This window comes from Prunus avium, chromosome 6 (genome assembly GCF_965620075.1).
Source record: "Prunus avium chromosome 6, drPruAviu1.hap1.1, whole genome shotgun sequence".
Classification (NCBI taxonomy): domain Eukaryota; kingdom Viridiplantae; phylum Streptophyta; class Magnoliopsida; order Rosales; family Rosaceae; genus Prunus; species Prunus avium.
In genome coordinates, this window is record NC_142289.1 from 14326114 (window position 1) to 14397103 (window position 70990).

General features: G+C 38.1%; 5 protein-coding genes across 7 annotated transcripts; 3 read left to right on the top strand and 2 right to left on the bottom strand.

Annotated features, from left to right (window-relative positions):
- Positions 1-1390: 1390 nt before the first annotated feature.
- On the top strand, positions 1391-5277 carry LOC110745605 (uncharacterized). Its single transcript, XM_021945725.2, has 2 exons — positions 1391-2956; positions 4974-5277. Coding segments are annotated over exons 1-2 (1410 nt in total). The 5' UTR covers positions 1391-1547; the 3' UTR covers positions 4975-5277.
- A 15810-nt stretch (positions 5278-21087) lies between these two features.
- Positions 21088-27873, top strand: LOC110773614 (transcription factor TGA1). Of its 2 annotated transcripts, none has more exons than XM_021978145.2 (9): positions 21088-21451; positions 23069-23237; positions 23331-23405; positions 24363-24422; positions 24507-24584; positions 24675-24738; positions 25452-25723; positions 26357-26584; positions 27444-27873. In XM_021978145.2, exons 2-9 carry the CDS (start codon positions 23079-23081, stop codon positions 27594-27596), a joined length of 1089 nt encoding a protein of 362 aa, XP_021833837.1. In that variant the 5' UTR covers positions 21088-21451; positions 23069-23078; the 3' UTR covers positions 27597-27873. The 2 variants fall into 2 exon arrangements, with proteins under 2 accessions (XP_021833837.1, XP_021833836.1); XM_021978144.2 differs by having other exon boundaries at positions 21093-21451; positions 24672-24738.
- Positions 27874-28530: 657 nt separating this feature from the next.
- On the bottom strand, positions 28531-33688 carry LOC110747512 (alanine--glyoxylate aminotransferase 2 homolog 1, mitochondrial-like). Its single transcript, XM_088254213.1, has 9 exons — positions 33273-33688; positions 32306-32536; positions 31817-31987; positions 30991-31134; positions 30686-30865; positions 30261-30486; positions 29629-29742; positions 29424-29510; positions 28531-29018 (listed from the first exon to the last, which is right to left on the bottom strand). Exons 1-9 carry the CDS (start codon positions 33546-33548, stop codon positions 28975-28977), a joined length of 1473 nt encoding a protein of 490 aa, XP_088110339.1. The 5' UTR covers positions 33549-33688; the 3' UTR covers positions 28531-28974.
- A 5261-nt stretch (positions 33689-38949) lies between these two features.
- LOC110747367 (uncharacterized) lies at positions 38950-44480 on the bottom strand. Of its 2 annotated transcripts, none has more exons than XM_088255760.1 (17): positions 44131-44480; positions 43953-44042; positions 43718-43829; positions 43449-43476; positions 43096-43194; positions 42927-42993; positions 42797-42831; positions 42602-42676; positions 42404-42499; positions 41764-41827; positions 41613-41666; positions 41093-41178; positions 40911-40971; positions 40760-40824; positions 40435-40540; positions 39989-40077; positions 38950-39407 (listed from the first exon to the last, which is right to left on the bottom strand). In XM_088255760.1, the coding sequence occupies exons 1-17, from the start codon at positions 44194-44196 to the stop codon at positions 39248-39250; spliced, it is 1353 nt and encodes a 450-aa protein (XP_088111886.1). In that variant the 5' UTR covers positions 44197-44480; the 3' UTR covers positions 38950-39247. The 2 variants fall into 2 exon arrangements, with proteins under 2 accessions (XP_088111886.1, XP_088111885.1); XM_088255759.1 differs by having other exon boundaries at positions 42924-42993; positions 44131-44479.
- A 4447-nt stretch (positions 44481-48927) lies between these two features.
- On the top strand, positions 48928-52364 carry LOC148293743 (uncharacterized). The gene is made up of 3 exons (XM_088254588.1): positions 48928-49073; positions 49146-49592; positions 52104-52364. The coding sequence occupies exons 1-3, from the start codon at positions 48975-48977 to the stop codon at positions 52362-52364; spliced, it is 807 nt and encodes a 268-aa protein (XP_088110714.1). The 5' UTR covers positions 48928-48974.
- Positions 52365-70990: the final 18626 nt, after the last annotated feature.

The window sequence follows — 70990 nt, forward strand, 5'->3', positions numbered from 1 at the left end:
AGATTGACTAGGCGTTGGTAACTGTTCTAGCTGAACTGTGGATTTAACTGGCCTATCAAAACTTATCTTAACTGTACCATCTAAATAAGGTTGAATGTAATCTAAATTGCTTAGACTACGTTGAACTGGCTTAGGGGGGCATTCAGTTGTAAGAAACCAATTTGGAGGTAACTTTATGTCAGAACATCTAATCATTTTGGGAACTGTGATATTAGCATTAGACGTATGACTCTGAATTAAAAGCGTTTGATTCTTTGGGCTTTTACTAAGGGCTTGAAAATTCATATTTGTACTAGTGACTTTATAATAAATTCTATAAATTAAAGCTAGACGTTGACTACCTGGTAAGACATTATAACCATGTGTTTTAATATTTAAAGTTAAAACTTTCAATATATGAGGATCACTTAGGCTTACTGTGAAATCTGGAAAACAATCAAAATGAACTGGACCATGACTTAAGCTTGATTCAATAATTCCTAAAACTCCATCTTCAAAATCATTAAATCTGGCATCTCTTAAACTTAAAAGAATTGCTGCATTAAGGCCTAACTTAGTTAAGGGTTTGACTGCGACTTGAACTAATCCTATATGCAAGAAATTATTACCTACTTTCCTATGTTTCTTGATTGACTCAAGATTAAGTAACTGACATGTTTCATGTTCTTTTCCTAAGGCATAGACTTGTTCTACTGTCTTAATATGTGTAGTTTGCTTAAATGCATTAATTGACCATTTTTGCTTATAAATTTCTTTACTAGGGACTCTAGATATATTCCAATCATTACAATGTAACTCACTACTGGATGACTCAAATTCTAATTGTTCTTCATTAACTATGTCGGGTACTGGGCATAAACTGGTTCTAGAACTGGTAGAATTAACTGAATTGGTTCTAAATAAGTGACTCATTTTGCCTACATGAAAGACTTAAATCAACTAAATTAGAAAGGCTCTTGCATGACTTCTAAGTATAGAAAGACTCTTGGGTAACTTCTAAGACGGACTCTAAGGTACCTAAGAAATCCATATATATATAAAGTAAAAGTGTTTTTCCTTTTACCAAATACTTGAACAGAAAAGTCATTTCAATATAATGCAATTTTTAGTTATTATACACAGTTCACAACACTTTTACAAAAAAAATTTACCAAACACTCAGAAATTGATTATTGTACAAACATCACTTATAAAAAAAAGTTTACCAAAAACCAAACTACTTTTTCTCATAGCAAATCTAACAGCGATTATTTTAACAGCACAACAATGCCAAATTGGCTCTAAATACCATGAGTTAGGTCGAGCCCGGCTCAAACCCAAAAATACGAACCCTCCTGACTGATAAAACCTCCAAAAATAAATAAATTAACACCCTTATAAAAACGCCTTTTGTATTCTAGAAGCCGAGGGTCTCATTGTACCTTTCAAAACGCACACAACAGAGCAATAACATCGTTCGCAGTCTTCTTCCGAGCTAAAAAAACCCTGCTTTGCTCTTCTCTGCTCTTTTGCTCTCTGCTCTGACTCTGTGGGTGGCTGTGGCTCCAATGGCGAAGATCACAAAAACGAAGAAGCGCAGGCTCATCAAAACATCCGACAAAACCATTGAGAAAAAACCCAAAACCCAAAACCTCAAGCAAAAATTCGAAGAAAAAGAAGAAAGAGAAGAAGAGCACCCTAACCCTAACCAGAAACAACCCCAATCCGATTCCGATTCCGGTTCCGTCTCGGACTCAGACTCAGACTCGTCCGAGTCTGACGTAGAGAACCTCCCTGAACTACTCCAAGCCTACACCAAGGACCAGCTCATCGAGCTCATCGTCGAAGCGGCCTCCAAGGACTCGGCCCTCTTCAACCGCATTCGGGACGCCGCAGATGGAGACGTTTCGCATCGAAAGATCTTCATCCACGGCCTCGGCTGGGACACCACGCGCGAAACCCTTGTCGCTGCCTTCGAACCCTTTGGCGATATCGAGGAATGCAATTTGGTGTTGGACAAAGCCACGGGCAAGGCCAAAGGCTATGGCTTCGTCCTCTTCAAAACGCGCCGTGGAGCCGCCAAGGCGTTGAAGAACCCTAAGAAGAACATCAGCAATAGAATCGCTTCCTGTCAATTGGCCTCGGTGGGTCCGGCGAACAACAACACGACGACTTCATCGTCGTCGTTTAACGCTCAATCGGACTCGGCATCGAGAAAAATATACGTGAGCAGCGTGCCGCATGATGTTGATGGTGAGAAATTAAGAATTTTTTTTGCTAAATTTGGGGAAATCGAAACTGGGCCAATGGGTTTCGATTCACAGACTGGAAAATGCAAGGGTTTCGCTCTGTTCCTGTACAAGACTGTGGAGGGTGCGAAGAAGGCTCTTGAAGAACCCTTCAAGGTATTTGAAGGGCACCAATTGCAATGCCAGAAGGCGGCCGAAGGTTCTAAGAACAAGAACTCAGCTGTGGCGCCCCCGCAAGGGCAAATGCAGCAGCCGACACTGGCTGCTGTAGCAGCAGCGCAGAATATGGCTTTGTTCGGTCAGCATCCGAACCTTAACCCATTGTACGGTGGATTAATGGGCAATGTGGGTGGTGGGTTTGTTCCTGGGTCTGCTAATCCGGGTATGGTGGCCCGAGCATTGAACCCGGGTATAATGGGAGGGGCATTGAACCCAAGTGTTATTCCGGTAAGCCAAGTGGGCCAGGTGGGTGCTGGCGTTGGTGGGTACAGTGGAGGGTCTCATGGGTTAGTCAATTTAGGTGGAGGGTCGCATGGGTTGCTCAGTTTGGGTGGAGGATCTCATGGGTTGAGTAACCCCTCATTGCTTGGTGCATATGGGACGAGTGGGTCTCTTCCTATGCTCCAGGGTCTGCAGCACGTTTACCCAAATACGCAAGTTCAGCAGCCGGGTTCTGGTAGGCCTCAGAGGGCTGGTGGGTCATTCGCTGGGTATACATCATATATGTGGTATGCCATATTGCAATTACATTTCTCATGTCCTAGTTTCGTGCATATGTTTCTTCATGCTTTTTATGCATATTCAGTTTTAGTTTTTGGTAGTTTTGTGGTAAAATATGTTTTGCCCGATGGTTTATATGGATTTAAAATGCCTAATTTGGTTACAAGTACTTGTATTTTGACTCTTTCTCAAATATCCAATTTTTCTTTGTGGGAACTGAATCAATTTTTCTGTATACATGTAACTCACTGAGATTTTATGAGTTTCATAATCTACATAGGTTGTTAAGAAAGGTGAATTTCAAGATGGGAATTTGTATGTTATCTATTGAAAGTAGATAGTTTTGGTGAGCTTAAATAATTTCAGCATACAGGAAGTAAGCCAAAAACAGGTTAGAATGGTTGGGTAACAGACATTACTGTTTCAGTTTGTTATGGTATGCAGAAAAAAGGCCTCGTCCTTCTAAGTCTCTGAAGAACAATTTTTTATTTACAAATCCTGAATGCACATAGCCAACTGATAAGATACTCAAAATTTTATGTTATCGGGTGAAAGTAGATGATTTTGGTGAGCTTAATCAATTTCAGCATAGAGAAAGTAAGCCAAGAATATATTACCATAAAAGAGGCTCTAGAACTCCTTAAATAGATGTAACTGTTTGTTATGGTAAACAAAAGAAAGAAGGTCATTTTTCTTCTGAGTCTCCGAGGCATATTGTTTATGTTCTTTACACGTGGTTAGAGTCTGTGAAGTCCAAGGGTTTACTGTTTTTGTTCTGCAATAAGCCTTGCTGCTTTGCATGTTGCTTCTTCGCCAGTTTCCATTTCTTGGAAGTTTGGTTTTCTGTTGCTAATTATTTCCTATCCCACTTATGTGGTGTCAGGTTCTTTTTCTTCTGGCTTCCAGCTGGATTATGAACCTTTCTTTATTTCTATTATTTTATTATATTTTACTTCTTTCTGCCGGGTTCATGAGTTTGAATTTTATCAAACCTTTGGACTAAATTATATTCATTTGAGTACTGTACCAGTCTAAGATGTACTGTTTTGTTGTAAACTTCTGTGAATACATGAAACTAAGCATTTGTGAATTCACACGCGGAGCTCATTTATGGATTAATTTAATTCTAGAAAAAATATCATTTTAAGATTCTCAAAGACTCTTCTTCCTACATTAAATTGATTGAGATAATCATCCTCGTACTTTCATCAGAGGATGACATAACATTGTATTTAAGAATCCAACCTTTTCATGCACACACACATGCGTGCACGCACAATATTTGTTGATCAGATTTATTAGAATTTCTTACTTGTTTTTTAAATATCAGATACTTATTAATGCAATGAGAATTTACAGAATTTATACAGAAGTTTGGGGTTATTTGGTCGGACTCATGACGTTTTTTTTATAGCGTTTCCCAAATTTCCTCAAATGATTTTCTCTCTGAATATTTCTTTTCACATATTTATAATATTCATAACTAATGAAGGTATCTTTAGTATTTTGTATTTTATGAATAAAAATGTTTGAAAGTCTTTTAAGTTTTTAATTCCCTCCTGGATAATTTCCATTTCAATTGTCAATTTTCTTCTGGTTGTTGTTTTTTTGGTAAACGGGCTAAAGTGTTTACTGTCTTTAACTTCATTTAGGAAATCTGTTTTGTAAACTTGTGCAGTTGGTTACTCTAACATTAACCAGCCACTTTTCTTTTTGGTGGTTTACTATACTATATTAAATGTGTACCTTCTCTTTAGTTTCTTTTGCCATTTTGAATCTTATATTATGTTCACTGAATTCTTGTATTTATACCATCATGATGCCATGGCTCATAATTTTTGTAACAGGGATCACTTGGACATATGTTTAACTTCTTTGAGCATGAATGTTTTTCTCAATTTTTTCAGTTTTTTTTTTATAAATATTTAAAGCTTTAATTGTTTTGACGCTTTGGGGATGATAATTCCTTTGAAAGGGAGATTGTTGTGTTTCTTGGCATTACATTCTTGGGCTGTATGTTTGCAGAGTAAGTGTCGCTGAACATCAGGAAGGATGATCATGTCTCTAAGGAATATTTATCTTAAAGCTTGCTTTGGATTGAACAGTTTTTCGGGAAGTTTTTCTTTGGGAAGACTTTGTATTTTAGTTTTCTCATGGTCCATAACTTCAAATTTGGCCAAGCTTGACAGCAACTTGGTGGACGTTCCTTTTTTTTTAATTTTTTTTTAATGTTTTAATTCATCACATCTTTGACATCCTTTATTTTGTAAGAATTGACAACATCCAGTTTCACTTTAATGTTCAGTTTCTTTTTTGTTTTCAGTGACTATTCTTTCGTGTTTCACCCCATTTCCTGCCTTTTCCCCATTTTTATAATATATTATTTGCTTATTAGTGTATTGTGATTTTTGTTTGTTATTCCAATATAAGATTGCACATGATTATCATTAGCATTTTATTATCAGTTTGATATTGGATCTTTGTTTTATCTTTATTCCCTCCCTTCATTTCTATTGTTGGTTTCTTTTTCTTTTCTTACATCAATCTATTCTATCCCCATGTAATGGTTTTTAGTTTTCACGTTAAGAACTTAAGATCACTCCTCTTAGTTTATGACCTTTTGAGGAATTGTGTTAATTCTCTGTTATGGGAAACATTCTTTTGTTTGGTTAAACTGTTTCAAATATATTGAAAGTTTAATTAATTTGCTAGTTTTGAAGTTATGATACGAGATTTCTATTTCAATATTTTAGTTACCTGTAGTTAGTTGAGGAGGTCTTATTATCATAAATAAGCAAAAGGCTGGCTGACTGCTTGTAAGATTTTTTTCTATCTTTTTCTTACATCAAGTTGTAGCGGCAGCCTCTTGCCTGAAATACATATTTTAGGTAAGAGGCCCTTTGTTCCCCCTATATTTTGTTTATTTTCATTTTTTTTATTCATGCCTGGAGGTTTAAGGGCTGCATAGAAATGTGGGTCTGGGGATTCACAAAGTCTTTAGTATATTAACAGGTCCATGTATTAAATTTTATAAAATAAAAGTATGTACTTTTAGTGTGTATGTCTATTTTTTAAGAATACGATCAGAGTCTTAGTTCTGCTATCATCCCATTCTAAAGTATTATTTCATCTTTCATGTGAATATTCAACCCTGCAAAGTCAGAGATATTTGGATAGCAGGAAAATTGGTGACGTTTTTTTTTTCATAAATTTAAAATTAAGCCTCCAATATTTCGTTTTCAATGCTTTTGATGCATTCATATTTTAACCCTCTTTAAGCTTTGTTTTGGAATTTGAATTACTGTTTTTCTGGATGTTACTTTCTCTTCATTGTACTTTTTGAATGATTTTCCTCCTAGTTCTTGTTTCTAGATTTTGCTTAATGATTTCTTCTTCTGTCTCTTTTCTTCTCAGCCTTGTTCACAGATAAAAGAAATAATTAATGAGCAATTCAGCAATATGCCTTATGCATTCATTATTTCTTTTCAAGGGGTTCTACTGAAACGAATCTGAAATTATACTAATTGGTTTTTAATAATAAGTTAAGTGAGTCATTAGGTTAATTGTGGCCCCTTCTAGAGTTATGGAAGAGTATTCCTGTATGTAAAGGCATAGTAAGATAGATGAGCAGCTTGTTTCTCGAAACATCTTTCAGTTGGCTAACTAAACTATTTCGTCTAATGGCATTATCAAGGCACATGAATAAGCACGAGAATGCTGTATGCCACAAGAATTTTAGGTACCTGTATGATACCAGTTCAGAAAAGATTCTTTAGTTTTTCGGAAAATTTTTAGGACATTCCCTCAGTTGGATTGTAGTCTACTTTCATGTTGAGTTCAGTCGTGATGTTAGAGAGAGTTGATTTTTGTTGAGGTTCTACCTCTGATTTGACAAGGATATATGATTTGCTCAAATTTTCCCCCATCTATTAAGTGAACTGTGTAGCAGGCTAACAGCTAGCTCTATGAGAGGAATTTATTGAGTTCACCCTCCACTGGCTAGCAAGCCAACTTGATCTTGCTAGTGGCCGAAGCTTCAAGGTTGTACTTGTAATAAATTTGTTGGTTGCTTAGATTTAGAATTTGGCTTTCTTACACGAAGTAAGAGGCTTCATAGAATTGGCTTTCATATCATATCCGTGGTATTCTCATAAATAGCAAGCTTATTGCTTGCTTTCGGTGCATTGAGGGTTGATCCTCCAATTATGGGAAGGGGAATTGGTAAGAAAGATTGTATAGAGCATGCCTTCCTGGTTTGAGGGACCTTACCTTGCCCTTCAGGCTTCATCTAAGACTGGAGTACGTATGGGTAAGGTGGGACTAAAAGTGTCAAACGGGCCGGATGGGCTTTGGGTTGTGCTCAGGCTAGGCCAAGCCCGTCTTTTATGCAAATCATTAAGTCCGGCCTAAGTCCACAATCCTAACCCATATAAGGTTGGTCTGATATGGGCTCACACAAAGCCCGACTATGTATTGCATTTTTTGTAACTATTTTTACAATTTAATTTCAACATTTTTTCACAATTATGGATAAATACTAAATAAGATTTCTTATTTGTTGGAAAAAAGATCTTGTTTAGATAGAAAAAGGCTAGACACTGATTTGGGATTAAAAAATTGAAACTTGGATAACAAAATTATTATTTTATTTATAAAGAAAGCATTGATTTTTAAAATTTATTTTAAAAGGAAATATAATTAAATTTAAGATATAAATCTAGTAATACTATATAACCCCCTTATGTTATGGAAGACACCCAATGTTATGTTAGAATAATTAAACATTTTATTTGTAGAATTTGAGTTTTACGTTCCGACATGAATGGTCTCCTTAAGCAATATGTCTCTCATCGCCATCACATAAATCATGTAAGTAAGGTTAAAGTCCTTGTACAAAGGTTCTTACATATCGGTCTCTACAATTTGTAAAACAACCATTAGACTAGAAAATGCAGTGCCTTAAAAACAAGTATAATATGATAGATGGGTTAGTGTTTACCCATTTTGATGTAGTTCCTGTGGTGGTAGGGTAAAGTTCCCCATTGACCCGAAAACAGTTGACAGTCAATGAGTCAACTTTCTTTTGTGTGCGAGCGTGCCATTGTTAACGGTTAGAAAACCCTAACAGACTATGAAATGTAATAACTTGCGCCCCCAGCTATTGACTTTTATCAAGTGATTGTGAATTTGAGTGAGGAATATCTCCCAAGTAAGTTCTTTTCTTGCCTTAGACGGGTGAGGACTTTACAATTTCCCATAGTAAAACTAGTAAGTCTAGCAAAAAATGAATGTTGTTTGTGACTCAGGCTGGACTAGATATATCTATGTTGAAATTGCACGTCAGCACCTTCAACTAATAGGGATCAACTGGAAATCGATACCAATGTTAAGATTGGCAGAGCTTTAATCAGATTTAGCCATGGAGAGGCTTGTCGAGCGGGCAGAACTGAGATCTCTCTAGTCTGGACTAGATTGGAAGTGGCTGGATTGACTATTGCTGGCCTGGAATTACACTTCAGTACCTATTCTGCTTGACTATGGATCATCTGAGAGCTATTCTGATGATTCTGAGACATCAACGTTTCTCTGGAAATTTGTTGAGGTTTTCATATTATGAAAAACCTGAACTTCACTTGATTCATCTACTCTGAATCTCGTTTCCTTTGTGAATTGCTTCTTTGAACTGACACGGTTGATTGAAATCTGAGTTCTGCCTGTTTTGTTGGAAGCTGGATGGCCTTTACAAATCAGATAGCTTGACTGCTTCTAAGTTTGGAGACTTTTGGGATTGTTTGATCTTGCTTGATTTTTGTCAGTATGACTAAGAGTTTTTGTCTTGATTGGATTTTTTGTTGTCCTTTATCCAATTCACATCCTCCTACATTTATAGGAAATCTACATGAGTGATGATTCCTTAGTATCTGGAGGATATTTGCTGAGAGGTTTGTCGCTCCAGCAAACAAGGGAGTAGTAGTTATCCTGACAAGAAAAGCCCACATCAAGTGATCAGTTTTGACCTTTTGACAACCAACTTTCTTATTTCTTGTCCGTTCCTTGCAAACTGAATTTGTGTTGACGAGATCTTCGTGAGCATGGGAAGGAAACCCAGCTTGTTTTTATGGCATTTAATGGTTATGGGGAGTGGTTTTTGATTTCACCTTTTCTACTAACTCCCCATAATAATCCTCTGTCTGTTTCCTGTTGACGTCTTGTCATTGGAATCACGTGGGCGTTGAGGAAAAAGACTTCTTCCCTTCATCTGCTTATTTGATTTTGAATTGATGATCAACGGTGATGATCAAACCTTGAGCCTTTAGGAGTATAATCTAGAAGCTGGGTATGAATTAAACCAATTAAATCTGAATTTTTCATATTAAATTACCATTTAATGGCAATTAACCTATCCTGTGAAGGTTAATTTCGTATTTGGTTTCATTCCATTTTCCTTCTTTTGAAATGGCCTGAGTCGGCTCTTAATTTTGGCACAATAAAGCCCAAACACGTGCCTTCAAATTAGCCCAATAACTTGATGGGTGGCGTGCAGAAATTAAGCCCAAACAATTAGTCTGTTGGGTCTCGGGCTGGCGCAGTCCATAACTAGCTTAGAGTACAACGGAAAGGCTAAAATGAGGAGGTTGAGTGAGGAGCTTATTTGAGGAGGTGAAATCTCACCATCAACAACCAAAAACAAAGTACATTGGGGGGGTGCATTGGGGGGTCCACACCCCTTTTGATAGTGAGATGGGCCTCCTCAAATAAGCTCCTCACTCTACCTCCTCATTATAGAAGCTCCCTAGAGTACAAACTGGGTTGGGACTTATTTAATTAGGTCGAGCCCGTATAGTACTCGGGCCATGAATGGTCTCCTTAAGAAATATGCCTTGCACTGCCATCACATAAATCGTGGAAGTAGGGTGAAAAATGTTCATGGACAAAGGATCTTTCATATTGGTCAAACAACCAGAAGACCGAAAACCACGATACCCTAAAAAAAAAAGTATTATGTTATAAATGAGCTTTAAACGGGCTAGTTCATTTGGCCTCGGGCTGGCACAGGCAGTAACTAGTTTAGGATACGGGGCAAGCTGGGCCTTATTTAATCGAGTTGGGCTCGTGCCATACTCAAGCTAGCGCAGTTAGTTTGACACCTAGGACATAGTTAGAAATTTTTTAGCACAAAAAGAAAAAAAAGTAACATAACACATACAAAATCATATCAGTACTATTTCCTTTGAGTTAATAAAACCCACCGAGTATAGGTAGCAAATAATTTTCCAATTAAGGCCTAGCAACCATGACACTCTTGATCTGCCCCAAATATAGAAACAATGCCTAGTGACAATAACAACGACACCCAAAAGACTGTAAATAAACCATTTATGTTATGAACGACACCAAACGTTTTCTGATAGTAATAAAACATTTGTGTGCAGAATTTGCGTTTTACCTTCCAACATGAATGGTCTCCTTAAGCAATATGCTTCCCATCGCCATCACATAAATCATGGAAGTATGGTTAAAGACGGTCAAGGACAGAGGATCTATTATTAGAAAAAGGAAATAGACTTAAATTTAAGATATAGATATAGTACTATTACTATTATTATTATTATCTAGAAACAATTATAATATAATAAATGGGCTTTAAATGGGATGGTCCGTTGGGCCTCGGGCCGACAAAGTCGATAAAAGGCTTGGGACAGTGATACCGGAGGCTCAATCGAAAGCACAAAGAAACACTCACCACCCAACATATACCCAATGGATACAGAAATCACCACCCAAAGTGTTTATCTTGGGATATAGAGTAAAGGGAACTCACCACTCAATGGAATGCTCCAAGGAGATACAGAGTTTAAGGATAATAGTTCAAAAGAACATAACTTTTCAATGTTCAATGTCCCAGTAGAACACAATGGGGAGTTTAAAAAGAAGTAACTCCTTGGAACAACCCTCCAATATAGGTGACTTTTGTCATTCCAGACAAGGACAACTAGGAAATATTAATAAGACTCTTAGACTAAACAAATGATACCTAGAAAATATGAAATATTAGAATGCAAGACTAATTCCTTCTGGATTCTCGCATAACTCCAGACATCATGCACTACCTTAACTTAAATGACCATAACTTCTTCTAGAAAACTCCAAATGGGGCTTCGTAAAAAACAATGAGTTCCAGACAGACTTGGCTTCAAATTAATCTTGTAAATTTTCAGCCATAATAACACCTGCTTTAATGTCAAACTTCGGACCCTGTTGCAACCCCTTCAGCTTGAGTGAGTGATGTAAGTATTTGGAATTCCTTTGGGCCTGATATTAGGAGTTTGTTTGCATACACTCCAGTGTCAATCTTCCCCGGATGGAAAAGACTCGATCTCAAGTCATGTTGGTTGTACTCGCAATGAAACGGAGAGAGGTATGAAACATTGAAAGTACTTGAAATGTTGTAGTGATCTGTGTTTGGGCCTAGTTGAAATTTGACCGGGTCTGGCCCGAGATCCGACAATTAAATTAACATTGAGCCCAATCAGTGGGCCTAATCAATAAGGTCGGATAGAAGCCCAAAATCATAAAGGTGGCCGAATATCTACATGTTGCTGCATACATTAATCTGGCCGAGCATATCAATACGGCCAAGAGCATAAAAGTGGTCGAAAGCCTATATGCGGCCGAAAGTGTAGATACGATCGAATGACTAAAAACGGCCGAATACGTGAAATCAGCCAATATTTAAATAAGGAGAGAGATAATCCGTAGGAGGATTTTCTCATAGGTTACAATTCAAATATAGAAGGAATTATGCCAAATTGATGGTCAACCGAAGTTATTGTGGGAGAGCTCAAGATGGAAGGAAAATCAAATCAAATATTATTACTCATATTAAATCACATGCATGAGACAAGGGATTGAAGATATTCTGGAGCAATTATGATTGATTTGAAGGCCAATTGACGACCGACCAAATTGAGACGCACTGAAGCCCCTATATATACCAAGCTCATGGAAGAGAGAAAGGACCCCCGACACAACACACAACTTGTCATTTTACATTCTCTTCAATTTCTATCATAGGAGTAGCATAATGTAGCCATAGCCTAGTTCTTATTTTTTCCGCTCTAGTTTCCGAAGATTTCAATTATGCCTTTATGTTCTTGTTCTTGTTTTTCAATTCTATTTCAATTACAATAATTTCAATTCATGTTCTCTTCACTGTTCTTCGTAATCTAGTTTACCTTCCGCCCTTTACTTTACGCATTCGCATTTCAATTATTTAATTTATGCAATTTACTTTACGCACTCGCATTTCAATTATTTAATTTATGCAATTTACATTACGCAATCGTCTTTACATTCTTTATTTTACGCACTTTAAATTACGCACTCGTCTTTAAATTATTTATTTTAAAGCACTTTACTTTTCGCACTTGTCTTTTAATTATATTTAAATTCAAGCACCTTTTACTTTACGCACGTGTTCTTCGTTTCATTACATTTCACCTTCAATCTTCATCTCCACCCACCCCACATCATTTGGTTGCTCACATAAAGCCTTGACTCCGAGGTAGTGAAAGAACCTAGGCCGTGAGGAGGTTCCTTGCTCGGCCAAACAATCGTTTGATTAAAGTCAGATCTCGGACGCAACACATCCATCTACTCACATTCCATTCAAGCCCAAATTCTGGGCTTGGTGGTGGCACGCCCCGCACTCAAAAAAGAAGAAGGACCAAAAACTCCTTCAATCAGCCTACCCGGCCGAAAAGAGGGAAACAATCTGGAAGCTCAATCTCATAAGAATTATCACCTATGTGCTTAAGTACTTTGAATAAACCATCAACCCTAGGCTTGAGTTTACCAAACTTTCCAGGTGCACCTTCCTTAAATTCTGCATGTTTGCGATGCTTGTTAGCACTCTCTTGCACTTTTCATTTTGTTGAAGGATTTTCTTGTGGACCTGTTCATGCAATCGTTTGATGCTTTTAGCTCTTTCTTCTACATCACCACTGAACTGATTCTTGACTGGAAGATGAGTTAAATCCAGAGGGCATATAGGATTTTGCCCATAAACAACCTCAAAAGGACTACAACCAGTGGTTTGACTAGTAGAATAATTCTAAGTGTTTGTGCAAATTTCTCACGGGAGAATATTTGCGCATAGATTCTTCACCCTTCGAGCTTCCTTCTTTCTCTTCCTCAATCCCTGCCAAGCAAACATGATTAAATAGACCACACCCGTGGGGGTGTTGGCTAAAAGCCCTTCGATGCCTAAGTTAGTTCAATTAGATGTTTGATAAAAGATGTGGCAATAGCTAAAATGGATGGAGTTTTCTCTCATGAGGAGAGCCGAGTGGCCTTAGCCATATGTGGTGGCACTTAGCCATGTGGGAGAGGGAGAGATGAGAGGGGCGATGACAAGGAGAGAGAGATGAGTTTTTCGTAAGATTTTGGAATTAGGGAAGAATTACCTTAAATGCCTTGTGTAGCCATGTATTTACAGCCTCCTTATGTGCTAGGGTTATAATCCTAATTTGGTTAGGAATATTTTTCCCCAAAAAGATGATAAGAATTACTCTAAGAGACTTGGTGGAGATTGGTTCCTTGATTTACAGAGATATTCCTATATTAAATCAAAGATAATTTCTCTAATTAAATAGGAATTAAATAAGGTAATTAGTTTGACCTAAGGAATATTCATTTTTCACGTATCATCTTCTTATTGGCCGGCAAACTAGATGTTCCCACAAATGCCCCTTCTTCTTGGAGTTGGGCTCCCAATGGAAATAAGCTTGTGATTCCTCCTTGACCTAGGATGCCCAACCTTTATAAATACAAGGCTTCTCTTCACTCCTATTCAAATTGCAAACTTGTTTCCTCTACTTTCTAGCTTGTGAGAGAGATCTTGGAGAATTGCATTGTTTGTCGAGGAAAGGAGTCGCCGTGCACACAAGGTAGGTCGAATATATATCTTCATTTTTCTTCGCAGCGAGGACAGGCTGGGCAGGCCTAGCTGGTTGTTGTCGTGGCACGGTGTATTGAGCGGCGAGGTCCGTCGCACGGGAGCAGCGCGATCGTGGTTGCCACCGTTGTCGGCGGCGGTGGCTACGACTGTCTTTTCTTATGTCGACCTTCGTGGGGAGTACCAATTGGGTGGGCCCAATTGGTTGAGCGTCATGATTGTAGTAGATAACTGGCGCACCTGGGTGGTAGTAGCGTCGGTGATTGCAGTGGTGGCTACTGCGGCGGTTGTCACCGCGTATCTTCTTTTTTTTTGGCAGCTGGGAGTCAACACGCTGATTTCGAGGAGGACGAGATGCGCCATGGCCTGGTTGCTGGATCGTGGCTCTTGCAACAGTTTGGCAATTGGGCTGCATCTAGGTCCAGGCGGCATTTGCAAGACGATGTCTCATGCCTCCCAATAACATTGACCTTTTAATTTAAAGTTGCTGCTCACAAATTTGAAAACCTTTTACACAAGGAAAGGTGTGCTTACCCAAATCGAAGCTCAAAGTTAACTTCGACAACTGGGAAGAAGTTAGGCGGCAAAAGAAAGGCTGAGCAACCACATTAAATGCGATTTGAACCATGAGCTTCTCCTGAACCAACTTGTCGAAGAAAGGCCATGCTTAGGTAGTTTTTACTGTCGGCACAAAAATCAAAGCACTTAAGTTCACCAGTTCAACCCACAAAGAAAGGATTCACGGTAGATTCAACCATCCCTTCATCAACCAAGGAGCTTATATATGCTAGCTGAGCACAGCTCTATAGCCACACAACTTTTCTCCCAAAAAAAGATTTCACACTCAATCAACACTTGATCTCGTTGAACTCAACTAATTTCCTTTGTATTAAGATATCCAGTTGACAGCTCCTAAATTATCTTTTAAGTTTATTGCTATACCAACATTTGGTATGATTCCTAGTTGCTAGGCTTGTTTATTATTATTATTTTTTTTCATTTACCAATTTATCAGTTTATCATTTGTTTTCTTTAAAACTCCCGTTGTACTGAATTGAATTGAGAAATCTTCAATTCTAAATTATGTTTTTTGATTGCATTTAAGTTAATAAATTGTTCTTCTTTTATCGTTTTATATATGTTTCAATTAATATCATACTAGAAACTGCTATAACCCTCCATCAGGAAAGCTGGCCCGATCTTAGGCAAAACTGTTGAAGTGAGTCTCCTAATTAATCAAGGACATTTATTTCCTTGATTAATTAAGCGATTTACTTTCCTATTTTTATATAGTTGTCAAATCATTGTATAATTAGGAGATACTTTCCTAATCCTTTACTTTATCTAATTCCTTGTAAAGCACTCATGTAAACTCTTATATATACCTCCTTATGAAGAAGAATAAAGATAAGAACCTAACATATTCAAACCCATATTTATATTTTAGCATGGTATTAGAGCCAGGTTCTCTTGTAACCTGTGCTTGCGTTCTTCTTGCAATTTAAGTGCTCTCCTCCCCTCCTCTTCACTTCAAGGGGGGGAGGGGGAGTGAAAAAGGATCTGTTTCTCTTTCTCATGGAGATTTTGCCTCTTTCTTGACTCCGACATACCCTTCTCTTCAGGGGGAGAAGAGGATTAAAGAGAAGTTTCTATGTTCTTAAGCCGTGTTTACAGGGTTTCTGTGTCCTTAGCCGTGTTCACTGGAAGATTACGATCGATGGCTTGGATACGAGCAATTGATCGTTTCTAGGCAGGGGCAAAGAATCAATGAACACAGTGGCTGGTCAACAGCTGTGGTGCTAGTGTAGAGCCTCTTGCGTTTGTTGGAGATGTCGTGGGTAGTCCAAAGACATGTTGGCTCGGTGAGCATTGACAAGGCTAAAGGAGGAAATAAATGGCTCAGTGAGCAGTGACGAGGTTCATGGAGGAACTGTAATGAAGACGGCGTGGCTGCCGCAAGAGCAGACGACTTAAAAAAAAAAGATGGGTAAGCTCGATGAAGGCTGAAGATGGCGCTGTTGTGGCAAGCGTAGTTGACATGAAAACATGGGCTCAATCTGATTGCAACAGAGAGCATGACTAGAGATGGCTCAATATGATTTGTATAGAGAGCATTACTAGGAGGTATAAGAACATAAGGAAATCGCAGCGCCAAAGAAGGGTGTGATTGCTGGTTTAGTTAGATGTAAGATTTAGGGTTTAGGGTTTAGGGTGCTACAAATTTCATGACTCACTTACCAAGTTGGGCATTTGTGACGTATATTCACCAACTTGAGGAGGAGTGTTGAAGTGAGTCTCCTAATTAATCAAGGAGATTTATTTCCTTGATTAATTAAGGGATTTACTTTCCTAGCTATTTTTATATAGTTGTCAAATCATTGTATAATTAGGAGATACTTTCCTAATCCTTTACTTTATCTAATTCCTTGTAAAGCACTCATGTAAACTCTTATATATACCACCTTATGGAGAAGAATAAAGATAAGAACCTAACATATTCAAACCCATATTCATATTTTAGCAAAAACTACAAGAAACTCCTTCATACCAATGCCATAAAAGTAGAAAATCGAAGTCCTTATTTTCAACAAAGTATTGTTCATGAACGAAACTCTTTAATTCCCAAATACAGGTTTGATGTTCGTGAGTATGTGAAAAAGGAATGAAATTCACTTATTTTCAACAAAGCATACATATTCGGGGACGCAAGAAAAAGTAAAATCGCATCCAAACTCGGATTGAGAATCTAAATATTTCATGATTGTTTTGAATCTGTAAATTGGTGACGCCAACACTAGCCATTCTTAGTGGCACGCCACTTTAGATTGCATTTGAGAATAAGACCACAAACAGGAAAAGCAATTGTCTACGTGACGTTTCTTTTGTTTATTCAAACAAATACACAGGAGAATATGAAAGGGAAAATCACTAAGGAATCGGCCAACCATTCGTAGGGCACCCACCACCATCATTCCAACTTTATACACATCATTGCCACCAAGACCTTATTGATTATATAATTATTAAGCTTATCCTACCTGTTTTCTTTTTCAAATTAGTTTAATCAACTCTTCTCTAAGATAATCCAATCCTTAATTCATTGGCCACATTTGTTCAGACGTTTGGTGATGCCAATGGACTCACTTCCCAAATCGAAGTTGCCCTTTAAATATTACCTCAAAGACAAGACTTATTAGCAGCAAGTACAATTAATATTCTCTCTCTCTCTCTCTCTCTCCCAATCGAAGTTGCCCTTTAAATATTACCTCAAAGACAAGACTTATTAGCAACAAGTACAATTAATACTCTCTCTCTCTCTCTCTCTTTTTGTGTTTCCCTGAGCTCTTTTAGTCAATTGGGTTCCATTCCATGCTCTAAACCCTAAATTAGAAAGAAAGAAAAAGTATTGCCTCCTGTTTTTTGTTCTCTATTAAATAGTGTTGGCACTCCAGATATAATATATTATCAACAATAACTCCTCATGGTAAATCTGTGAATACTTGAAAAGGTTCGACGTTGGAATCTCACTATTTGTATTGAAAATGCTCCGAGGGTGAATTCGATTTAAGATAATATAAATTATTTTCCTAACTTCAGATTGTGGAAAGCCTGTATGTATTGCATTGCATGAGGACAGGGGCCCATACATTCTGTTTGATCTCCGCAGATATGGATATAATCAAAAGTGAGAGTAGTGAGATTTCTATTCTAGAGTAAGACAAAGCAGGTTTATTCTAAAGTGCTACGCAAATGCAACTTGTACTGTTGTTTACCATATAAAAAAAGAAGAAGATGAAGAAGAAGAAGAAGAAGAAAGTCTTGTGCTGTTGTCTTATTGCCAATAATGTATATTTAAACCCTAAAATGGATTACCCAACTCTTCCAAACTACCTTTTATTTTTAATGTTTTTTTTTAAAATTCCTTTTTTTCATTGGTACGATAACCATGAAGAGCATCACGATCCCTTTTTTAAAAATAAAAAATAAAAAATTATCATGGTTTTTTGGCAAGTACAATATTTAAACAATTCTTAACCTAGTAGAGAAAATTCAAGCACAGTATCGGATCCTCATAATAATTCTTCATTATCTTCGAACAAGCATGTGTAGATTATTATTATTTTTTTATTTATACAAGGGATATTGGGGGTTATTATTTTTTTATACAAGGGATATTGGGGGAGGGGGAAATCGAATTTAGGACTTTGAGTGCAGGAGTAAATACTCTTAACCGCTTGAGCTACAAACCCCTTGATGTGTAGATTAATTTTAGTTGGTGTTTAAGCCTTAAACTTGGAGAAATTATACATTTTTACCAATCTTATGCCCCCAATTTGGAGATGACAAACTCCATACCTTAACAACAGAGTGCATTTATCGCTAAACCAACATGTCATTAACAAAAAAAAAATATATATATACATTAATTAAGAATGGAGTTTTTTTTTAGTTGAGAAATTCCGAGATTGCATTCGTAATTAAGCCAAAAAAGCTACTAGCCACAAAGCTACAAAGGGCCATTACAATAACAGAGCGATCTAACATCAAAATTAAGACATTCTGGTGCACCTCCACTAATGATCACATAGAATCGAAGAAACTCTGGTATAGGCATTTCAACTAAGATTGCAAACTCATAATAATCAAAAGGAGATTTAAAGCTTGAAAAAACCAAGTCATAATAATACAAACAAGGACAAATCTACATACAGGCTTGAGTGGGCTCCAACCTAGGGCAAGATTTAAAAATACTAGACTTTGGTGCAAATTTTACAAGATGTCCCTACTCCCACAAATATTAGCCTATTCCTCCTTGCCACATGTCGTCTCTTGCGTCCTTGAGTGTGGTTGTTTGTTGTTTTTTAATCTAATAAACCAATCAAATTTTGGTTGCTTTCTCAACTCTCTCTTCTTCTGTCTTTTTCTCTTTTATTTTATTTTTTTGGTTTCTCTTTGCTTTTTTTTTTCTTCTTCTTTTTTTGTCTCTCTACTTCGTTTTTTTTTCTTCTTCTTTGTATTCTGCTTATTTTCTCTTATACTTCGTTCTCTTCCTCTCTTTGCGTGAATCACAACTTCTCCCCCTCTATCTCTCTCTTCCTCTCATCGCTCCTTCTCGCACTGACTCTCTCAACTCTCCCTCTCCCTCCCTCTATACCAACTCTCACAATCTCTCTCTCTCTCTCTCTCTCTCTCTCTCTCTCTCTCTCTCTCTCAGAATCGAATGTAGAGTGAAGAAATCCTTCTCACAATGATAAAATTTAGGTTATTGTTGTTAAATTTTGTGGTTTTTTTTAAAATTTTAACTGTTATTGTTGGGTTTTTAAGATTTAGGATTTGGTTGTTAAATTTTGGGGATTTTTTCCCTATGCTATTTGAAAGAAAGGGTTTGTTTTAGATTATTTGAAAGAAAGGGGATTTTTTTTAATTATTATTATTTGTTATTTTCTGGTTTCTAAATATTTTAAATGTTATTATTAGCCTACCCCTGACAAAATTCATGGGTTTGTCCTTGAATACAAATAAAACTCTCACAAATGAGAGATGAAAAGCTCTCACAAAGGAGATGTGAAACTCTCACAAAATGGGAGGTGAAAACTACACACATAGCCCAAAGAGTCTATGTGACTTATTCCAAATATAAAGAAATCGCAAAAAGGATGTAGTGGAGATCCGACGCAGAAACATAGAGAAAAATAAAGTTAAATGTCATGTTTAACTCCATAGGTGAAAGAGCCCAACACCAGTGTGGTGGAGAAAATAGGCAACATACTTAATTTTTGGCTCCTCCAATTTTTTTTTTAATACAAGTGATATTAGGAGAGGGGGATTCGAACACACGACCTCGGGTGTAGGTATAACTACTCTTAAGCACTTGAAATACAATCTCCTTGCTTGACTCCTCTATTTGACTCCACCAAATCGAGGTAGAAATATTATTATTATATTCTTTTGATTCCATACTATTCACATACTCCATAGTCATTGACATTTTTGACTCCTCTCCCTTCTTCATGCTATTATTGTTTCTATCTTCCACTCCACTACTAGTATCGAGTGGCAGTATGAAACTATAGCATGATAAGACCTTTTTTTCTTATAGGATAATATATTTTCTCCGATGATTTGAAGTATTGTAGAATGGCAGTATGAAACTATGGCAATGATAACACCTTTTTTCCTTATATGATAATATATTTTCTCCGATGATTTGAAGTATTGTAGAATGGCAGTATTAAACTATGGCTATGATAAGACCTTTTTTCCTTATAGGCTAATATATTTTCTTCGATGATTAGAAGTATTGTAGAATGGTAGTATGAAACGATGATTTGAAGTATTGTAGAATGGTAGTATGAAACTATGGCATGATAAGACCTTTTTTCCTTACAGGATAATATATTTTCTTCGATGATTTGAAGTATTGTAGAATAGCAGTATGAACTATGGCAATGATAAGACCTTTTTCCTTATAGGACAATATATTTTCTTTGATGATTTTAAGTATTGTAGAAAGACACTTCTTATATATATATGCAAAAGTAATTAATTTAAAATTTAAAATAATAGAAAATTGGAAGTTTTTACTTCTAAGAAAATGAGGCAAGTATTTTCCTCGTAGAATCTAGGATAATCCCTTTTTGTGTGCAATATCAAATATCAAAATATGCATGGCCTCAAATTTGAAGTAGTCAAAATTCAGACAGCGAATCATCACGTTCATGTAGCCGTTACTGTTCCCACTCTCAAAAAGTTCAAAACTCAAAAAAGTCAAAACCCAAAAGTTAAAAATATTAAAATTAAAATTAAAAATAAGTTAGACAAATTAGAGAATTAGACAAAACCACGCAAAGCCGACCCCACACCAATAAACTGTCACTACATTCCCGCGAAATTATCAACTCCCACTTGACCCCCGTACCTCTCCACGCGCTCAACTCGCGCGTTCGCACCAAACCCCAACCGGAACGCAAGCCCTCGCTCATATCTCCTGCGAATCCCAAACACCCGGCGAGGTAACATGCCGGAATATGACGTCAGCGAATCACTCGCGGGGAGTGCGCAGGTTAAGGAAAGCGTCGCAGAGCGATCCACCTGGTGCGCACATTAGCAGTGGGTGGGATATTGTAGTGGGAGGAGGATGAGGATTACGACGCCCTCTTTCATCTTCTCTGTAGTCTTTGACTCTCTCTCTCTCTCTCTCTCTTTTCTCACACTCAGAAAACTACAAATTTTATTTTGTATAAAAAAATTTGTATAAAATTAGAAATTAATGGATTAAAAAAAAGGGAGAGGAAAATGGTCAATAATTGTAATTGGGAATTTATTAATATCTTAATGAAAGATTAGAATAGGAGATTAGGAAGTTTGAAAGTAGTCTATTAAGCTGTCGTGTTCTCTCACTCGATTCTTCTGCGAGATGATGAGACTTGCAGTGAGAGCTAGGGTTTCCATTGCTACTCTGCAGAAGGCTTGGTCTCCCTGCTTGGTCTGCTTCAATTTAGAGCGGGAAAAGTAAACTTGACTTCCTCAGACGGGCCTTTCAAAGGTTCACTTTCTGTTTTTGCTCTCTTTTTTTGTTCTCAAATTCCATTTGGGGCATGTTTGGTTTCCGAGAAAAGAAAGCAGAAGAAAGAAAAGGGAAGTCTGAGTTTTGGGTTTTTTTGCTTTGTTTCAGTTTTTAGTTTGATACAAAGATGCTGCAGCTTGGCTTAAGAAAGTTGAAGTTTTTCTATCTCAGTCCTCTGTTACATAGTTTTGCTCTGTTATTGTTATGATTGATTGTCAATACTGTTTTGGGCTCTCATGTGTTTGATGAAGAAAGTAAGAAATGGATGTGAAATTTGAAACTTGAGCAACTTCCCTTTACACTTATTTGTTAGTTCTCAGTTTTCATTTATAATTATGTGGCTGATAAGAGGAGCTGAGTATCTTGTACTAAAAACTTTTACTGTATAGTTGATAAGCAACAAGTACAAAATCCATGTCAAACTTTTATTGATTAAAGGAACTGAGAGTCTTTGGTGGTTAGGCTTTTTGGAACCCTGCAAAGTTCTAAACTTGGCTTGTAGTTACTTTTTTTTTCCTTTATGAGAAATTCAGCATGACAAGGTGAAAGGCACCGATCATTTCATAAATTCCCCCCCAACTTCTGTGTTTTCTTCATCTTTTTGTTGTAGCTGTGTACAAAATGAAAGGTGCTACTTTTCTGTGATCAGTATGTACTTTGGTAACTTCAAAAGTTGTGGGCTTGGTGCTAGCTTTTACAGGACACCACTGAAATTGTACCCGATTGCTTATCTGGACATTCAAGTTATGCTATGATGGAACTTAGAGTCTTCTTGTCTGAAAAATTGGAACTTCAGAAAACCAAGAACGTGCTCAGTTCATTCAGTATTGTGTCTGAAAATGTGTTCTTCCATCTCATTTATTTCTATTCTCTGTGTTGATGTGCATCTAGGTTCATAACTTTTGATTGGACTGGTGTTAATGAGGGTATGAGATAGTTGTTGGGCTTCGATTTCTTCAGAGTTTAGGAGTTCTCTCTCTGCAGTTTTTATCAAATTGGAATGCAGCTGTATTTTAGTATCGTATTGCTTTTGCTGGTGTTCTTTTGTATTTTAGCTTGTTGGTGCTGTTTTAGAGCACTCTAGATTTTTGCTCCAGTGGACATCTTGTCTACTGTTTTTACCTTTTCATTCTCCTCTTCAATAATATTTTATTTCCTATTTTCTTATATATAAAAATAATCATTACACTCCTCATCCCTTGGTTTTCACTTCCCTTCCTATCTCATGTTGCTACTATATTAACATTGCACTAGTTGATATGAATTTTGTTCAAATATTGGCCTTTTTACCCCAACTGCGAGTCATACTCTAATTGGGATCATAACAAGGAGATTTCAAATGTTTCTACTGTTGGTGCAAGGACGGAATTGAGGCTGGTTTTATATAAATTTTACAATTTTGTTTTTCGTAATTGCAGTATTTTATTAGTTTAATTGGACTGCATATAAGTAGGCCTTTTGTTTTGGATTTCAGTTTTCACATATTGATTGAGATTACAGAAATATGGTTATCCTACTTCTCTCTCTGGAAATTCTTCTAGGTTCTACATCACATGCTTTTATGTCAAAAATTCATTGGATTCCTTCCATTGTCAGTTGAAGAAACATGAATTCTCCATCCACCCAGTTTGTCACCTCAAGAAGGATGGGGGCCTATGAGCCTATCCACCAGATTAGCATGTGGGAGGAAAGCTTTAAGAGTAATGGTAATTTTAATGCCTCAGCATCCATGATAGTTGATGCAGACACCAAACTAGATAATCAGGTGAGTATTTGATATTAATTGTTTTGGTTCTTGTTTCTTGGAGTGACATTAATCTATTTTCTGTGCATTGTGTTATCATTTAAATTTATCTAGTCAGAGGATGCTTCTCATGGAATCCTGGGACCTTCTAGCAAGTATGACCAAGAAGCAACTAAACCTACAGACAAGGTGAGAGATATTGAGCTTCTGCATCACTCGCTGGGTGATCTCTTTCTTTCTTTAGCAAAACATAAGGCTAACCGTACTGACATACAAACCTTGGTTGAAAAATTGAAATTTCACCACACTGGCACTATCGCTTCTGACTTTCTAACACTAATAACCTAGTATTCTGATCAACTGTGAAATTGCTTCTTACAAGTGGCTGATGAATATTGTATACAACACATAGATATTCATTTCCAAATATGTCCACTTGATATACTTTGTCACAGTATGTCGTTTTCTTATTGGGTGTAGTAAAGGAGTAATAATAACAGATTCAGGGATCTCTGTAGTAAAGAAGTATAGTTCAATGATTTCAGACATTAGTCATGAATGGAGATTGAGATTTGTGAAATACTAGTTGAGATTGTAACGTTCATTGATATGTAAGGTTAAATCAGGAAAACAAGTCTATGGAGTTCAAATGGGTAAATGTTGTGGACTTTTCTCTTTTTGAAGAAATTGTTTACTACTGTAAACTTTTCTATAATTTATTTTTCCTTGGGATTTGGGTGCTAGACCTTAGCTTCTTGTCTAATTTAAGTTGATTTTGGTTTGGCCACCTTTTAAATTGTATAAACTAGATAGAATATTCCGTACAAACCTCAAGTCCGAGGCTTGGTTTTAAGGTATGGATTAAAACGAAAAAAGTAGAGGTTAGTTACTGCTTGCATGCCTACTTTATGGCTCTCATTAGATTCAAAATATTATTTGTGAATCATATGGTTACTTTTGGAGTGGATTTAAATAACTGGGGATTGGTCATGTTCACTTAGCAATTTATGACAGAAATTTATGTTTGTGAGCTAAAGATTTACTGTATTCTTCCAGATGCATTTTGTAGTAATTCATTTTAGGAGTTCAATGGTGCGAACTTTCAAACCAGCATCTTATACTTTGGTTATGTGTTAAACTATTTAGGTGCAAAGACGTCTTGCACAAAATCGGGAGGCTGCTCGTAAAAGCCGGATGCGAAAGAAGGTAGGAAGTGGTATGCATTTGAAAATATATCATATATGCAACTAGTGATGTATATGGACTAATATGATGACTTTTCCTATACAGGCCTATGTTCAGCAGTTAGAAACAAGTCGTTTGAAGCTTATTCAATTAGAGCAAGAGCTTGACCGAGCAAGACAACAGGTAAGGAGAAGATTAGCTTTTCTACAATTTATTACTAAATTCAATAGAAAAGAAAAAAATTATAACTTCTCTTCTTGTAAATTATAGCAGGGTATTTATATTGGCAATGGACTGGATGCTAGTCCTCTAGGATTCTCGGGCACTATAAACTCAGGTTTGTTTGTTAGTGTGCTTCTGCCATATCTTCGATTTTATTTTGTCAATCTAGAATGTTGATATGTATTATAGGGTTGCATATGAAACTTGGAGTGGTCAGCAGTTTAAGCAATTTATTGATTCTATGCAATAAAATGCTACATCTTGTTGGAATTTTCCTTTTCCTTTTCATCCCTTCTGGTTATGAGTTTTTATTGGTATTGTGATGATGAGAATGGATAAGTGCTCCATTCTTCAACATCAAGTGTCTGTGCAAAAGGCTATAAAGTCTATGCATTGTTAATAATAGAAAATTGTGGACGTGTCCACCACATACAACAAAGAAGGCATATAATTCCCTATGAGCCAGCCCTCAATAATACAAAAAATGGTGATGGAAACTATTTAACTCCGCGCTGAATCTACAAGAATAATAGAAAGTGATAATTTCCGAAACTCGAGACAACCTGAAGCCTGAAGGGAAGTCCAGACTCTTACTCTATCCAAAAGGTGTTTGTATATATATACCGGGACACATTCATGCTTCCTGTAAAAACAAAGCTCTCTAGAAGGTTTACCAGGGCGTCTTTCAAAACATCATAATCTCTAATGTTTGGATGCTTCTTTATATATCTTTATGCGTATGTTTCCTCTAGTACATGATTGTATTGTATCATGACTTTTTTTTTTCATGTCCTTGTAATATAAAATTTGAAACTCCAAGTTATGCAGGTGTAACAACATTTGAGATGGAGTATGGACATTGGGTGGAAGAACAAAATAGGCAAATTAATGAACTGAGAACTGCTTTGCATGCTCATATAAGTGATATAGAGCTTCGATTCCTTGTGGATAGTGGCATGAGTCACTATTTTGAACTTTTCAGCATGAAATTAACTGCCGCAAAAGCTGACGTATTCTATGTGATGTCTGGGATGTGGAAAACATCAGCTGAACGGTTTTTCTCATGGATTGGAGGGTTTCGCCCTTCAGAGATTCTTAAGGTAATGTATGGTGTGTTAGAAGTCATTAATTGAAGATAATGCATTTTTTGTTCCCGAGACTTGCGCGTTGCAGTAGAAGAACTTGTAGGATATTAGAGTTATTCTTTAAAACCGAATCACCAATTATAGGATGAAGGGGAATGAGAATTGGTTCATTTTAATCTAATATTTTTGATGAATTTTGAATGAAGAGTGTTGACTGTACCAGTAGTGCAGCATTTTTTGATACTTGTATGAAAAAAGTTTCACACTATTGAGTGTAATAGTACATACACACGAAATAAATCTTATAATATTTTGGCAAGATTTATTGTTCTAGTGTATGATTCTCAGCTGATGTGATTAATCTTCAGGGTTTGCTTTTATGGATTCTCTTATAGAATGCCAATAAGTTATGACAACTGGATAGTTTCCATTTCGGGCCAACCATTTTATTTTTTTTTCCTTTTTCTCGTTGAGAATGTGGAAAGTTGGAGGCAGATCATCCATTATGGTTCTGATATCTTTACAAACTGATGCATTTAGTGGAACACTATTATACTTTAAACGACTTCATTTGGCATATTCTTTCAGCAATAAGTTCCATAATTGAGTGTCGGGTAAAGCTAGTTCTTATATTTGTGTTGATTACAGGTTCTTCAGCCTCACCTTGACCCCTTGACAGACCAACAAGTTTTGGATGTTTACAATCTTAGGCAATCATGTCAACAAGCAGAAGATGCTCTTTCGCAAGGTATGGATAAACTCCAGCTCACTCTGGCTGACACTGTGGCAGCTGGTCAACTGGGTGAAGGTAGTTATGTGCCACAGATGGCTAATGCCATGCAGAAATTGGAAGAGCTCGTGAGCTTTGTGCAACAGGTAATGTACTGCATGTATCCATAGACCAGTTGGATGTTTTTGTTCCAAACTTCGACTCAAGTGTGTTTTATATCTAATCTTGCAAAACCGTCTGTTTAAATGTTGAAAATGTTGGAAATGTTGGTGCTTTCTATAGGCTATAATTTGTACATGTAGGTGCCATGAATTATTTTCGGCTTTATCAAAAGTGAAGCCATTTAGATTTCATATTACAAATGGAATGAGTGGGATATAACTTTGTTGGTGAATGAAAACATTTATGCCCATCTTGGTGTTGTTTATTTTTAACAAAATCTGAGTTTAAAAAAAAAAAAATTAAGACAAGTTTTTCACATCAAATTCGACTAGAAAGAACACCAATGTCAAAAGGAACCCTTATTAATCTCTTACGTCTCTCATGTCTCGATAGAAGCTGAAAAAATGAATCTTTCGAATTATTTGGTAGGTAAGATAGTACAGACTGACTTGTATTTTTATGAAGGGATTAACTAAAGATAGAGGAACAGTTTTGTTGGAAATTTCACTGACATGGTGAATTTGTGATATTAACTTAATGACAAAATAGGGTTAGAACTACTCAGCTATTTGGTAATGTACAGCTTCCACCAGTACAAGGCAGAAAGTAATCACATAATGAGTTCTATGTTAAGGGGTGAACAAAAAGTTTTGGGGTGCATTTCATTACATCCGAATGCTGTTGACTGAGATTTTCATCTTACGTGAATCATTGTGATATTTTTGTTTTTGTAGTATTTGGTGTTAACTTTACGTAATTTTCCTTGTAATGTTAGTTCTGTGTTAGTTTTCTTAACATTTCAATGACATGTTTTCTGACTAAATGATCTTTTTACCCAAACAGGCTGATAATCTTCGGCGGGGGACCTTACAGCAGATGTCATGCATCCTAACAATCCGCCAGGCAGCTCGCGGCCTTCTTGCCTTGGGGGAGTACTTCCAACGCCTTCGAGCTTTGAGCTCGCTTTGGGCTACTCGTCCTCGTGAGCCTGCCTAATCTTAACACAAGGAGCATACAATGCCAAGCTCAATATTCAACAAGATAATCACCAGCAGAAAAGAATCATGCATCTACAACCACAGCTCCCTTTGGTAATGTTGTTCCATGCATATATGTAGACATATTGAAGCTGCTGACATTTTTCAAGCAGCAGCCCATGTTTTGAGAAGCTGTAAATATGGGTAACCATTTTGTCTGCAGGAAGTTTGTAAATAAATTATTCTGAATGTTTTTGTATATTATTTTGTCTTAGAAAATATTTCTTTAGCGCTTACATTTTGAGTCTACCGACGGAACTGTATCATGTAAATGTTTGTTTGAGGGTTTCTGTATTTCAAATGGGTCAGGTACATTTGTAGTGAGGGTATCATTGTGCTTTGAAGATGGACAGTCTTGTTCTGGAAAAGTTAACATAAGACATTTTGGTATGTATGGGATAATGCTCATTTTCAGGTCTGTCTTCGAACTTTTCACGAGCACAGCAGACTTCAACAAAGATAGTTTTTACTTATTACAATCAGAGCTGTGAGCTGAGCTCCTGTTATAGAATCACTGCACTATTTTACCAGAAGTGGCATGGAAGCTCCAACTGCCGAAGCTTGCTACATGCATGTTTCGGCTGCAAGGCTGTCTTTGACTCAATGAACACAATCTTTGCAGCGAGCCAACTCCAACTGTTTCATTGCTAAATTTATCAGATTGAGCTTACTCTTTCATGCTGCGTCTTTTATCTGAGATAAAAAAATTTGAAGTTGTAAAATGACATCCTTTACATCCGTCTAGAGTATCAAGAGGCCCCTTAAGTTATAATCGTAGGGGTTACTTATAATTATTTATAACTTTAGCTGTAAGAATTGAAAAGCTATTTGGAATGTAATTTTAACAACCATCTTTGGATCATGAGGTTTGTGAGTTGAAAATAACCTACGCAGCACTGACAATTTTTCTTTCTTATTTACAGAATGTTGGTTGGCTCTCTATTCAACACTTTTCCACTTTGAGGTGACATTTTGGAGGAAGAAAAACCAGAACTCAAAAACATTCTCATGTAGGTAGTCCCTCTTCCATGTGAGTGTTGGAGTACTTGAATTGCAAATATGAACTTGATAAACCACACAAAAGGAGAAATATGGTTATCTCGCTCTCTTAATGGCCTCTAATTATAAGCTAGCAGAATCCATTTTGGTGCACAGATTGGCGTCCTCACTTATCGTACATGGATCGATTTCATCCAACGGTTGCTAGACACCTTCAGGGATATGAGCAAGCTGCTATTTCTCATGTAAAATGAGCACAAACTCTATTGAATTTAACTTTACATTATTGAAAGATCTTTACAAACCACAATATCATTTGGTTCTTCATGTATTAGCCCTCACAACTTTGACATGGAGTAGTCCAAAGCATCGACAAGAAAATCTGCAGACATAGAAGTTCAACCTAAGTACGTATCTCAACCGAAAAAACACAACCCAAAAACAATTATTTCATCTGTTATACGTCACCACACGCACACACCCAATTGCATGCTCACAGTAAATATGCATATCAACCATTCATGTGTAACAGTTGAAAAACATGTCTTCATTGAAGGATCTTCGGGACAGAAGTTATGGACCTTATTAGATTTTTTTTATTTTTTTTATTTTTTTTGTCATTCGCTAGGGAGGGGGCAGGGAAAATAATTATTATATTCACATGTATACATAATGTGTGTGTGTGTGTGTGTGTCTTGTGTTGATTAGGCTGTTGTCTCTCAGCTCATAGAATGCTTTCCAGTTACCATTTGGGCTAATTCATACCAAGCCTAAGACAAAAAAGTACCTGCATCATCTTTGGTAAAACACATCGGTGGCTTTATCCTAAAAACATTTCCATGTAGTCCCCCTTTGCCAACTAGAACTCCGAGCTCTTCAATCAATAACCAAATTATGATTAGTATGCAGAAAGGAATTCATGGAGATAAATGTAATTTAACTTGGGATCATTGAAAGAATTTAAACTACGAGCTGGGAGAGTGTATTGATACCTCTGAGTTTCTCGAACAAAACTATGGTTTCTGCCTTCGCAGGCTTCTTCTCTTTCCTGTCAGTGACAAGCTCTATCCCCACCATTAAGCCTCGGCCTCTGACATCTCCAATGACTGACACAGAATATAATATATAAGAACACTTGTGGTAATGTTTGACAGATTCAGAGACCAAAGTACGGCACAAGAAAGAGGAGCGCCAAATTGCAAACATCAGTTCAGACTCAACTGATTCTACAAGGCAGAGTATAGAGCAAGGCAATAGAATCAAGTCTAAGCACAATAAACCTCTAATGAGGTTAGCTAACTATATGTAGGGAAATTAAAGGAAAAGAGTAACTCCATCTTTTGGAATATAATGTTGGTGGAAGACCAACTTTCTGTCATTTTTAACATTTTAAAGTAGCAAATCATACCAAAAGGAGTATAGGTATCATGAGACAAACCTTAGAGTAGTTCTGTGTACTACTACAGAGTAAGCTTTGCTTACATTCAAAAATATAAAACTGGCTCAGCTGATTTCCCCATTAACAAAGGGCCATGACATGGGCTATAGATAAATATTTAAATTCCAGAGATACATGCCTATAATAGAGAGAATTCTAAAGACATCAAGTTCAAAGGTTAGTTACTTTCATATCTTTGCTGAAGATCTCTCAAACGCCCAAGCAAGTGAGAGCCAACATCAGCGCAATGAACTTGACGCTTCTCTTTATCAATAACTCTGAGCACTGCAAGCCCTCCAGCAGAGCATACAGGGTTTCCACCAAAAGTGTTGAATTGAATCTTCTGGGCTAGTACACTTGCTATTTCTGGTGTTGTCACCACTGCTCCCAATGGCAACCCGTTTCCAATGCCCTGAAATTTTAACAAACGAATAAATTGGTAAATAGTTCAGTAAATAAGTTATTGCGTTTCACGAAAATCAAAGTCATCTATAGGAAAAGGCTGGCAATGAAAATATGCAACACAACCATATACTACTGTTGTAACACCAAACCACATACGTCAAACTTTTCCAAAATAAAATACAAACTATCAATAGATATTTAAAGACCTTAGCCATGGTAACTATATCAGGAATGACACCCTGCGTTTCAAAGCCCCAATAATGGCTTCCTGTGCGCCCAAACCCAGTTTGTACTTCATCAGCAATGCAGACACCACCAGCTTTGCGAATAATGTCATAAACCAGTTTTAAATATCCAGGTGCCAATTCAACTGCTCCTCCAACTCCCTACAGTTAGATAATGTGAAAATAATAATAATAATAATAATTTTGAATTAAGTATCAGATTCCTAAGCACAGTGCGTTATATGTATCAATTTAAAGCCACATCTGAAGCAACATTCAGTACCAACCTGAATTGTTTCAGATATAAATCCAGCAACTTTTCCTGAAGTTCCATAATCAATGTGATCTTGTACATCTTTAGCATAACTTTCGGCATCCGAGCCAAAGATTCCATGGTATGGATCTGGATTTACAACGTGATGAATTTCACCCTGCAATGATAAAGCAAGTAGTAAGTAGATAATACAGAGAAGTTGGTGTCTCAATAGTGTTCATGTATGATTATTGTATAACTTCATATTGGTGACACTGAAAAAATAGTAATGAGCCAAAGACTGAAGACTCGGCAGGGGTTGAATTGATCAAAGTGCATTGCATATGCATGCTTTGCTATGTTAGAATGAATTACAAACAATCTCGTCATAGAGTAGAAAGTGTGCGATGATAGGACATTATCTATAGTGAACTTCGTACCATGGGTATTTATAACTACTATTAATCATAATGGAAAAAAATAACTTAATAAAATTTAGTCTTATTAACATTTTTTAGAACTTTTATTTTGAGAATATTGTGCCTGCCATATCATAAATTATGTCAGAAAGATAAGAAACAATTCTTCCATAACCCTGGTTTTCATCAGGAGACCAAATTGAACAGCATAGACACATATCACAGGTAACATATGTTGGAACACTAAAAATTTACATGTTATTGTAATTAAAATGTGATAAACTGGTTAATGGATCACCTTGCCTACCTCTCTGGAAATGGAACTCTGGTTCTTCCCAGTTTCTCTATAAAAGTAATGACATATCAAATTTGGATGTATTCTAAACATAGCATGCCTGAAGATGGATCTTTGGAGCTATACTGACTACTGATTGTACAAACCTGTGGAATTGGATACTTCCATGTGTTCAAAGCGGTCAAACCAATTGTATTAGGACTTCCCCCATGATATGCATTTCTCAATGAAATCATATCAAGACTGCCACTATATAGACGAGCCATCAACATTGCTAATTCATTTGCTTCTGTCCCAGAATTCACAAAGTAAACAACCTGCATTTTAAAACTGTCTATTCAGTAGTTGGCAAGTATAAAAAAAATGTGATAAATGAAGCACATAAAATGTATTACACAACAGTCCCAGAAGTCTTCTGTCCTTACAGTAATTGAGAAGTATCTCAAGTTTTGAAACCAGATAAACCATAACACTGTTGCTCAATTCAGTACTATTACTTCACATTTCAAAGGGAAGGCTAAAATATAATAGCTTACGCAGCCTGTAATTAAACAAATATATAATTGTCTACCATTAAGAAAAAAAAAAAATTAGTGTCAGAAATTGTCTGCAAATCTAGTTTGAAGAACTTGAACCTTTAAATTTCCAGGCATTTTTGAAGCTAATGCCTCGGCAAAATCAGCTATTGCATGGTGCAGGTAAATGGTTGTGGCATGCTGCAGAAGCTTGCTCTGCTCCATGATAGCATTTAAAACTTCTGGATGGCAATGTCCACAAGAAACAGTTACTATCCCAGCAAAAGCATCAAGGTAGCGCCTGCCATTCTCATCAAACAAATATTGCATCTTCCCTTCAACAATATTGAGCTGTTTACACAACGATAAATAAAACAAAGAAATCAGTTTCTGCATAAACTGTGTTAATATAAAAGCGGACATCCGGTAGCACAAAAGTAATGCAACATCATACAGGCGGGGAGACAATAATTTCCATTCACTAGCAAATGAACTGGTGGTGTTGAGCAAAGGCAATAAATCATATAGGAAACCCCTTATGCCTTGGAACCAGAATTTTTCGACTATGAAATACATGCAACATAAGACTCAACCACAAAACTTGACTGAATAATTGCTCGGCAAGCAGTTTTACCAATAATACAAGATTGAAAGAGTTTGGCTAAATGTCAAAAGTCACTCAAATTTCACTTCTTATTGATTGGTGCATGGCAAGAGAAGCAACATGATTCTTTATTTTACTAGACACAGTCACACAGCCATTGTAAAGCTTTTTTCAAAAGATAAAACGAACCAGCCACAGAAAAAGTGCATAATTAATTCAAATGAACATATATGTAACACAATATCAATGGATCCTGAAATTCAAGGTCCCAAGTCTTGATTAAAAAAAGATTGATACTTTGTTTTATATTATATTCAGTTCCTTTTAAAATTTTCCCCTGGTTTCTCAGCAGCCAAACGGCCGGAGAGATTGAAGCCCAAGAACAGAGAAACAAAAAAGTTATCGCAAATGATTTCAACCAAAACAGAAAAATGCCGCATTTAATACAAATGGTAAAGAAAGTGTAGAGATAAACAAACATACAGGGTTCTGATAATAATGGAAAAGAGAAGGACCCAGAAACTTCTTTCGCTTCTGGAAGACCTCATCGCCCCGAGGTCCACTGTAAGGCTTTGGCTCGTAATCAAACTGCGGCAGCAAAGGCAGAGAAGCCTCATGATCAGCACCAGCACCAGCAGCAGAAGAAGGAACCGTAGAGAAAGAACCGCAGAGAGATGGCCTGTGACGAAAATGGTAGCCACCAATCTTGTTCTTGGCTTCCCCTAGTGCCTTCTTTAAGAACTGCCTCTGCAATGCCATGGCTGATTCTCAAAGAGACCAAAAGGGAGAGAAAATGTTGGAGAAGAAGATGAAATGTGAAGTTTCAATATTTTTAGATTATCTGGATTTGTTTGGTTGTTTGTGAGGAGGAACAAGATTACAAGAAGCAGCGTCAGCTAGTGTTGCGTGCTTCTGACTCTTTAAACATAAATGTTTGATTGGACTAATTTTAGTCATTAAAGTATGTATTTTAATGACCAAAAATGATATAATAATATAATGCTTTAAAGTTGTCACTCGGTATATTATTAATAGACAATGGATTAGGTGAATATTCTGTAGGCCCTGCTTACCTTACCAGTCTTCAATGATCAAGTCACAGCTCTTTTTGAATTTTAAGAAAAAAGAAAAAAAAGGTGCCGCTAAATAAACCATAAAATTAATTGAGTACATCCTATTACCAAAGTATTTATTGAATTATTAATTTACCCTAATATAAAATGACCAAAAATGATATATGGAATTGTGAAACAAATATAATTTTAATAAGTACACCTTAGTCACCATATTCAACCCTAATCAAACATAGAGAAGTTTTCATATAATTTTAAGGGTCTTTGATGCTTCAAAGGCTTAGAGTTTCCTTACAAAGACAGCGAAAGACAAGGGTCAGTGTTTCTCCATGTACTTGATTCTTCCTTATGCAAAAGATGGGCAGCCCTATTTGAATGAAAAAGTTTGTTTCGTCTAACTTCTTAGCTCAACATCATCCATACAATAAAGTTGTGGATGACTTTAAAATCCTAGAGTTTAAACTTTTCTTCTAACTTAGAAGCATCCAAAATTCTCTAGGATTTCAGACCGGTGATAATGCCTTTCACTAGTAATTTGACAGAGATGTTTGAATCCCCTCCATATATTTCAAAGAAAATCACAAATATTTACAATAATCAAGCTTTGAATTGAAGGGGCTAGCAAATCTACTCCCACAACAGCTTACGAAATAAAAGATTTTGATGCGAACCCAAAATCTGAAAAGAGGGCACGATTTCATGTAAAAAGAGAAACTTGATTTAGAATTGGTATTAGGGTGTTGTGTGATAGAGTGTATTAGGGTGTACCAGTGGTATTTTTGGTAGTTCAATAGGGTGTACTTAATTAATTTAATATTTTAATCTAGGGTTTGTTTAGCAGTACTAAAAAAAAGTTGTATAAATTTGATTTATTTTACTAAATCTCATTTCATGCTCATCATTGCTTTCAAAATTTACCTTGTTAAAAAAATTTCACTCTAAACGATGGGACAAATGGTTAAGCAAATGCCTAGAAAACTTCAACATTTCAATAAGACAAAATTTACTCTGTGGAACCTTTCAAGGAAAAATTGCCTTCATTTTTTTTTTTTGGTGAACAAATTGCCTTCATTTTTGACTCGTCCATTAGGAGATTTAAAATCTCGAGGTGACATATTAAAAAAGAAAACGAGTGGTGCAAGTAGTTGCCAAATATGCATATGCAATAATGCCTTTGTGCAAGATTTGATAGAGAAGATGTAGATTAGGTAAGTATTTTTGCTTACCATTTTAACCTAAGGTGTACCATCATTGTCCTTCTCAATACTGAACACGTGTTCATGGATATAACCATGATTCCACAAATATAAAGCAAATAGTTAACTATAGTTATGTCTATAGATACGTGTCAAGTGTTAAGAATGATGGTGAAGGTACACCTTGGGTTAAAGTAGTCAGCAAAAATAGTTATGTTGTAAAATGATTATTTAAATTGTAATTAAACAAAGTATAAATTTATTTACTTATTGTCTAAAAACAAAGAAATAATTAAACATAGAAAATTAGGTGTTTCCCCTTAAAATTATGTGGTTTTTTTCTTCTTATTTGCAGCATGTACCTTTTTTTTTTCTTCTTCTGAGTGGAATCCAATTAAGCAAATTTCTCAAGTAGTTGATGACTCATATTACATAAAAAATTTCTTCCAAAAATGTCTGTCATTATGATTAAGCTAGTTATTAGTGCATGATGACTAGACTAGTTATTTATCTTTGGCTAAAAGTCACTTTTTTTTTTTTTTTTTTGGTCAATGTTTGGTTTCAAAGAAACCAAAACGGGATAGATTGCAAACTGAGCCGGAAATACACGAACCAGGTAGAAGCAGCTAGACCTCAGTACAAGGCTAGAACCAAGCTTCTTACCCAGTCAAATTAAAACGAACAACAAACGCTAAGAAACAAAAAGAAAAGCCGTAAAACAGGAAGCTGAGAAAAGCCGCACCCCCAATAACCAGTTGGCAAGGCACCCAACGCAAGACCAAAACCACCAGAGAAGTCACAGAAACCAAAGAACCGAGAGGAAGATGGTGATGGATACGCCATCACAGCTACAGAGAGCGCTACCATAATCCGAGAGGTAAGTGTCAAAAGCACTTTAAAAGCATCCTCAACAGCAATAGTATTACTGAGGAGAGACGCACCAGAACGTAACACGGTGGAGAAGATCCAACAACGAGACAAAGCCGCAAGGGATCGGAGGGGAACATTTACAGTAGGAAACAAAGACAAACGCACAAAAGCATAGCTGCCGACACCTCTAAAAAGAATACAGAGGCATAGAGTAGAGGGGCTGATAGAGCATAAAAGCATCTTTCTGTGAGGAATTGTCAGGAAAATGCCCCAACCATGACAATTCCAAAATTGTAGATTCATGGACCTCTTGTGGCTGTCAAAGGCCAGCCACCACCGCCGTCAATAAGACCATTCTTAACCCTCAGTTCAAGGATTTCCAACTCTTTGGATGGACTCACCACTACCTCACACAGCGATGAGTCATTGATTGCAGACTTAGCCACACCAGTGGAGCCGTGTGCCCGTTTGCGCCCCCCTTTAGCACCAGCTCTAACCCCCACAGTTCCTCTAGTGAGTTTTAGAGAGCAGCCTGGGTTGAGCGACGGAAGAAATTTTTTCCTTTTTGACGGGGGGTTGCCACCTTCAAGGATAAATTTCTTCTTACTACGTTTCTGTTGTGTAGGCTGCTCCGTCTCTTTTGTGGGGTCAGATTCAGTAATCAAGGATGTCGTCTTGTGGAGTGCGACATCTTCCACAACCGCATGAATAATCTCAGACTCACCAATAAGGGTGGGGTCTTTACTGACACTAGCCAAGGAAAGTGCAGGGCCCAATAAAAAATTAACATTTAGGGTCTCAGTATTAGTTTCAGTTGGCACGCCTAGAGCTTCCTCTACTCGTCCTTTAGTTGAAGCACTAGGGGAACATGCATGCGTGATAATGGCCATTGAATTTGAAAAAAATTCTTTCACGACAGGATGTGAGCCCATCACTCCATTGGGAACCGTATCAGCGTGTTGTCCCCCAGCCGAATGCAAGTGGTCAGCATTGTCGAGTCTGTCCGCGCGTGCACTCCCAACGGGTCGGAGAGGAACAGCCGACTGCCAGGGAATCGGGTTCGGCCGGTGACGAGCATCTTCCACAGTCCTCCGCTTTCCCAGAACTTCCATCTCTACCAACTGAGAAAATGGTGTGCTACGAGAGTGTTTTACAGGGAAGAGTGGAGAGGGCCCCCTAGTGGCTCTCACCGCCAGCTCCGCTCCATACTTCATCCCTTCCTGAGCAACAACAGTGCCAAGAGTACGAACACATGGCTTACCCAAGAGATTTGCATGGCCAAGTCTGCCACAGCGGAAGCAGAAACGCCGCAGTCCCTCGTATTTCAGGTTGATCCAAGTTCGCTCTTCGTTTGCTCTGGGTAACCAGAAACCAAGCTGAAGTGGTTTTGTCGAGTCAATCTCGATTCTCATCCGTAAAAAGCTCCTGGTTCCATTGGTGGCAGGGTCCTCAACTCCAATAACAGAGCCAATACTCTCTCCTATCAGTCGAGCATTCCTCCCCGTCATCAAACCAAGGGGAATCCCATGTGCTTGTATCCAATAGGTTGCTTTGTTTGGATGAATTTCTGCAAGTGCAAAGCTTTGTGGCCATGGCTGGATGGAGAAAACGTCGTCGTTGACATGCCAGGGACCTTTCTCAATAAGTTTCTTAGCCACCACAATAGAAGCAGCAGTAATAACATATACATTGGGACTAGCCCATGCAATCTTGACATCGTCCGAGTGTACGATGTTGCGCCACTCACGTTGGAGGGCATTCTTCACTCCACCGATCTGAGGTTCTTTCTCAGTGATGAGGAAGCCGGCAAGAGTAATGCCACACCTGTCTTCTGCCAAGTCCAGGTTGTTTTCAAGGTGAATGGTGAGCTGATCTGCAACTTCCACTTCATTCTCCATGGTCGGAGAGAGAGAGAGAGAGAAATTCACAGCAGCAAAGCTACCAAGCTCGAGCCATAAGAGACGAGGGAACCATGTCCATCAAGCCAAACACAACAAGAAAGAGAAAAAACAAGAGCGAAAACGTGGAAAATCTGGTTGGGGTGGAGGTTTTAGAGGCTGGGGGCTGGGTGGACTGATTGGTGGTTCTGGGCTAAGGAAAAACTGGGAGTAAAGTACTCTGTTTTGCTGAGCAAAGAGACCAGTAACTCAGAGGAACCACTTTTGACCTTGTAGTTTCAATTCTATCAATTTTGCCATTGTAGTTTCTTATTTGTAGAAATTCAAGGACATGTTAGTATTCTTGTCAATTTTTTTAACGATGCAAGGGGCAATTTCGTCAACCCAAAACCCTTGAGCATAAAAGCTTGTCTGAAATTCTCCCCATTTCATATTAGGGCTCGAAATTCAACCACTAATCCCAATTTTTAAAGAACCCTAAACCCAAATGACCAATTTTCAAGCCCTAATATGAAATTAGGGGAGTTTCAGACGAGTTTTTATGCTCAAGGATTTTAGGTTGATGAAATTGCCCCTTGCATTGTCAAAGAAATTGATAGAAATACTAACTTGTCCTTGAATTGCTACAAATACGAAACTACAAGGTCAATATTGACGGAATTGAAACTACAGGATCAAAAGTGGTTAAAATGCCAAACTACAGGGACCAAAAGTGACTTTTAGCCTTTATCTTTTACAATTCGGTGGGTTATGTTTGACACATAGGGTGGAGTTTATAGCAAAGTTTTTATTTTTCTTTTACTACTTGATCATTAGTTGTTTTAAATTTCAAATTAATTCTGGTATATCCGTTGGGATTTAGGTGTCAGTTTTCCTATTTTTCAATCAAAATTTCAGATTTTATAACTGTTCTTGTTTGGAATTAATCCGGTAAAGGGGTACGAATTCTTGCTTCCCATAAATTGTTCTACTGTGTTCTTAATCCCTAAGAAAAGGCATGAAGGTTGATTTCTCATCAATTCCTTTCCGTGAACCAAACGGGGCAAAGAGTGATTTTGTCTGTAGCTGACTTCCAATTCCATGTATTACTTTTGGGTTAGGCAGTCTATAAGGGTCCACAGGCTGAAAAAGATTAGTCCCCTTGATATACCTTCTAATATTCAGTTACACATTTTTCCAGACAAAATTGCACAAGGCTGAACAAGTGAAATAAACTACACTATGACCTGACGTTAGTATAGCATGAACAAAACATAGTCCGTCAAAACCACCATAGAGACAGCACGTGCATGACGAGGATTGGTGATTGGGAAATCACTTGAACTGTACAGGCACTGGTATGGAGCTCACGAACATTGGACATGAAAGATCCATTCTCTAGCATGGATATGCATGAGCCAATTACAAACTACCCACATTTATCACTCAACTTTGATGATTTTTCTTTTCCGTAATGGCTCTTCAATGATGCTTCCTGGGGCACTATGCGCCTTCCTCTTCTCGTGTTTCTTTCTTCGAGATTCGGTCATCTCACGCAATGTTGCAGCTGCCTTGTACACTGGTTTTGGTAGGTGCCTATGCCTGCAGAATCATCATTCACAACGATTAACCATTTTATATGTCACATGCTACTCATTATTTGTTTCCAAGCCAAAAAAAAAAAAAAAACAATTCATTATTTTATGAAGAGACTGAAATTAGCCATACAATCTTTGTAGGGTTCTGCAGAAACTGCATGCTATCCCTTAAATACGTAAGGTAATGCTTAGTTTAGGAACATCCAATGAATCAGGTTCACATGTTAAGATACAAGAACCGCTAATCTGCAAGCCCAACCTAAAATTATAACAAGTTGCAACCAGCTCATATATTATAGAGATTAATCTGGGAAGGGTCCTAAATACATTAAAAATTTGCTACTTAAAAAAAAAAAAGGGCAATGGTGGTTTTATACATGGAAGTTTATCAAAAGGGCATCTTTCTATGCTTATTACATCTGCCCACAAAATCATCAAATACTCCAGCAATCTTTCTTAGGAAACATTCAAAGATGATGGATCTTGTAATATCTCATAGGAAATATATTGACAATAATTACTTTCTTTTTTCTAAAACAAAAGAGCAAATTTAAAAGGCTAATTGCTGGCATCCTTTTATCATACCTCACAATACGCTTGACTTCGGGAAGGTGCTTGTAGCGATTCTTGACAGCCTCATTATACTCATGCTTTTTCTGTTCCCTTGGAAGAAGCTGCAGGTAACAAGTAGTTAAAAGTTTATAATAGGATGTCTAAAAGAAGGGATGTCGAAGAAGTTAATAGAAACCATTCAACTCGCAGTTACTAGTCTGTGTGTTTCAAGCCTACATCGGTTATAGTGTGCATGGTACCAATAAAATTCTATGGTCAAACCATTTATGTATTTATTTCATCCATCCAAAAATAAAAACCCTTCAAAAATGCTACGCACAAAGAAGCAGTTCAACATTTGAAATGTAATATACAAAAAGTAAATGAGTGAATTCCACATAGTTAAAGGAAGCAGAAGAAAGCCATATTGCAACCCAAGGTCAACAACAGAAACACGAGGAAAGGAAGAGATATCTTACAACTCCCAATTGTTCTGATGCTTTAGCCTTCCAAAGCCTGAGATTAGTGTCATCACTCCCAGAAATAACATAACTAGCATCACAGCTGAACTTGACACAAAACACCCTACATAAAAAGCAGGAAGAGGGAAACAAAAGAGTCAGAATAATGAAATTAGTCAACATAAAGCTAAAGTTTCCATTTTGTTATGTGAAACAATACCCTCTGGAATCCAATGGCTGCATAGTTCAAGAAATGGAGCACGAAGTGATTGGCATATAAAAGCTAATTACATATGTTCAACAAATCCAAGAACCCAAATAAGGGAATACATGAAGACCAAACCTTTGCATTCTCTTTGTATGATAAATTTCCCGGCTATGACCACCATTATACTGGAAAATTCTCACCTGCAAATGGAAATTTTTTGATTAAAAAGTACGGCCATATTTACACATTGACAAAATTGTCAAAATCATATAAGAAATGAACTCACTGTTCTGTCATAAGATCCAGTGACAAATTCTCGTCCAGTTGGAGAATAATCAATATCCATCCTGGAAATGGTAAAAATAAGTTTGGCGTATAAAACTTTCATATTAAATATACAAAAGGAAAAATGGATTTCAGGAGTGGAGAAAAAGACCAAATATTTCAATTGAAAAATTATCAACTTACACAGCAGATACATGATCCTTGTGCACACACTTAGCTTCATTAAGCTTTCTAGAATCAAAGCTATAGCAATTGGAGTCCTCATTTGCCTGTCATTGAGGAATTAGATTAGCACTTTCATGGAATAGGATAAGAAAATGCTACACAAGAAAGAAAGTCCACGTATTCTAGCATTGGTGTACTACTGGAAGTCATCAGATTACATGGTTTATGACATCATAGGGATGTTTCCTAAAAACCAATAATAAGTGTAACCATGATATTCAAATATTTTACATATAATTAGAAGGTTTTTGCACAGAGGAAGTTGCTCCAAATCATATTACCAACTTGCAGTTGGTAGACAGATCTAAAGTTCCATTCCAAACTCAACTCAGAAACATATGTAATGATCAAACATCCTAAAACCATGAAAAGGATGCACAATGATAATCTGAAGCAAATGACTTATGTAATGCAAATATCAGAAATACAAAACTATGACAAATCCAAATTCTTAATTAACTTTAGGTTACATGCTTACAGCAGTGAAGTTGATTGGCTCCATTGGATTCCAAGAAATGGAATTGGTTCTTGTCTGTCCAAAAAATGCAAGTCAGAAAGGCCAATACATGCAAAAATTTAAGAGACTGTACGAATGTTGCTAAGAACCCTTAAGTTAACATTAACAATACCCTCATAATAAACTTCGCTGCTGGTTTCCCCATGCGCAAGTCATATATTGCTATGCTGCGATCACTGCCATAAAAAAAATCATATATTATTCTCTCCTAAATACAATAATATCATAACTTAATTTTAGAAATGAAAGCAAACAAACAAGGAAAGATAAAATAAAATCAATACAGTAGGCATGGACTGAAAACAATCATGCCACTGTAACAATAGAACCACCAATTTCCTCAAATGGATGAACTAATTGTGGGTTTGGCACTTTGCCACATGTTCACAACAATTTTCAAAGAGAGATTCAGATTTTACAACGTGGAATTTTCGAATTTCCTTCAAATTTATGGCATGTTAAGAGGAAGATGTTTTCATAAGAAAAAATGGATGCTGACCAGCAGACAAGCTGCCCTTTGCAGCTGAACCTTCTTTTACAAGAAACCATTTGTTTTCCAAGATGCTAAATACTTAAAGTCTTTTATCAGTACCATTCCTTATTAAGCAAAACAAATATAACTCAAAACTCAAATTAGAAACCAATGTATCCAGACCAAAAACCATTATAAACAAGCACATGGTATCTAATGTGCTTAACGTACAAGTTTTTAGAACTAGATGAGTATCTTATCTACAAGCAATAATGCAGACCTTGCGGATGTGGCCAAGATATCTGGCTGTCCAGGATTAAATTTTATAGATACAACTGTGTCTGTTCCCCATTCAAAACTCTGCTCTGGTGCAGACCTATGCATCACAAAGTATATTGTCATGGTAAGAGGGATGAACAGTTTTTTTTTTTTTTTTCTTCTTCAACATAATAGAAGAATAACCAGGCCAGATCAAAACCTGTTGTGGTTCCATATATCTACTCCAGCTCCACCTGTAGCAAAACGATCAAAATTCCACTGGTGATCAACAGCCCTGAAAATGAGAAAATAAACCTTAATAGTAAAACCCATAAAAATCATAGCACATGTCAATTAATTTGTAAAACTAACTAATTAAGTAACATCTCCTCCGAGAATTCAATAAGAAACTTACCGAAATGCATTCTTCCAAACATAAGTTTCCAGTGGCTGCAAATATCATTTATAATTAGTTAGTTACATATAATATAGAAAAATCATTCACTGGAACGACAAATATCACACTATTAGGAAGGCAATACCACAGCAGATTTATCAGATGAGACATCATCCTCCAGAAGAGTAGAAACAGGTACACCCCAAAGCCTGACACTGAAAATGGAAGATAGTGATTTCAACATGAACAATCTTCATAAATGGATAGATACAATCAAATGTATAGATATGGGAGTAACCCAGGAGGTTATGCCTTACGTGCTGTCAGTTCCACAAGAAACAAGAACACGCCCATCTGTAGATACTGCTAAACCTTGCACAGCACCTTGGTGACCAGGAAATTGACGAACTGTTCGCCTTTTTGGGTCCAATGATTATAACAAATACAATAAATTTCAATGACTTATGCATGAAGTATTGAAATGCTATTAAAGGATCTAAACTATAGATTAAAAATCAAATAAAGGGACAGTGGTCCGAATCTCAATTAAATCATATAACACTCCACATGAGAAAAGCATATGTGTATTCTCTACAGAAGAGTGCCTAATACTGAGATTCTAACCCATCTGTATGAAATTGAACAACTCGATTCAGCAGTGTGTGGTTACCTGGAAGCTATATCCCAGAGCCGAATATCTGCCAAAGAAAAGAAATATCAAACACTATAATGGGTTGAGGAATTAAAGCAAATTCAAACTCGATAGCTTAATAACAAAGTATATTAAAAGCTCTATAATCTAAAAGTATTAATAAGAAATCGCCACGGTTCTTTTTCTTAAGATGAAATCTTGTTACTTGCTTTTCTTAGATTTAGCAGTAGTATAGGATACCATCTAGAGAGAAAAGGCATTAGAAATTTTAAGGGAAAAAAAAGTACCTCCATCCATTGAACCAGAAAATATTCTTGTCAAATGGTTTGGATTCTTTGCCATACAGGAAATAGAATCTATATGTCCATCCATTGCTCCAACAAATGGCCTCGCAAAAATCTAAATTAAGAACAACAACAAAAACAAACATAATTCAATCAAATTCAGCATCCATATGCCCAAATATGCAATGCAATCAAAAATTCAGAAAACAAATATTACAATCCAAATCCCAAAACATGCCTTCTCTAATTTTGCGGCGTTACATGCCCGGACATACTCCACTGCTTTCTCTTGCGTTCGGATGTTGGGGTCGAAATTACGGAATACCCTCTACGGAGATTGAACCAGAAATCATATTTTTATAGAGAAAAAAAACGAAGAAATTTGAGTTGAGAGTAAGAAAGAAGTGAAAACTCACCTGGAGGTCTTGGCTTCGTTCTTTAGTGTATTCATCTGTGGACCGAGATATTACATTCACCTTCATTGTGATTAAGCTCTGCACCGCAGAGGGAGGGGAAGCGACAGCGAGGAAGAGAGAAAGAGATGGGTGAATAAGCAATATACTTAGCCTCTTCTTCTGGATTCGACAGAGGCTAGTTTTTACTGGTTTCGGAGGTAGATAATAAAGAAGAAGAAGGAAGAATAAAAGAACGAACTTGCGCTTGCAGCTGCTGCGAATCTCCAGTTGCAGTTGCTCTGCGAAGAAGAGGCGGCTAACTCGTGAAGAAGAAGATGTTAGGTGCCCCAACTACAATACGCATCGTTTTACTTGCATGCTTTTTAGTGAAAGAAACGTTAGTGAGTGCCTAGGTCTATTTCACTAATGGGCTAGATTTGTTTTGAAAAAAGAAGACTATGGGCATGTTTGGTAAAGGACCGTGCTAAATTGAATCTGAAGTCCATGTTTGGTTAGAAGGGGGACTAATTTAAATGGGATTATAGAGCCCAATAGTATAAAAAACCCCGACTCTCTCTCTCTCGTTCGCGACTCCGCCTTTCCTTCTTTCAACATCTACTCCTCTTCTTCGAATCTTGACCCAGCCAAGTTTTTCTGGTCTTTCCCTTTGGATACCCATCTTATTCCTTCTTCCACCTCTTTGATTTTTGCAATTGTCCTCAACAATTTTGACTGTGTGCTCTGAATCTCTCCTTCCTTTTCTCTGTTTTTTTCTTCTCTTCTCTAATTTTCGTAGAATCCATATCTACTATAGCGACATATATATACTCGATGTTAATTGGCAATTAATTTGCAATTGGGTATTTAAGAAAGCCTAGAAATTCAGAATTGAACTTTTGGCATGAATCCTGAGTTTATTGAACTTACTGGTTCAGGTGGGATGATGCATCCTTGTGGTTTCAATTTTTAAATAAGATGCTCTCCTTTCATCTTATTTCATCTTAATAAAAATAAGATGTTTCTTTTCTAATGTACGCAATTCATACCAGTCTCATGTGTGACTATATCCAATAGGATTTGAGACATGATGACTAAACCTTCTGAATATCTTTCTATGGCACTTGGTGGCTGGACTGAGGATTTCTTGTATTTTCATGAGTTGTACTGATTGGAGACTTTTAATAGGTACGTTAACATGTCAAATGGCTGCATCTTGCCTACCATCATCTACTTTCAGACACCACATATATAATCTCACAGTAGAGGTGTAAGTTTTGAAGTGCAGCCTCAACTTAGGCTCTCGTTAGAACGTCTCCTTTAAGTTAAGTTCTCATTTGGGTGCGCTTATTTTGAAACAAAAATTTCACTTGTAATGGTTCCAAACCTAATTCCCGGCTCAGTTCCTTCCTCTGCTTGAGATCTGGGTGGGGACACTCAGTGAAGAAACTAAATAAGAATATCCGGGAAAAAAAAAAAAACCAGAACATTAATTCAAGGTTAATTTTTTTTTTTTTAAAAGGACCATTATGAACTCATTAACAAGAGCTTGTTTAGGGAGATGTGAGATTAAATATTACTCACGCTTCCATTTCTTGGATATGATGCTGAGTGTGGCGTTGGCGACGCTTCTTTTTCGGGCGAGGATCTTGGCCAGCTTCCATCAAGTTTGGCTAGAACATATCCAGAGAGCTTGTTTTCTCTCTTTTTGATTTCCCGCGTTTTCAATTTTATCGCGACAAACCTTTCTGAACGAACGCAATTAATGAGAGACAAGACAAGACACAAAGGCGCGCCAATTTAAACTACAGACGCTGTTGGCACTAAATCTGAACAGATAGAGATGAGTGCAACTTACAAACGAGATGGACGATCGAGGGATCGATTGAATATTGGATGCCGGTTCTTCCTGTCCTGGGATGCTGATCCTGAATAGAAAGAAGTCGAGACTCGTACGGTCTATGGAACCGGTGTGGAACCAGCCTAAGACCCTCCGATGCCGAAGTAAGTTTGTTGTTTTATGAGCTCTTGCTGTTGACCATATAGAAGTATACAAGTCAAGCTGAAAAGTCTTACCCCTGTATTGTAGTGGAAGGGGCCTATTTATAGAGGGCATTTAGTATGCTCTTAGTGCTCATTTTCGATGTGGGACTCGTGGGAGGGCCTTCTGAGGTCGACACGAGTCTTTAGATATTTTGGGCAGGTACTTCGAGGTTGATTCTCTACAATCGGTAAGGGATGCCGATTGTAGACGAGTTGGGCTCGTAATGGCTGTTCGCAGCTTTGAGACAATGCCATCGGTGGCCGATGCCGATTGTCCGAGCCTTGGGTACTTGGGCGAGTTTATGAGATCCACATTTCGTTGTACGAGTGGAGGGTCAGATATGGTACAAACAGTAGTCCCCCAAGTTGCCGATTGAGAAGCTTCTCGGTTGGGGACTTGAATGTGTATTCGGCGTTCTGACCCGGACACAATGGTCCCATAGTTGCCGATGGTGGTATGTAGTCCCCCAAGTGCCCAAGGGAGTGAGCTTGGAGAAGAGACGGCATGATGTGCCGATTGTTGCAAGGGGTGAGTCAAAACTCATGAATATGCGGCTGTCGTTCGGCACGAGAGGTGAGTGAAAACTCAACGATGTGCGCCTGCCGTTCGGCACGAGAGGTGAGTGAAAACTCATCGATGTGCGCCTGCCGTTCGGCACGAGAGGTGAGTGAAAACTCAACGGTGTGCGCCTGCCGTTCGGCACGAGAGGTGAGTGAAAACTCATCGATGTGCGCCTGCCGTTCGCTAGTGGAGTTGTGCTCGAAGGTGGCTAGATCCGCCACGTTCGGGAAGTTGAAGCGTCGCAACTGACGTTTGGTCTCCCCTATGCATGCGTGACACGTGTCGGCATGGCTGTGAAGAGCCGCGTCATTTCGTATCCCGATGCGTCGATTCGCTTCTCGATGCTAAATCAGCTCTATAAATGTGAGGAGGGGACGAGAGAACAAATACTTGGAATATTTGAGGAGCGAAGAGAGCTTGTGAGAGGCGATTTCCGGCAACCGTGCGAAGGCTGAGCAGGCGATTTCCGGTGAGTGTGAACAAGGCGGAGGCGATTTCCGGCGAACTTGAACCACCGTGCAAACAAGGTATGTTGCCGTGTTTTGGCATTTGTATGAATCAAAGTGTTGAATTCGTTGAGTTTTTGTTTGAACAAAGTATGAACAAGCATGAACAAGTATGAACATGAGTGTGTAAGGGTAGAACAAGATTTTGATTCTAGCATAGCACTTAGTTTCCCTTCGTTTGTGTTTGTAGATGTCAGATACCAAATCCGAGGGTAGGCGTAGTCCGAGGGCCTATGAGGACGAATCGTCCTCGGGGAGTTCGTCCGAGGGGAGTGAGAGTGCCGATTTTGGGAGCTCTTCAAGCTGTGAGATAGTAGAGGGGGCAAGAGTGCGTGCCGAGGCCGGGGGCACTTCGACGAGAGTGCCTGAAGATGGGGAGCCTTCGACTTCGGGTCGGGAGGCCGATGGAGGTGGCGTGTCCGTTGCCGTCCCAGGGGAAGGGGTGTTGAGGGTTGTCAGGGGGAGGCAACGGATTCCGATGGCGAAGCCCACGGAACCGTTGTTCGGAGTAGATGATTTAGAGCCGAACACGCTGACCGAGGCTGAGTTGGCGAAGATTCGGGCGGAGTTCAATATTCCGGAATCGGTAGGGATGCGGATCCCGGGGCCCTTAGAGTCGCTCAGTGATAATGATAAGGGCGTGGTCTTCTTCACTGATGTCTTCAAGCACGGGCTTCGGCTGCCGTTGAGACATTCGGTGCAGAAGATATTGGCTGCGATCGGATATGCACCATGGCAGTATAATCCAAACTTTTGGATTACGTTGCTTGGGACGATCGCAGCGTTCAGCTTGGCTGGCGAGGGGGAGCCGAGCTACGAACAATTTGCCCAACTGTACAGTGTGACGAGGGCGAAGAGTGCCGATAATGGAGGGTGGGTGCAGTCCAATTGTCTATCGGCAGGTCAGCGTGGACACTTTGTGGTTGGGGTGCCGAGCTCCCAGAAGACCTGGCGTAAGCGTCGGGTCATTGTCTCTGGTGACTGGGAATCGGCACCAGGAGTGATCGTGGAGAGGAGGATTCCTACGTCTTTCCAGACAGTCGGTAGGGTAGAGCCTGCCGTTCGGCAGTTGGTGTTGGTTTTTTTTTTTTTGACCGTATGATGTTTGTGTTTCAGTGTCCTTGAAACGGCCGTCTGCACCGATCAGAGAAGTGGAAGCGATCGAGAGGGTGAGGACGAAGATTGCCGAAGAAGATCGCTTCTTCAAGGAGTTGCTATACTTCCGGAACCTGTACAAGGCGGGCTTGATCGGCAAATCAGAGCACGACCGAAGGTTAAAGGAGGAAGAGGAAGAGGAGAAAAGGCAAAGTGAGTGATGCCGTTCGGCAGGCGTCGTGAGCGTCTTCCTTTTCATATCTACCGTTTCTGATATGACTTGTGTTTTTGCAGTGGCAGGTGGGTGTCCAATGAGTGAGGCGACCAGGAGGCGGTTGGAGGGGCATGGGGCGCCGAAGCCGAAGAAAGGGCAGTCCCCCAGGCCGAAGAAGAAGGCGGCAGGGGCCTCAGGTGATGAGCAGACGGTGGCGGATTGCCGCCGGGAGAAGCAAGCGGCCGAGGTTGAGGCTGTTCGGGAGGTGCACGTCCAAGTAACCGGAAAAAGGATGATTGAGGGTGCCCTCGACGCAACGCCATTGCCGAAGCGGCCAAGGGGGCCGAATGAAGGGACATCGGTGGTGATTCCCGATGATGAAGGAGAGGGAGAGGAGGGGCCGGTGAACATTGCTTGCCCTCGGAAGGCTGTGCCGTTCATCAACAGTATGATCGATGGCGCTCAAATGGAGCTGTCAGAGATTGAGCAACTGTCGATGAAGACGTTGCGCGAGCAGACCGGGCGAGCCTTCCGGCTTCAGGCTGCAGTAAGTGTTTAACTTGTTTTTTTTTTTATAGTGGTTATGCGTTCGGCATACTAACTTTGTATGTGTTATCAGGCTGATATGGAGATGTGGCTCTGCGTGAAGCGAGCCATCAATGCTGCCGAACGGTACCAAAAAAAGTTTGAAGAGGGCCGTTCGAAGATCGCTGATGCCGGAAAGCTCATTCAGGAGGCCGACCGGCGTGCTGAGGAAAATGCTGCGAAGATAGCGGAGCTGACATCGAAATTGGCAGCAACGGAGCTGGATTTGGTGGCGGCGCAGGAGGCGAAGGCAGCGGTGGAGGTGGCTATGGATGCGGCCGAACGGTCGCATGCCAAGGAGGTAGAGGAGGTGAAGGCGAAAGCCGTAGCTGACTACCGAGCGCCGGAGGAGTTCACGCTTCTGGTAGACAAAGAAGTCATGGAGCAATGTGACGACTTTGTCTACCGATTCAAGCGGTACAATGCAGAGAAGAAGCTGAACCTGAACTTTCTCCGGAATCCGCCGCCGCTACCGGAAGGGGTGACCGAAGAGATGGTGGAGGCGTATGTTGCGTAGATACAGCTGCACCAAAATGGATTCAGTTGCATCCTCAACTTGTGATACTCGCAAGTGCACGAGTCGTTTGGTAGTATAGCATATGTAAGTGCGAGGTCGATCCCACGAGGATTGGTGATTGAATGATCCAATTCATTTTTCCTACACAAAACAGAAATGAAAAAGAAAGGAAATAAATAAAACAAGGAAGAAAGAAATAACTAACTCAAGCAGATAAGTTCCCAAGTTCAATTAGATTAATGGATTGATTCTAGCTAAAGTATGATTAAGCCATGGTGTGTGGTCATAACCTTGTGTTCCTAATTCCCTAATTTGATCATTTGTTGTCTAACCTAAAATTAAGCATTAGGAACCCATTAAGCATAGAAGAACATTTTAAACAACCAAGTATGTATCTAATCCCTGTTGTCGAATGTCCATACATACTCTTCCTATTCATAGTTCAATTCGAATTAAAGCATGGTGTCTACTCTTAATTCAAACCAAGATAGCTAACATGCAAGCCTAAATGGTGATCAATCATTCAAACTAGCATATTAACTTATAAGCATAATGAATAAGAACAAAAACCATAATTGAAACTTGGAAACTAATCAAACTTGAAACTAAAGAAAAGAATTTACATAACAATGAAAATTAAGTAGAACTTGGAAAAACTTAAGGAGAATTTCAGCACAAAGATCTCATTATAACAATTGAAAACTAGAAAGAGAAACTAAGAGAATTTGAGGGAGAGAAGGGAAGGGAGCTCTAGAGAAGTGTTTGAGAGCTCCCCCCCTTGGGGTGTTTTTACAAGCTTGGGAAACCTCACTATATATAGGCCTAAGGAAGCTGAAAATCTGAATTAAGTATGGCTAATGCATACAACACTTTGTTTTATAAAATCTGAAATGGTTGATGCACTTCACTAATGCATACAACACTTCCATTATAAAATCTGAAATGGTTGATGCACTTCACTAATAAATCCCACCAGCAGCCCTAGCTCATCTTCATGTCACCATGACCAAGCTTCCAACCAGAAATGATAGCTCATACCTAGCTCACCATGACCAAGCATCCAACCAGCACATGCTGAGGTCAGCATGACCAGCAACTTCAAGGGCTTACAACTTGGGCTTCTCTTAATCAAATTAGGACTTTAAGCACTCTAAATTGAAGTTCAGAATGTCTTATTTCCAGCCATATGTTATTTGGGCCAATCCAAGGTCGGAGGAAGAAGTTAAGGCCGAAACAAATTGCTAACTCATTTTCCGCGCTGATAAGATCCATCCTGAGCATGGTTCTGTGTTTGCTAGGTAACGGACTCCAGATTTATCCAATGGGGCTGAAATTTGGATATGTTATAGTACACACCCATTGGAACAACTTTCATGAAGAATGCTGCCTCATCCGAGCTGTGTAGGTTGCTGAAACAAAGCTTGCAATATGACCTACGGAACTGGACTGGCAGGGGGCTGTAACCAAAATTGAGTTTGTCTTTAAGCTCTTCATCCATTCATCCAAATTAGGCCCTAACATGCATGGATTGCATCATTTACTATCCAAAGCCCTCATTATTACCTAAAGCTCAATGAACTAAAAGATAAACACAAAAAGGATTAAAAGCACAAGTTTAACTCAAAAACATAACCAAATCATAAGCTAGAAGGGTACAAAATGATATACAATTATGAACCGATCAGCATACAAGGGTGAGGATGCCGAGCCCGAGGAAACCGACGACACCGATTCAAGCAGTGGGGAGGAAGAAGGTCATCCCGGGCCGAGGGCTGCCATTGTGTCTACTGCCGAGCCGTCGACTGATCCTGTGCCTGCGTCAGCTGATGCCGATGTTGTCGTGACCGAAGCCGATCCACCCACCTCGTAGACTTTTTTTTATAACCCAAGTATCGTTTTTGAGCATGCCGAATGGCATATTGTAAAGACAGATGGCCCTTCTGTGGCCTTTTATATCTATGTTAAATTTGTTTCGGTTGAATTTTCTGATGTTCGTAATCCCGTATGTGTGCATGCCGAATGCAGAATATTGTTGATATAATACTGCTATTTGGTAATGCCATATGTATAGAATAGGAAGTATGTTGAAATAAACCGATTACAAAGGTAACGACCGAAGGTGACAACACAAGGTGTGAACACCTGTACATGGAGTGAGGACCAAAGGTCACGTCACTTGTAGTAATATTTGAGGTGCTCGATATTCCAAGGATGGCCGAGGGTCTGACCATCGGTATCACGCAGTCGGTAAGTTCTCGGTCGGCAGACAGTAACGACCTCATAAGGACCTTCCCAAGATGAACCAAGGGTGCCGTCGCTCGAGTCTTTGGTGGCGAGAGAAACTTTGCGTAAAACCCAGTCTCCCACTTTGAACGATCGGCGTCTGACGCGCGAGTCGTAGTAGCGAGAGGTCCGCTGTTTGTAGGCAGCGTTCCGAAGCTGAGCCTGGGAACGGTGTTCATCAATGAGGTCCAGGTTGAGAGTGAGCAAGGCTTCATTTTGCTCGGATTTGTAAGAAGCCGTTCGGCACGAGGGTGCGTTGATCTCGACGGGGACAACAGCTTCGGTACCGAAAGCAAGGGAAAACGGTGTTTCTCCAGTCGATCGACGGTAGGAGGTGTTGATCGCCCAGAGTGCCTCCGGAAGGAGATCGGGCCAGGCTCCTTTAGCTGCCCCAAGCTTCTTCTTCAGTGTCCGCTTGATGATCTTGTTGATGGCTTCTACCTGGCCGTTTGATTGTGGATGCGCTGGGGATGCGAAGAACAAGTTGATGTTGAATCGGTGGCACAGGTGCCGAAACTGAGTAGAGTCGAATTGTTTGCCGTTGTCGGTGATGATTGCGTTCGGAAGGCCGAACCGACAAATTATGTTCTTCCATACAAAATGCTCGACCCTGGCTGCGGTTATGGTTGCCAATGCTTCGGCTTCGGTCCACTTCGTAAAGTAGTCGACGGCGACGATGGCGAATTTGACCTGTCCCTTTCCCTTGGGCATAGGGCCGATGAAATCTAAACCCCATTGGGCAAAGGGCCATGGGCTGACAATCGGAGTCAGCGGCTCGGCAGGCAATTTTGGGATGGAACCAAAGCGCTGGCAACGGTCGCACTTCTGGACGAGTTTAGTGGCGTCGGCATGAAGAGTCGGCCAGTAGTATCCTTGCCGAATGGTTTTGAAAGCCAACGATCAGGCGCCTGAATGGTCCCCACAGGTGTTGCGTAGATTTAGCTCCACCAAAATGGATTAAGCTGCATCCTCAACTTGTGATACTCGCAAGTGCACGAACCGTTGGTAGTATAGCATATGTAAGTGCGAGGTCGATTCCACAGGGATTGGTGATTGAATGATCCAATTTAGTTTCCCTACACAAAATAGAAACAAAAACAAAGAACATAAAACAAGGAAGAAAGAAATAAGTAACTCAAGCAAATAAGTTCCCAAGTTCAATTTAGATTAATGGATTGATTCTAGCTAAAGTATGATTAAGCCATGGTGTGTGGTCATAACCTTGTGTTCCTAATTCCCTAATTTGATCATTTGTTGTCTAACCTAAAATTAAGCATTAGGAACCCATTAAGCATAGAAGAACATTTTAAACAACCAAGTATGTATCTAATCCCTGTTGTCGAATGTCCATACATACTCTTCCTATTCATAGTTCAATTCGAATTAAAGCATGGTGTATACTCTTAATTCAAACCAAGATAGCTAACATGCAAGCCTAAATGGTGATCAATCATTCAAACTAGCATATTAACTTATAAGCATAATGAATAAGAACAAAAACCATAATTGAAACTTGGAAACTAATTCAACTTGAAAACTTAAGAAAAGAATTTACATAACAAAGAAAAATAAATTACAACTAAGAAAACATTAAGGAAACTAAGAGAACTTTGAGGAAGAAAGGAAGTGTTTGAGAACTTTGGAGAATTTTGGAAGAACATGTGTTTGAGAGCTTTGAGGATTTTGGAAGGAAATGTGTTTAAGACATGGGGAATTTGGAAGAGAGTGTTTGAGAACTTGGAGGATTTGGAGAAGAAAGTGGAGAGGTGTTTTGAGAGCTTTGTGGATTTTGGAAGAGAGTGTTTAGGAACTTTGAGAATTTGGAAGAGAGTGGTTGAGAACTTGGAGGATGTTTGTGAACTTGGAGAATTTGAGAACTTAGGGAAGGAAGAGAAATGTGTTTGTGAAGTGTTTGAGACATGGAGACTTTTGGAAGAGAAGGGAAGTAGAGAGATGTTTGAGAACTTTGAGGATTTTGGAAGAACATGTGTTTGAAAGCTTTAGAGAATTTGATGAAGGAAATGGGAGAAGTGTTTGGGAAGTGTTTGGAGAAGAGAGTATTTGAAGAATTTAGAAGAAGAGAAAGGAAAAGTGTTTGATATTTAGTACAAAGAAAATTTAATAGAATGATCTTATTACAACAATTGAGAACTACAAAGGGAAACTAAGAGAATTTGAGGGAGAGAAGGGAAGGGAGCTCTAGAGAAGTGTTTGAGAGCTCCCCCCCCTTGGGGTGTTATTACAAGCTTAGAGAACTTCCCTATTTATAGGCCTAGGGGAAGTGAAAATCAGAATTCAATAAGACTAATGCATACAACACTTGAATTATAAAATCTGAAATGGTTGATGCACTTGTATTAGAAAATCTGAAATGGGTGATGCACTTGTATTAGAAAATCTTGAATTGGTTGATGCACTTCACCACTAAATCCCACCAGCAGCCCTAGCTCATCTTCATGTCACCATGACCAAGCTTCCAACCAGAAATGATAGCTCATACCTAGCTCACCATGACCAAGCATCCAACCAGCACATGCTGAGGTCAGCATGACCAGCAACTTCAAGGGCTTACAACTTGGGCTTCTCTTAATCAAATTAGGACTTTAAGCACTCTAAATTGAAGTTCAGAATGTCTGCTTTCCAGCCATATGTTATTTGGGCCAATCCAAGGTCGGAGGAAGAAGTTAAGGCCGAAACAAATTGCTAACTCATTTTCCGCGCTGATAAGATCCATCCTGAGCATGGTTCTGTGTTTGCTAGGTAACGGACTCCAGATTTATCCAATGGGGCTGAATTTTGGATATGTTATAGTACACACCAATTGGAGCAACTTTCATGAAGAATGTGGCCTCATCCGAGCTATGTAGGTTGCTGAAACAAAGCTTGCAATATGACCTACGGAACTGGACTGGCAGGGGGCTGTAGCCATAATGAATTTGTCTTTAAGCTCTTCATCAATTCATCCAAATTAGGCCTTAACATGCTTGAATTGCATGAATTATGTTCTCCAAAGCCATCATTGTTACCTAAAGCTCAATTAACTGAAAGATAAACACAAAAAGGATTAAAAGCACAAGTTTAACTCAAAAACATAACCAAATCATAAGCTAGAAGGGTAAGAAATAATATACAATTATGAACCGATCAAATACCCCCAAACCTAGATTTTGCTAGTCCTCGAGCAAAACAACACAAAACAAAGTTAAAAACAAAACTAGAAGTTAACTAAACCACTTTCGTAGGTAACTCGATTGCATTTAGCATATGCAACAAGCCTTTAAACCTCTAGGCATCCCTAGTAGGAGGAGTTGTGTCTCCTGAGGGTTTAACAGATACGATACCCACAAACGTTTTACTGACTCTGTAAAACAAAGTAATTAGAAAACTTAAAGATTGTTAGTCCTTAAGCAAAACCAAAAACAAAAACAAACACAAAAACACAAAGAACTTAAAACAATTTTTCCGAACATTTTCTGAAGAGAAATGACTCATGCACATGACTTAAACGTTTTAACAATAAAAGCTCAATTTTTAGACATTATTTACAAAGCGGCAAAGTTCTAAACACAATATGCTCAAAGTGTAATAGTGTGATAGCCAAATGCAACAAATTCCCCAATCTTAGTTTTCACACAATTTCAAAAATCATACAAAGCATAAGTTCAACTTCAAATCTCACCAAAGTTGTCCTCTCACAAATGAATCACTCAGAAGAGGGCTATAATGCACACTCAGTTATAAACATGAGAATAGAGTTAAACCATAAGGGACTTAACTCGCAATAGAAATATGAAGAACTTGCATTAATATGATCTCAAGAAGGATGTCAAACACTTAAAAGTAGAAAAATGAATGCAATTCAACCACATGACATTTAAGATCAATTTAGGTCTTTAACATGGGTTGTAATGGGGCCAAGGGTGTAAGGTGAGTAAGAAATGAAGGATATGGATAATACAAAGTCCAAGGAACTCGCAATGCAAGAGCATAAAGTAATTGTTTACAAGACTTCGAATCATCACGATTAGATTTTTTTCTTTTACATGATCAAAACTCCTTATACCCTTCATTTACATTGATTCACTCCTTTCCTGAACAACCACCAATTTATTTTGAAGGCCCAAAAATGAAATTTCATTCAACCACCACTTAATCACAACTTTTCTCTTTTCTTTCACCAATTGTGTGATTTTTTTTTTCTTCGAAATTCCCAAACTTAGTATGAAAAACACATCCCAATTAAAGCTCATGAGTTCTTTAGAAAGGTAAATATTTGTTTTTCAGGCTAAGGCGAGGAAATATAATTGGTTAAATGAAAGAAAAGGTTTACATGTAGGCTCAAAATGGTTAACAATGGAAAATCATGCTTAAGCATGCATAAGGTTAGCTTGAAAGGCACAAACGATCCAAAGAGGGCCTTAATATCACTTCTTAAATGTCGTGAAGTCAAATTGCATAAGAATGAATGACTTTTAAGTGTTCAACCAAATCAATAAATAATGAGATCAAACAACAACTTTGATGACAAGAAAATAAGAGTATGTATATAACACTCATGAATTGAAGTACAAGGCTCAAAAGCTCACTTTATATGGTTATATAAGTCTAATTTGTGCTTGATACAATTCTTTGGGTCATGCAAATCCTTTAATTGGAAAATTATGAAACAAATGGCAAGTGTAAAGAAGGTTTCAAACATATCATGCTAGAACAATGCCAAATTTTTTTTTTTTTTTTAATAAAGAAAAAAAAACACTAAAATAAAATGAAATCCAATTTTTATTTAAGTCATGCAAACATTTATCACTATCTCATCATAAGTGTTCGGAAAGTGACTCAAAACAAAAACAAAACAAAACAATACTTAAAATAAAAACAAGCAAAAAAATAAATAAATATTTTTTTTTTCAATTATTATTATTTTTAATTTTAAGAAAAACCAAATTTACTTGCTAAACTCTAATACCCCCAAACCTAGAAATGAACATTGTCCTCAATGTTTAAAAATTAGCCACAACCAATGTCATAACAACAAATGAAGGGTATTAAAGCAAATAAAAATCACAAAACATACAAAAATAAAATAAAACAATTACAAAATAAAAATTACAAAACAAACAATCAAATAAAATAAAATAAAATAAATAAATAAAAAAACACGAAACAGTAAAACACTCAAAACAGTAAGCCCTAACAGATAGTCTTACACAAACTGAAACCCAAACAATTGAAAGCCCAACCCAAAATGAAATTAACCCAACAACGGTAAAACCCGACCCAACATGAAATCTAAAGCCCACACGTTTAAATTTAATTTTTTTCTTAAAAAGATAAAATGTGAATTATGAGCGCAAAGCGGGATTTCTAAAAAGAGGGAATGTGGTCCCTGATGTCGTTTCATGGATAGTCACGGGCAGAAAGCAGGAGCCACGTGTCGACGCATAGAGGCGCCGCAGATCCACAAGCGAAAATTACGGGCTCATGGAAAGGCGCGACAACTTTGCTGAACGCGTCCGTTCAGACAAAGCAAGTCGTGACAAATGTGTTGGAAACGGTTGGAAAGTGAGAAGGTTGTGGGACTCGAGGAACGCTGGATATTCAGAAAACGCTTAGACGCTGCAACGGCTAGGGTTTGTTTGTCAAAGACTTCATCTATAAGAAGGAAAAAGAAGGGAAAAAAAACAAAAAACAAAAAACACACAAACTCAGAAACACAAAAGAGAAAAGAAGCAAGAAAAAGAAAAAAAAAGTGAGAAATCAAATGGCTTCTTCCTACCCCTTTTCGTTAGATCTCAACCTAGCTCCACCGACTCAGACACGAGGCCAAGCAGTAGCACCAGTATGGATGCCCTACTTTGCCTCCGCACGGGGGCCTGTGACTGTCAATGACTCAATACTCCTGGACAACGATGTTGCCATTGGAGTTTGCAGAAATTTAGTGACTCCCAAAGATATACGTGTGTTCGGGACAAGGGATGACAACCGGGTCACGAGTGATGCCCTGGCACTGAGCGTGCAGAGTACAGCATGTGTCGCAAGTTTGGGTCATCGCCTACTTGCGAAGTCCCATGAGGTAGAGGTGCTTAAAGCTCAGTTGGCGGCGGAGCGAAGTTTGGTTGAAGACTGTCAGAGTGCTATAAAAAGCTTGAAAAGGGAGAGGTCAAGGATTGTGGAGGTGAATCGGCACCAGCTAGAAGTATTGCGAGACGAGAATAAAAATCTATCAAAGATGGTAGAGTTATACTCTCGCGACATGAGAAAGCAACTGGAGGACCTAGACCGACCGGGTAAACGCAAGCAAGCGGATCGCGAGAGTAGTTACGCTCAAGCTAAGATTGCGATCTTTGGGAGCTCAAGTGATGAGCCCCAAGAGGCTGTGCGTGAAGCCCCGGAAGAGGACAGCCAGAGGGCCAAACTCAAAGCTCCTATGGTCGAGACACCGAGCGCCAAGAAGAAATGATTTCAGTTTTTATTTATTATTTAATTTTAAAGTGTATGTGTGTTTTTTTTTTCTTTAATTGGGAAATAAAAACGTTAGCTATCTCAAAGAAACGATTGACCCTAAATGTAAAGAACGACAATCAAACAAAAACACGAAGACCCAAACAAGATTTTTTATTTTTATTTTTTTATTTTTAGTTAAGTAAATACACAAATAACTGCTTCTTCTTTTAAGAGAAAAACTTAAGGATGACCAGTTAAGGGCCTCAGAAAACACAGCCAGGGGTTCCGGGAAGGTTGGAGGGGTCACAATGGTCCCGCTTAAAACCCTAACTTCTTAGACACCGAAGGTGTCGCCTTAAAGAACTCCTAGACACTGTATAGACTGCAGTTGCTCACTGGAGTTACCAAAAATTTAGCTCCTTCAAAGAATATCCTATGAGTTTTAAATTATACTACCTAATTAAATAAAAAACAAAATAAATAAATAAATAAATAAACTGAAATAAACACGCAATTCAAACAATAATTTAAAAGAAGAGTTGGGATTCTTGCACCAGGTGTCCAAGACGCATCTTTAATTTTGTCTCTTCTTCCAACTACATTATTAAGAAACATGTCAAACAAGAAGAAAATAATTGAAAATAAAATAAAATAAAATAAAATAAAATAAAAACTGAAAAAGCAAAAACACAAACATCAGAAAACAGGGAGGCAAAAGTAAGTGAAAGTGTAGACATGCTCCCTTTAAAAAAAAAAAAAAAAAACGTGCTCGCAATTTGCGCCAGAAATGAAGGGATCCGAGAGAAAAGAGCACAGGATAGCACCCTCGAGATCCGAAGTGCTTTCGGCTCCCTCATCTGCATAAGTCTATTTAAACTCATCTCGGTGAAGTAGAAGAGCACCCCGCATTTCTTCCTGCAAATTTAGAGAAAACATCAAAAAATCCAAAAACAAAACAATGGCATCCTCATGCACTCACCTTGATGATCTTAGCCTTGAACTGTCCCTTGCACCACCGAATGCGCAGATAAGGGCTCCTCAAAACCATGTCTTCCCAAACTCCACATATCATCACGGTACGGCCTCAAACTTTGCTGAGGTAATACCGAACTTTTCTGAGGCAATGCCGAACAGAGCAGCGCTGCTTGGAGGCATGATTGGCAGCAAGCTCACACCGACAGATCATCTGCATGTAGCACAGAGGTCTAACAAAGCAGCGGTGGAGGAGTCCAATAATTTAACTGTTCTCCATGCGGTCTCGGCTACCAATTTGGGTATGCGATTGCTGGCGAGAACACGGGAGTGTGCCGCGATGAGCGAGGAAATAACTTCCTTGAAGGCTATGGTGGCGGACTTGCAGAAGCGGCTCTACTGTGCCAATCAGCACGTGGAAGCACTGCAGAGAAAAAATGAGGACCATGTGGAGCTGCTGCAGATTCTGCAAGTAAGAGACAATAGAGGCATGCCATGAAGATGAAGATGAAGATGAAGAAGTTGTTTTTATTTTTAATTTACTTGAATGTTTTTTTTTGTTTTTTGTTTTTTTTGTTTTTTTTTTGTTTTACTTTTTTTTTTCTTTGTTTGTAATGTTTGAAATGAAATAAAAATGTGTTTTTAACACTCAGAAATAAACTAACTAACCACACCACGTAAATAAATAAACTAACCTAACAAAACAAAAAAAAGAACATAAAAGAAAACAAAGAACTTCCAAATTGATTTTTTTTTTTTAATTTATTATTATTTACAACTAACTGACCACACAAAGAAAAAAAAACAACAAAGAAGTTCCAAATTGCAATTTACAAGGAAAATTAAATAAAAACTCAAATTTCAATTTTTTTTTAAACTTTTTAATTTTTTAATTTTTAATTTTTAATTTTTGTTTTTTTTTTTTTTTGAAAAAAAACACACAAATATACAAGCAACTCATGGATGACCAGTTAAGGGCCTCAGAAAACACAGCCAGGGGATCCGGGAAGGTTGGAGGGGTCACAAAGGTCCCACTTAAAACCCAAACTTCTTAGACACCGAAGGTGTCGCCTAAAGAACTCCTAGACACTGTATTGACGGAGACGCTCACTGGAGTTACCACGAGTCAGCTAATATAAAAAATCTTTTTTAATTTTTTTTTAATAAAAGAAATAGAAAATTAAAATTACTGAAGTAATAACAAAACAACTAAAGAGAAAGGATTGGAATACTCCCCCTTGAAGCGATTAGGTCGAGCATGATGCATTTGGAGGTCGCGACTTCTCCCACTGCTCCACACTCCCCATTCTTATGATTGAGGTTGCCATCTCTCTCCATTTTTATTAAGCTATCATAAATTGCTAAAACGAACACAAAAAACTTGAAACAGAATTAAAGGATTACGAAATATAAAAAAAAAAAACTAAAAATGAAAAGGAAAAATCAACACAAGTCCAATTCCATGCTTCAAAGCAACAAGCACCAATGGGTTGTGTAAGCTGGGACTTAAACCCAGTTCTCTTGCTTGTTGGGCAATTGTCCTTTTCTGTTGGACTACAAACACAACTTGTCCATTAACGTCATTAACTTTAAAACAATAAATTGTCCAGTTAAGAAAAATAAAATAAAATAGGAAAGCCAAATAGAATCAAACAATGTTACCGATCCCCGGCAACGGCGCCAAAAACTTGTTGCGTAGATTTAGCTCCACCAAAATGGATTAAGCTGCATCCTCAACTTGTGATACTCGCAAGTGCACGAACCGTTGGTAGTATAGCATATGTAAGTGCGAGGTCGATTCCACAGGGATTGGTGATTGAATGATCCAATTTAGTTTCCCTACACAAAATAGAAACAAAAACAAAGAACATAAAACAAGGAAGAAAGAAATAAGTAACTCAAGCAAATAAGTTCCCAAGTTCAATTTAGATTAATGGATTGATTCTAGCTAAAGTATGATTAAGCCATGGTGTGTGGTCATAACCTTGTGTTCCTAATTCCCTAATTTGATCATTTGTTGTCTAACCTAAAATTAAGCATTAGGAACCCATTAAGCATAGAAGAACATTTTAAACAACCAAGTATGTATCTAATCCCTGTTGTCGAATGTCCATACATACTCTTCCTATTCATAGTTCAATTCGAATTAAAGCATGGTGTATACTCTTAATTCAAACCAAGATAGCTAACATGCAAGCCTAAATGGTGATCAATCATTCAAACTAGCATATTAACTTATAAGCATAATGAATAAGAACAAAAACCATAATTGAAACTTGGAAACTAATTCAACTTGAAAACTTAAGAAAAGAATTTACATAACAAAGAAAAATAAATTACAACTAAGAAAACATTAAGGAAACTAAGAGAACTTTGAGGAAGAAAGGAAGTGTTTGAGAACTTTGGAGAATTTTGGAAGAACATGTGTTTGAGAGCTTTGAGGATTTTGGAAGGAAATGTGTTTAAGACATGGGGAATTTGGAAGAGAGTGTTTGAGAACTTGGAGGATTTGGAGAAGAAAGTGGAGAGGTGTTTTGAGAGCTTTGTGGATTTTGGAAGAGAGTGTTTAGGAACTTTGAGAATTTGGAAGAGAGTGGTTGAGAACTTGGAGGATGTTTGTGAACTTGGAGAATTTGAGAACTTAGGGAAGGAAGAGAAATGTGTTTGTGAAGTGTTTGAGACATGGAGACTTTTGGAAGAGAAGGGAAGTAGAGAGATGTTTGAGAACTTTGAGGATTTTGGAAGAACATGTGTTTGAAAGCTTTAGAGAATTTGATGAAGGAAATGGGAGAAGTGTTTGGGAAGTGTTTGGAGAAGAGAGTATTTGAAGAATTTAGAAGAAGAGAAAGGAAAAGTGTTTGATATTTAGTACAAAGAAAATTTAATAGAATGATCTTATTACAACAATTGAGAACTACAAAGGGAAACTAAGAGAATTTGAGGGAGAGAAGGGAAGGGAGCTCTAGAGAAGTGTTTGAGAGCTTCCCCCCCTTGGGGTGTTATTACAAGCTTAGAGAACTTCCCTATTTATAGGCCTAGGGGAAGTGAAAATCAGAATTCAATAAGACTAATGCATACAACACTTGAATTATAAAATCTGAAATGGTTGATGCACTTGTATTAGAAAATCTGAAATGGGTGATGCACTTGTATTAGAAAATCTTGAATTGGTTGATGCACTTCACCACTAAATCCCACCAGCAGCCCTAGCTCATCTTCATGTCACCATGACCAAGCTTCCAACCAGAAATGATAGCTCATACCTAGCTCACCATGACCAAGCATCCAACCAGCACATGCTGAGGTCAGCATGACCAGCAACTTCAAGGGCTTACAACTTGGGCTTCTCTTAATCAAATTAGGACTTTAAGCACTCTAAATTGAAGTTCAGAATGTCTGCTTTCCAGCCATATGTTATTTGGGCCAATCCAAGGTTGGAGGAAGAAGTTAAGGCCGAAACAAATTGCTAACTCATTTTCCGCGCTGATAAGATCCATCCTGAGCATGGTTCTGTGTTTGCTAGGTAACGGACTCCAGATTTATCCAATGGGGCTGAATTTTGGATATGTTATAGTACACACCAATTGGAGCAACGTTCATGAAGAATGTGGCCTCATCCGAGCTATGCAGGGTGCTGAAACAAAGCTTGCAATATGACCTACGGAACTGGACTGGCAGGGGGCTGTAGCCATAATGAATTTGTCTTTAAGCTCTTCATCAATTCATCCAAATTAGGCCTTAACATGCTTGAATTGCATGAATTATGTTCTCCAAAGCCATCATTGTTACCTAAAGCTCAATTAACTGAAAGATAAACACAAAAAGGATTAAAAGCACAAGTTTAACTCAAAAACATAACCAAATCATAAGCTAGAAGGGTAAGAAATAATATACAATTATGAACCGATCAACAGGCTCCCTCGTGAATCTCTCGTAGGACATAGTTTCCTTGCTGCGGGGTCATGCACCGAAGCAATGGTAAGGAATGACCACGCCGATAGAGAATCTGATTCAGAAGGAGGTATCGTGCCGATCGGCGGCGGATAGTCTTAGCTTCGGAGTTGTTGTCAGGCAACGTGCCGTTGGCGAGGTAGGCGTGGATAGGATCCATCCAACTTGGATCCTGCCGAACGGCATGTAAAGGTCGGTGGTGCTGCGCCGAGTGAGGATCTCGATCGGCACATGGCGCCCTACGTTGTTGTCGATCGCCGATGCAAGGCGTGATAGAGCATCGGTGATCGGTTCATAATTGTATATCAGTTTGTACCCTTCTAGCTTATGATTTGGTTATGTTTTTGAGTTAAACTTGTGCTTTTAATCCTTTTTGTGTTTATCTTTCAGTTCATTGAGCTTTAGGTAATAATGAGGGCTTTGGATAGTAAATGATGCAATCCATGCATGTTAGGGCCTAATTTGGATGAATGGATGAAGAGCTTAAAGACAAATTCAATTTTGGCTACAGTCCCCTGCCAGCCCAGTTTCGTAGGTCATATTGCAAGCTTTGTTTCAGCAACCTACATAACTCGGATGAGGCCACATTCTTCATGAAAGTTGTTCCAATGGGTGTATACTATAACATATTCGAAATTCAGCCCCATTGGATAATTGTGGAGTCTGTTACCTAGCAAACACAGAGCCATGCTCAGGATGGATTTTATCAGCGCGCAAAATGAGTTAGCAATTTGTTTTGGCCTTAACTTCCTCCTCCGACCTTGGATTGGCCCAAATGATATATGGCTGGAAAGAAGACATTCTGAACTTCAAGTTTGAGTGCTTAAAGTCTTAATTTGCTTAAGGGAAGCCCAATTCATAAGCCCTTGAAGTTGCTGGTCATGCTGACCTCAGGATGAGCTATTATTTCTGGTTGGAAGCTTGGTCATGGTGACAAGAAGATGAGCTAGGGCTGCTGGTGGGATTTATTAGTGAAGTGCATCAACCATTTCAGATTTTATAATGCAAGTGTTGTATGCATTAGTGAAGTGCATCAACCATTTCAGATTTTATAAAACAAGTGTTGTATGCATTAGCCATACTTAATTCAGATTTTCAGCTTCCTTAGGCCTATATATAGTGAGGTTTCCCAAGCTTGTAAACACACCCCAAGGGGGGGAGCTCTCAAACACTTCTCTAGAGCTCCCTTCCCTTCTCTCCCTCAAATTCTCTTAGTTTCTCTTTCTAGTTTTCAATTGTTATAATGAGATCTTTGTGCTGAAATTCTCCTTAAGTTTTTCCAAGTTCTACTTAATTTTCATTGTTATGTAAATTCTTTTCTTTAGTTTCAAGTTTGATTAGTTTCCAAGTTTCAATTATGGTTTTTGTTCTTATTCATTATGCTTATAAGTTAATATGCTAGTTTGAATGATTGATCACCATTTAGGCTTGCATGTTAGCTATCTTGGTTTGAATTAAGAGTAGACACCATGCTTTAATTCGAATTGAACTATGAATAGGAAGAGTATGTATGGACATTCGACAACAGGGATTAGATACATACTTGGTTGTTTAAAATGTTCTTCTATGCTTAATGGGTTCCTAATGCTTAATTTTAGGTTAGACAACAAATGATCAAATTAGGGAATTAGGAACACAAGGTTATGACCACACACCATGGCTTAATCATACTTTAGCTAGAATCAATCCATTAATCTAATTGCACTTGGGAACTTATCTGCTTGAGTTAGTTATTTCTTTCTTCCTTGTTTTATTTATTTCCTTTCTTTTTCATTTCTGTTTTGTGTAGGGAAACTAAATTGGATCATTCAATCACCAATCCCTGTGGAATCGACCTCGCACTTACATACGCTAAACTACCAACGGTTCGTGCACTTGCGAGTATCACAAGTTGAGGATGCAGCTTAATCCATTTTGGTGCAGCGAAATCCACACAACAAGTTTTTGGCGCCGTTGCCGGGGATTGGCAACATAGTTTGGTTCTATTTCTTTTCCCTACTTGTTTTATTTTTATTTTTCATTTTCATGTTTTTCTAGACAATTTCTTGTTTTAAAGTTAATGACGTTAATGGACCAGTTGTGTTTGTAGTCCAACAGAAAAGGACAATTGCCCAACAAGCAAGAGAACTGGGTTTAAGTCCCAGCTTACACAACCCATTGGTGCTTGTTGCTTTGAAGCATGGAATTGGATGTGTGTTAATTTTCCTTTTCATTTTAGTTTTTATTTCCTAATTCTTTTAATTCCATTTCAAGTTTGTGTGTTTGTTTTAGCAATTTATGATAGCTTAATAAAAATGGAGAGAGATGGCAATCTCAATCACAAGAATGGGAAGTGTGGAGCAATGGGAAAAGTCGCGACCTCCAAGTGCATCACATTCGACCTAATCGCTTCAAGGGGGAGCATTTCAATCCTTTCTCTTCTTTGAATTATGTTTATTTACGTCATTGTTTTTACCTTTTCTGTGCTGAATCCAACCATATAAAGAACGTGAAATTTGGACTTACGGTTGGAAAGTTATAGCCTAAAAACTGAACACAGGTCGAAGCTGAAAAACAGATAAACGAATCTGTCCAAATGGTGATAAACGGGTGATAGAAAGTGCTGTTTGTGTTTTTCTTTGGTTTATTGGTTTGTTTCTTTTAGTACAACAATTTATGTTGTTTGTTTGAATTTGTTGAGAGTACTTAGTTCATTTTCGTTTATGGTTTGTTGTTCCATTTTATCTTAATTTGTTTTTGTTTCTTATCTTAAAAATTTTAAAAAGATTTTTCATATGAGCTGACTTATGGTAACTCCAGTGAGCACTTCCGTCAATACAGTGTCTAGGAGTTCTATAGGCGACACCTTCGGTGTCTAAGAAGTTTGGGTTTTAAGCGGGACCATTGTGACCCCTCCAACCTTCCCGGATCCCCTGGCTGTGTTTTCTGAGGCCCTTAACTGGTCATCTGTGAGTTGCTTGTATATTCGTGTGTTTTTAAATTAAGTTTATTTTTATTTTCTTTGTTTTCTTTTCTGTTGAGTCTTTGTTTTTGATTTGTTTTTGTTTTTGTTTCGTTAAGTTAGTTTATGTTTTTATTTACGTGGTTTGGTTGGTTAGTTTATTTCTGAGTGTTAAAACACATTTTTATTTCAAACATTGCATATTAAAAAAAAAAAAAAAACAACAAAACAACAAAAACAAAATTAAAAAAAAACAATAAAAAAAAAACAAAACAAAACAAAAAAAAGAAATATTCTTCATCTTCTTCATCATCATGGCTTGCCTCTATTTTCTCGCACTTGTAGAATCTGCAGCAGCTCCACATGGTCCTCATTTTTTCTTTGCAGTGCTTCCACGTGCTGATTGGCACAGTAGAGCCGCTTCTGCAAGTCCGCCACCATAGCCTTCAAGGAAGCTATTTCCTCGCTCATCGCGGCACACTCCCTTGTCCTCGCTAGTAGGCGCATGCCCAAATTGGTAGCGGAGACCGCGTGGAGCACAGTTAAATTGTGGGACTCCTCTACCGCTGCCTTGTCAGACCTCTGTGCCACATGCAGATGATCTGTCGGAGTGAGCTTGCTGCTAATCATGCCTCCTAGCAGCACTGCTCTATTCGGCAGTGCCTCAGAAAAGTTCGGTATTGCCTCAGCAAAGTTTGAGGCCGTACCGTGATGATATGTGGAGTTTGGGAAGACATAGTTTGGAGGAGCCCTTATCTGGGCATTCGGAGGTGCAAGGGACAGCTCAAGGTCGAGATCATCAAGGTGAGTGCATGAGGATGCCATTTTTTTTGTTTCTGGATTTTTTGATGTTTTTCCTTGAGTTTGCAGGAAGAAATGCTGGGTATCATCCGCTTGTAGAGGCGTGCTTTAAATAGACATATGCTGATGAAGGTGCCAACACCATTTCGGATTTCCCGGGCATGCTCGACCTAATCGCTTCAAGGGGGAGCACCTTTACTTTCACTTTACTTTTCTTTTTTCCGTGTTTTCTGGTGTTTTATTGTTTTGCCCGTTACTTTCATTTTCTAGAGCTTTGTGTTTTTGCCTTTCCCTTTCGGCTATCATCTTTATTTTATTTTAGTTAGGGAACTGTGCTTCCATTTCCGTTTGTCGTCTTCGTTTGATTTAAGTTTGGAAAGTGTGCTTTCTTTTCCGTTTTCTTTTTCCTTCTGCAAATTTACTCTTTTATTTCCAAAACAAAATAAAGACAAAAACAACCAAAAAAATAAAATAAATTAAAATAAAAACATCAATAATGCAGTAGAAGTCATTTCTTCACAGTGCTCGGTGTCTCGACCATTGGAGCTTTGAGTTTGGCCCTCTGGCTGTCCTCTTCCGGGGCTTCACGCACAGCTTCTTGGGGCTCATCACTTGAGCTCCCAAAGATCGCAATCTTAGCTTGAGCGTAACTACTCTCGCGATCTGCTTGTTTGCGTTTACCCGGTCGGTCTAGGTCCTCCAGCTGTTTTCGCATGTCGCGAGAGTACAACTCTACCATTTTTGATAGGTTTTTATTCTCGTCCCGCAATACTTCTAGCTGGTGTCGATTCACCTCCACTATCCTTGACCTCTCCCTTTTCAAGCTTTTTATAGCAGTCTGACACTCCTCAACCATACTTCGCTCCGCCGCCAACTGACCTTTCAGCACCTCTACCTCATGGGACTTCGCAAGTAGGCGATGACCCAAACTTGCGACTGTTGCCGTACTCTGCACGCTCAGTGCTAGGGCATCGCTCACGACCCGGTTGTCATCCCTTGTCCCCAGAACACGTATATCTTTAGGAGTCACTAAATTTCTAGCCACTCCAATGGCAACATCGTTGTCCAGGAGTATTGAGTCAGTTACTGTCACAGGCCCCCGTGCGGAAGCAAAGTAGGGCATCCATACTGGTGCCGCTTCTTGGCCTCGTGTCTGAGTCGGTGGAGCTAGGTTGAGATCCAACGAAAAGGGGTAGGAAGAGGCCATTTGATTTCTCACTTCTTATCTTCTTTCTTTCTTTTCTCTTTTGTGTGTTTCTGAGTTTGTGTTTTTTACCCTTTCTTTTTTTTACCTTTTATAGACTTAGTTTTTGCTAACCCTAGCCATTGGGGTTCTGAGTTCTGTGCGGCCCTTACGGCTTATCTCTATATGTCGCCGCACCCGTTTCCCAACCCCCTTAATTGCATTTTCACCTTTCACCACCTTCAAGTGAAAAAGTCATCGCGCCTTCCTACGAGTCTAATAATTCTAGCTTGGGGGATGTGAAAGCGGCCTCTGCACGCCGACACGTCCCTCACCTATTTTCCCCGTGACTTCCCAGGAACCAAGGCATCAAGGACCACACTTTTTCTGTTTCGTAAATACCCGCCTTCGCACTCCCAATTCACGTTTCATTAAATTAAATAAATAAATAAATAAAATAAATTAATAACAAACGTGTGGGCTTCAGATTTCATTGTGGGTTAGGTTTTCACCGTTGTTAGGTTTCAAGGTGGGTTAACTTTCTTTTGGGTTGGGCTTTCAATTGTTTGGGTTTTGGTTTGCGTAAGACTGTCTGTTTAGGGCTTACTGTTTTGTCTGTTTAGGGCTTTCTGTTTCGAGTGTTTTACTGTTTCATTTTTTTTCTTTTTTGTTTATTTGTTTGTTTGTTTTGTAATTTTTATTTTTGTAATTATTTTATTTTATTTGTGTTTTTTTTTTTTTTTTTAATATTTACTTTAGTACCTTTCATTTCTTGTTATGACATTGCTTGTTCCTAATTTTTAAACATTGAGGACAATGTTCATTTCTAGGTTTGGGGGTATTGGAGTTTAGCATGTAAAATTGGTTTTTCCTTAATTTAATTTAATTTAATTTTTTTATTTGCTTGTTTTTATTTTTATTTTATTTTGTTAAGTCTTGCTTTAATTTTGATTTTGATTTTGATTTTGATTTTGATTTTATTCACTTTCCGAACACATTTGATGAGATTGTGATAAATGTTTGCATGACTTAAATGAAAATTGAATTTTATTTATTATTATTTTTTTCCTTGTAAATTTTTATTGTAAAAAAAAAAAAATTAATTAATTGATTAATTTGGCATCGTTCTAGCATGATATGTTCGAAACCTTCTTTGCACTTGCCATTTGTTTCATAATTTTCCAATTAAAGGATTTGCATGACCCAAAGAATTGTATCAAGCATAAATTAGACTTATATAACCATATAATGTGAGCTTTTGAGCCTTGTGCTTCATTTCATGAGTGTTATACACATACTCTTATTTTCTTGTCATCAAAGTTGTTGTTTGATCTCATTATTCATTGATTTGGTTGAACACTTAAAAGTCATTCATTCTTATGCAATTTGATTTCATGACATTTAAAGAAGTGATATTAAGGCCTTCTTTGGATCGTTTGTGCCTTTCAAGCTAACCTTATGCATGCTTAAGCATGATTTTCCATTGTTTACCATTTTGAGCCTACATGTAAACCTTTTCTTTCATTTTAACAATTATATTTCCTCGCCTTAGCCCGAAAAACAAATATTTACCTTTCTAAGGAATTCATGAGCTCTAATTCGGATGTGTTTTTCAAGCTAAGTTTGGGAAGGGATATTACATAAAATAAAAAAATAAAAAAAATCACACAATTGGTGAAAGAAAAGAGAAAGTTGTGATTAAGTGGCGGTTGTTTGAAAATTCATTTTTGGGCCTTCAAAATAATTTGGTGTTTGGAAAGGAGTTTGAATCAATGTAAATGAAGGTATAAGGAGTTTTGATCTTGTAAAAGAAAAAAAAATCTAATCGTGATTATTCGAAGTCTTGTAAACAATTGTTTTATGCTCTTATATTTCGAGTTTCTTGGACTTTGTTTTATCCATACCCTTCATTTCTTACTCACCTTACACCCTTGGCCCCATTACAACCTATGCTAAAGACCTAAATTGATCTTAAATGTCATGTGGTTGAATTGCATTCATTTTTCTACTTTTAAGTGTTTGGCATCCTTCTTGAGATCATATTAATGCAAGTCCTTCATCTTTTTATTTCGAGTTAAGTCCTTATGGTTTAACTCTAACCTCATGTTTATAACTGAGTATTGCATTGTAGCCCTCTTCCGAGTGATTCATTTGTGAGAGGACAACTTTGGTGAGATTTGAAGTTGCATTTGTGCTTGGTATGATTTTTGAAATTGTGTGGAAACTAAGATTGGGGAATTTGTTGCATTTGGCTATTACACTACTACACTTTGAGCATATTATGTTTTGAACTTTGCCGCTTTGTGAATAATGTCTAAAATTGAGCTTTTATTGTCAAAACGTTTAAGTCATGTGTATGAGTCATTTCTCTTCACAAAATGTTCGGAAAGATTGTTTTGAGTTTTTATTTTGATTTTGTTTTTTTGTGTTTTTTGTGTTTTGTGTTTTGTTTTTATTTTTATGTTTGTTTTTGGTTTTGGTTTTGCTTAAGAACTAACAAATCTAATAAGTTTTCTAACCATTTTGTTTTGTAGAGTTAGAAAAACGTTTGTGGGTATCGTAACTGTTAAACCCTCAGGAGACACAACTCCTCCTACTAGGGATGCCTAGAGGTTTAAAGGCTTGTTGCATTCGCTCAATGCAATCGAGTTACCTACGAAAGTGGTCTAGTTAACTTCTTGTTTTGTTTTTAACTTTGTTTTGTGTTGTTTTGCTCGAGGACTAGCAAAATCTAGGTTTGGGGGTATTTGATCGGTTCATAATTGTATATCAGTTTGTACCCTTCTA

Coding starts and splice junctions, on each gene's coding strand:
- LOC110745605 (XM_021945725.2), top strand. CDS start 1,548: ATGGCGAAGATCACAAAAACGAAGAAGCGCAGGCTCATCAAAACATCC.
- LOC110773614 (XM_021978144.2), top strand. CDS start 23,079: ATGAATTCTCCATCCACCCAGTTTGTCACCTCAAGAAGGATGGGGGCC. Junction 24,739..25,451: donor CTCGGGCACTATAAACTCAG/GTTTGTTTGTTA, acceptor CAAGTTATGCAG/GTGTAACAACATTTGAGATG. Junction 25,724..26,356: donor GCCCTTCAGAGATTCTTAAG/GTAATGTATGGT, acceptor TGTTGATTACAG/GTTCTTCAGCCTCACCTTGA.
- LOC110747512 (XM_088254213.1), bottom strand. CDS start 33,548: ATGGCATTGCAGAGGCAGTTCTTAAAGAAGGCACTAGGGGAAGCCAAG. Junction 31,135..31,816: donor GGAAGTATCCAATTCCACAG/GTTTGTACAATC, acceptor TTATCATTGCAG/GGTGAAATTCATCACGTTGT. Junction 29,019..29,423: donor TTTTACCAAAGATGATGCAG/GTACTTTTTTGT, acceptor CTATGTCTGCAG/ATTTTCTTGTCGATGCTTTG.
- LOC110747367 (XM_088255759.1), bottom strand. CDS start 44,196: ATGAAGGTGAATGTAATATCTCGGTCCACAGATGAATACACTAAAGAA. Junction 42,994..43,095: donor TCTTGTGGAACTGACAGCAC/GTAAGGCATAAC, acceptor TTCCATTTTCAG/TGTCAGGCTTTGGGGTGTAC. Junction 42,677..42,796: donor GTTTGGAAGAATGCATTTCG/GTAAGTTTCTTA, acceptor TCTCATTTTCAG/GGCTGTTGATCACCAGTGGA.
- LOC148293743 (XM_088254588.1), top strand. CDS start 48,975: ATGATCGATGGCGCTCAAATGGAGCTGTCAGAGATTGAGCAACTGTCG. Junction 49,074..49,145: donor CCTTCCGGCTTCAGGCTGCA/GTAAGTGTTTAA, acceptor ATGTGTTATCAG/GCTGATATGGAGATGTGGCT. Junction 49,593..52,103: donor CGCCGCCGCTACCGGAAGGG/GTGACCGAAGAG, acceptor AATGAGGTCCAG/GTTGAGAGTGAGCAAGGCTT.